The 72,089-nt window shown below is 33.6% G+C and overlaps 2 protein-coding genes, 1 long non-coding RNA gene and 1 pseudogene across 4 annotated transcripts; 1 reads left to right on the forward strand and 3 right to left on the reverse strand.

The window, feature by feature from the left end:
- Window positions 1–13,627: 13,627 nt before the first annotated feature.
- LOC120079996 (leucine aminopeptidase 1-like) lies at window positions 13,628–18,485 on the reverse strand. The gene is made up of 10 exons (XM_039034504.2): window positions 17,885–18,485; window positions 17,079–17,493; window positions 16,789–16,983; window positions 16,337–16,562; window positions 16,046–16,172; window positions 15,847–15,942; window positions 15,638–15,715; window positions 14,988–15,048; window positions 14,207–14,394; window positions 13,628–13,995 (listed from the first exon to the last, which is right to left on the reverse strand). The coding sequence occupies exons 1-10, from the start codon at window positions 18,119–18,121 to the stop codon at window positions 13,867–13,869; spliced, it is 1,752 nt and encodes a 583-aa protein (XP_038890432.1). The 5' UTR covers window positions 18,122–18,485; the 3' UTR covers window positions 13,628–13,866.
- Window positions 18,486–43,992: 25,507 nt separating this feature from the next.
- On the forward strand, window positions 43,993–45,291 carry LOC120080242 (uncharacterized). Its single transcript, XR_005482453.2, has 5 exons — window positions 43,993–44,279; window positions 44,408–44,552; window positions 44,621–44,673; window positions 44,760–44,829; window positions 45,134–45,291. It is a non-coding gene; the product is annotated as an uncharacterized LOC120080242 (long non-coding RNA).
- Window positions 45,292–46,869: 1,578 nt separating this feature from the next.
- On the reverse strand, window positions 46,870–58,046 carry LOC120079247 (leucine aminopeptidase 1-like; annotated as a pseudogene). Its single transcript, XR_016529958.1, has 11 exons — window positions 57,983–58,046; window positions 57,762–57,856; window positions 49,697–50,109; window positions 49,361–49,572; window positions 48,939–49,188; window positions 48,514–48,640; window positions 48,308–48,413; window positions 48,106–48,182; window positions 47,939–47,999; window positions 47,305–47,492; window positions 46,870–47,197 (listed from the first exon to the last, which is right to left on the reverse strand). The product of XR_016529958.1 is annotated as a leucine aminopeptidase 1-like (transcript).
- A 372-nt stretch (window positions 58,047–58,418) lies between these two features.
- Window positions 58,419–59,713, reverse strand: LOC120079246 (leucine aminopeptidase 1-like). The gene is made up of 5 exons (XM_039033407.2): window positions 59,466–59,713; window positions 59,034–59,160; window positions 58,849–58,944; window positions 58,625–58,702; window positions 58,419–58,511 (listed from the first exon to the last, which is right to left on the reverse strand). The coding sequence occupies exons 1-5, from the start codon at window positions 59,711–59,713 to the stop codon at window positions 58,419–58,421; spliced, it is 642 nt and encodes a 213-aa protein (XP_038889335.2).
- Window positions 59,714–72,089: the final 12,376 nt, after the last annotated feature.

Below are 72,089 nucleotides of genomic sequence, written 5' to 3' on the forward strand. Positions count from 1 at the left end.
TCGATGTAGTGGGAGGGTTGCGAAACCACCTGTTCGCAAATGGGTTTCACTGAAATCCTGGCTATGGTAGCCGATGGAGAGGTTAAGGATTCGTTGTCTTATCAGAAAGCAATGGAGGATGTTGATCGGGATGAATGGGTCAAAGCCATGGATCTTGAGATGGATTCGATGTACTTCATCTCAGTATGGGATCTTGTAGATCAACCTAATAGGGTTAAGCCTATAGGTTGCAAATAGATCTACAAGAGGAAACGCGGTGCCAATGGGAAGGTGCAAACCTTCAACGCTAGACTTTTGGCAAAGGGTTATACCCAGGTGGAGGAAGTCGACTATGAGAATACTTTCTCGCTTGTTGCCATGTTGAAGTCTATCTGCATCCTCCTGTCCATTGCCTCATATTATGACTATGAGATATGACAAATAGAATCAAGACTGCCTTTCTGAATGGTAATCTTGAGGAGACCATTGATATAGTGTAGCCCAAGGTCAAGAGAAAAAAGTTTGCAAATTGAATCGATCCATTTATAGGCTGAAACAGGCATCTCGATCTTGGAACATTCGATTTGATACTACGAACAAATTGTACGACTTTGACTAAAACGTTGATGAGACTTGTGTCTACAACAAGAAAATCATCAACAATTCAGTAGTTTTTCTAGTGTTGTATGTAGACGATATCCTACTCATTAGGAATGATGTAGGTTTACTGATATCAGTTAAGAACTGGCTAGTGACCCAATTCCAAATGAAAGATTTGGGAGAGACTTAGTTTATTATTGGTATTCAGATCTTTTGGGATCGGAAGAACAAAGTGCTAGCGCTGTCTCAGACATCGTACATTGACAAGATGTTGCTCAAATACTCGATGCAAAACTCCAAAAGGGGCCTACTATCTTTCAGGCATGGAGTTACATTGTCTAAGGAAATGTGTCCTAAGTCACCTCAAGTGGTTGAGGAGATGAGACAGGTCCCATATGCATCTTCCATTGGCAGTTTGATGTATGTGATGTTGTGTACTGGATTAGACATCTGCTACGCTGTGGGGATAGTTAGTAGATATCAGTTTAATCCAAAACAGGGTCACTAGACCGCCATTAAGAACATCCTCAAGTATCTTTGGAGAACGAGAGACTACATGATCATGTATGGATCTAAGGATTTGATCCTTATTGGATACACGGGCTCTGACTTTCAAATTGATAAGGATTCTAAAAAATTCACTTTAAGCTCACTGTTCACTCTTAATGGAGGAGTTGTAGTATGGTGAAGCACTAAGCAGGGGTGCATCGCCGACTCCACGATGGAGGCTGAGTATGTAGTGACTTATGAAGCTTCTAAGGAGGTCGTTAGGCTCAAGAAGTTCCTGACTAATCTGGAAGTTGTTCCAGATATGTCTAGAACCATCACCCTTTATTGTGATAATAGTGGTGCTGTGACGAACTCCAGGGAGCCCAGGAGTCACAAGCGCGACAAACATATAGAACAGAAGTATCATCTTATTCGTGAGATAATGCATCGAGGGGACGTGATAGACACGAAGATCGCTTCGGAGCACAACGTTGCTGACCCGTTTACGAAGGCTCTCATGACTACAGTTTTTAAGGCTCACCTTTGAAGCATGGGATTACGGGATTACCTACGGCTGGACTAGGGCAAGTGGGAGATTTTTGTACTGGGCCTTAGTGCCCTAGTTTATTGATTTGTACTTGCTGTTATGTACACACACTCGCTTTAGAACAAGTGGGAGATTGTTGGGGTTGATGCTCCAAACTCTCGTTAGGTCTTGTAGTTTGTAAACACCTGTATTGAACAAACGCTTGTGATGTAATAATATGAGATATTTTCTTCACTGTTGTCTATGAAACATGAGTTGTTTTATTTGCATTTACCATAAACCAATAAAATAAGATCTCTGGTTATTGTTGTAACTTAAGCATGTATGTGGAGACATACAAATGGATCATGTCTTAAATGATAACCAAAATAGTTTGTAGTATATGGATATAGGAGGGAAACCTTATCCTGGTGATACTACGGATGCAACCCACTTTGTAGATAATTACAAGTGTTGTGACATGCCACAGATGGTCTGATCCTGATCATTCATGTGGAGACATGTGAGCGGGGGTGTCCTATACAAATGAATTTGTATAAAACCAGACCACGAAGTGTATAGTCTCATTATATAACGACGTTCATGATAGAGACTTCACTTCACTAGGATGACTATAGGTAACATAACCTTAATCCTGAGTGAGTCGGGAACTCCTGCCTTTGAGGGCAGTTCTTTGATTTGCATAGGTGCGAGTGGCCAGATTGCTGACTCAAACCTACCACTTTGAGGATTCGTCTGATTGGGGAGTTGGGAACTCAGCTACACAAGATGGAATTCACTCCTTCCCCGAAGCAGGGGTAAGTAGATAGATTTCTCCCTTAAGGATTGATTTTGGGGCTTGAACGATGTGACGCCACACACCTTCTCATAACCCGAGAGGTGTCCACTCATAGTAGGACTATGATGTATTGTTCATTATAGGGATCAGTGGTACTTAAGGAGTTAAATATAACTACAGGGGCAAAACGATAAATGAGCCAAACTGTACTTACGAGTATCTGTGAAGGGTTATCGTATTGTTGATTGGTTATATATGATGGACACAGAAATATATCTGTAGTGAGAATAGTGCAGTTTTCGATCTTTAGTGTAGTGCTCGACAGTTAACGGATCATGGATCTCGTGACTAAAGAGTTTAGTCAGCTATTCATGTACTGTTGGAGCTTCAAGCTACAGGTCCATAAGATCCCCTTGGTAGCTCAATGGATTCAAGTTGAGAATTAGTTTTTGGGTCAGTTTGAGCTGTTCAAATTGACAAGAGGGAGTTTGACTATATATGATATGATTAAACTGGTTCAGTTATATGTGATATAATTGATATGATGTATGAGATACATTATTTGGAGAAAAATGATATAAATATGATTTATATCAAGTAAAGGAGAAAAGGACTATAGTTTATGTTGGGAGTGGTGTCCTAATTCTCCCAGAGTCTTGTTGTTTTGTAAAGATACACATTGTTTGATGAATAAAATAATTGTTATTTCATTCTGGCATTTACTCATATCCAATAAACAAAGCTCCATGGTTATCTTATGTGAACTTAAGCATGTATTATGTGATATACAAGTGGATCATGCCTTAAGTGATAACCTAAATAGGTTTGTAGTATAAGGATTAAGGTGGGATACCTGATCCTGGTGACACTACGGATATGACCCGCTTTGTGGAGGTTTACAAGTGTTGTAAACTATTACAGATGATAGATCCTGACCATTCATGTGGAGACGTGCGAGCGAGGGTGTCCTATACAAAGAGTTTGTATAAGACCTGGACCACGAGATGACTAGACTCTGTATATAACGTCGTTGATAATAGAGACTCACATCTCACCTAAACGACCATAGGTGACACGACCTCAATTCTGAGTGTTCTGGGAACTTCTACCTTTGAGGACGGTCATTAGAGGTTATCGATCTTGAGTGTTTATGACTGTAATTTGTAATGTTCATACATGATTGTAATTTGGAATGATCTATTCTGTTGCTCATGGAAATCCTCAAGTTTGATTTCCTTCTGTTTAAATGTTACATATGATGTGATATTAAAACTATAGGTTATAAATATAATATGATAAGTTAGTTATTATATTTATTTATAATTAAAAAAATTATGAGATAATTGTGTGTGGTTTCTCCTATAACCGTGCGCGAAAATGGGAGGTTGTATTCTGTTTTCATATCTGAAGGATAAAATGAAAAATGTTTTCATTTTGGAGGAGAATCGCTGAATCGCATCATTTAAGTACACTGTCAATCGTTTAGCTCACGAGAGGTTACATGACAGCTTCAAGTGTTTGTCTAAACGATTGTGTACACGCACCATTATCTAAACGATCGTGTAGCATTTTACTAAACGATCGCGTGGCTAGCGAGTTTCTCTAAATGATCGTGTAAACGATCAAGCCTGTTTTACTAAACGATCGTGTACCTTTACTAAACGATCAAGCACAAAGTCTACACGATAGACAGTATCCTTCTCCCACTTGCTTGGTCGTTGAGTTCGATAGTAGTTTCTTCATTCCCTCTACCAAATCCAATAAAGCCCACACCTCCTGGATTCTCACTCCGAGAATACCAAGGTTACTAAGTGATGGTGTCCGAGAGGCTACTTGTTCGTGGAGAAGATTGTTCGTGACTACTAAACGACTGAGTAGACGATCTGGGCGAGAGCGAGATATTGTTGTCCAAGGTCTTCATGGGAGTTAGAGGTTAACAGAAGAAAAGTTCTTCAAAGGTAAGGCTCTCATTCCCTTTGTATTTACTTATGAAAGCATGCCGTAATTTGTTCTGAAATGTCAATTTGTTAGTATGTTTGTGAATGCTTATAATTCTTTCACAATGAATTTGGAACGATCTTGCTTCCACTCATGGGTTCTCTTTGATAAGAGTTCCTTCAATAGGCACAATGGCAGTGGTGGTGATCGGCTCAGTGATATGCTCGATGGAAGTGGTGTTGGTGAGGGTGGCATCAGTGATAGAATCAATGGGAGTGGTGGTGGTGAGGGTGCGAGTCGTGGTGGTTATAGGCACGATGGCAGTGATAGAGATTGACTCAGAGGTATACTTGATGGTAGTGGTTCCGATGAGGGTGGCATCGACGATAGGGTCGATGGGAATGGTCCTAGAAAGGGTGAGAGTCGCGCTAGTTATAGGCATGATGGTAGTAGTGGTGATCGACTCAAAGGTATGCTCGATGTGAGTGATCTTAGTGAGGGTGGGATCGATGATAGAGTCAATAAGAGTGGTGCTAGAGAGGGTGGCATCAGTGGTAATAGACTGAATAGTAGGATTCCTCTCGACATGTTCTTCATCCATACCATCGTGCCCATCATCATGCGACTCATTCTCTTCATCATGATCATCATGTGGCTTGTCCTCCCCATCATGGTCACGTGGCTCGTCCTCCCCATTGTTCTACATAATTACACCATTTTGTTAGTATGAAACGCAAAAAACACACAAACTAAGTGACTCATCCACAAATCGTAAAATATACATACCCGACATAATGTTTGCAATATCTTAGTGATTTCCTATAGTTGTACCTTCACTTCCCTCAAATTTAGACTTCACCACCCCCAGTTTAGTCTTCACTCTCGAGACCCATTCATCTAAGATTTGCAATTAGTCTCTACTCTGAACCCTTGTCCTATTTAAGTTGAAATTTGGCTTTGGTACATGGAGATCTGACTCATGTATTTTGAACTCCTCTTCGTGGAAAGAATCATGCTTGAATTGGAAAGGCATGTGGTCCTCCTCATGAGGTTCATGCACTGTCGTTATATAGCGTGCTTATCCTTATCCTTAGGGGGCAGGGCGGAGCTTTTCGAAGTTTTCGACCTTCTTCAATGGTTTTTTCTTCTATTCAATTATATGTTATATAACAGTATTCTTATCTAGTGATGGGTAAAGCCTCTGGAGGCAGCCTCATTTCTTTCTTTTATTCTTTTCCATTTCTTGCACTCAAATTGGATTGCGTGGCCTATATGTCTTTCTTTTATATTGACCTTTTATCATGCCTTCTTTTCCCTTTTAGATAAAAGGAAAGAGAACGCGCGTTGCGCTTTAGCCTTCTCCTTCCCGCTCATTATGAAGGCCATCTATCTATATAGGGAGGGTCGAACCTTCGCCGTCACCTTTATAGCCAAGGTGGGTGTTTTGTTCCCCGGTGACGATTTTGTGGGTGGGTTTCTTTTCCTTTTTGCCATCCTCATATTAGGTACCCTTATCAAATTGATGTGCGTGGAGAGGTTCTCGTGGACCACCTTTATAGGAAATTTTTTTATAAGCATCTATCTGGCATTGCAACCTAAAATCCTTTTTCTTATGGGTGAACCTATCCATATGAGCTCCGACCCTTAACTGCTTGAATACAAAATAACTTGTTCATTTGTGTTATCTGTTATGGACCTTCAATGTTTCACCTTTCATAGATCTAGGAAAGTTTTTTTTTTGTTTGGGAAGAGTGATGTTGAGACTGAGCATGTGCGATAAGTAAATAAGAAAGCAAAGGGAAAACGAAAGAGCTAGAATGGGCATCCTTACTTGGAAAACAAACTTTAGAGTCAGGCGAAAGACCTGACACAACTCTGCTACTGCATCCTGATCTAGTAGCCCTCTCTTCATTCATAACATAACCCCATGGATTTTTGAAGCACTCCACCACAAATAAGACCTAATCTTTTTGCTTACTTGCCTTTTCGATCATGATGTGAAAGTGAAACTCGTCCTATGGTCTTTATTTTATAAGGAACTCTCTCAATCACAACTCAAGCAGTGAACAGAATTCCAGGCCTCATCATCATCCTTTATATATGAAGAGATGTTATAGAACTTTTTGAAGCTAGAAGTCGTACATTGTTTACCCGAGAATAAGTTAATTCCATTTCTCTAAAGGAGACCCAGGAAAGAAAGAGTTATGCTATTGACCGACCTTTTCATTCTTATTGCTTCCGATTCCGATTTATATGACTTCAGGCGGTACAAAGTCAATCTCTTCCCTAGATGCAGGCATGTAGTAACCTAACCTTTAAGAGTCTGTTTAAGAGGGGAGCCCTCTGACAATAGAAAGATCTCTGTGTGTGGCATGATAAGGAATCCTAGAAAATATCGATTGAGACTCCCTTCTCGGTCCCACGAAGATCTCTATGTACTTGTCCAGTCCAGGACAACAGAGATCTTCCAATATGTGGAAGGGTAGAGCTCTATGTTCTATTGAAAATATGTCCAAAAAGAGTGCATTCGCTTCCATCTATAAGAAAGCTTAAACATGCCTTCTTATTAGCCCATAGAGAGTGATTCCAGGAAAGGGTGGAGCTGCTAACCTTAGCATAAATTCTAGGTTCATCAATCAGACGTAATTTTGAAGTAAAGGATCTATATTTGTCATCAAATCCAAGGTATGGAGGAATAGCCTTTCCTACGCCTTGGTTCACCATTGCTCACTCTCCATATTCTATTAGGCATGAAAGATGCAGGTTAAGGCAGGGGTTGCTTCTTTGGTTGATTGCTCATCAAACCCTAGCTTTTCCATGAAACTCTTTCAGTTGGGAGTATGAATGGGTGAGTTGGCTATGGAGTTGATAATGACATTCTCTACAGCAAGTAGAGTAAGGAAGCCTAATGGTCTCATTTCACAGACTATGCTTGGAACGCTTCTTCCTTAGTTAGTGCTTTAGAGAAAGTAGATGCTAACATAACCGAATGAGGAGAGGTTTGAGGTGGAAGAACTCAAAATGGCTAGCTTGCCCCTAGATCGACATAATCGTCCTCGTTTTGGCGCAAGTTTCTAATCCTAGCTAGAAAGCGGCCCCTTTCGAACCAGAGTGCCCTCACTAAGGAAATTTGTTTGCAAATACCTCATCCTGGCCAATGTCTATCGGTTCTCCTTCTGAGCTTCTTGACACTGACAACATCAGATCCTCCTTCTGAAGCTCCAAATACACTGAACGTTCGTCAACTCGAGTGTCCTTAAATTACCTCCCCGCATCATACCTCGTTAATGTAGTGATCACCAACTACATGACAAACATATTGTAAACAATGTTAAATACTAAAACAATGTGAAGAAGTGTTTGTTACTCACCTTGTGAGTTGAAAACATCTTTCTACAATAGCTAGTTGGACAATGAATGAAAGCATGACCACCTTAAAAATCAAGACCCTGCATTATTGTTAAGTCAGACTGCAACTCTCCTAGCAATAGTGGATATAATCTTATATACCCAAACCTATAAAACTATTTTAGTTTATTAGAAAATAATGAAAATTCATTAAACATTTTATGATAAAAAAATGTAAGAATTGATACCTAGAATGCTTGAGGAAATCCGGGTAGATTGTACTTCAACATGTAATTTTTATTTGTTTTCACTTTCTTCTTGTACGAACTGACCTTGTCCTTTAAGCTTTTTTCAGACCAATGAAGATTCTCTCCCATAAAATATGTCCCCAATTTAAGCTGTTGAAATATTTGAGGTCCTCCATGTCACCCAACAACGATTTATCAATGCTACTTTTTGTCTTGTCTTTTCCCATCAACCCCAACTCAAAATAATATACAAGACTAACTTTCATTGCGTCCAAGTCATTTTCGAACTCTAACGTAATATTCTTCAAACTTAGTGAGATACACTTGCATTGCCATTAAATTCTTGAAATATTTCATTCGTAGTGATTCCGTCACTTCAACACTACGAATCAGTTTAGTAGGTGATCGCCACAATCCTATCACCAATAGGAAATCCTCCTTAAAAAATTCAACAATCATCCCATCCAAGTTAAAGCTCATGGAATTAGGCCTACTACTTTCCACCTCCCTCAATAAAATATGGTGGACTAGCAGGCTGTTGAAGATTATGTTCATATCCATGAATTTTTCAAACACAGTTCTCCTAAATATTTGAAACGCTCTCTCTATAAATTTCCCTTTGATTATCTTATTTGCAATCCCAATGTGAGATGAAAGGTTTGTATTCTTTCTAGGAAAACGTCATTTATAGCAATCTTCAAGTTAGCCATTATAATTGTAGGCAAAAGAAAAAAAAATGGAACTAGAGAAAAAAAAATCGCATTATCTTGCATTATGTTAAAATCTCGTTTCAGACTCTTGCTCCTACCTCTCGTTGTCTCGTTTCAAACTTTCATTATTTCTCTCGTTTTTCCTTTTCCTTATTCTTCTCCCTTCTTTCTCTCATTTTCCCTCTCCTTTCTTCCTCTCCCTATTTCCTTTCATTTCTTCCTAAACTCTAAACCTAAGGATAAATTATGATATCAAATGAAAGAGAAAACCTAAACCACAATTTGTACTAGTGTTACCTTAACTTTTGGAGGTGTAAAAAGGAGCAAACGAGATAGTTCACACACGTTGCAAGTTACCAGTGGAAGAAGACAGTCCATAATTTGTTGGCATTCGATGGTACAGACTTGAATTAGACACATGCAAGTTACCAGTGGAAGAAGACGCGATAGAGAGAAAAATGTTGTATTGGGGAAGTGGAAAGAAGATGAAGTAAGAGAAATGAGGGAGTCAGACTGAAAATTAGAATTTAAAACGTTCAATTTCTGTCCGATGAAGAACGAGAGGAAGGCATGAGAGGAAAGACTAAAAAACAAGAGGAATGCACGAGAATTTAGGTTGCATATGTGCTAGAGGCGTTTTAACGAGAGGAAAGCACGAGAGAAAGGAGTTCAAAACGAAAGGAATGAGTGAGAATCTTGGATGTGTGCGTGATATCAAGCGTTTTAGGGACTAAACGGACATTTCATACGTGACTAACATCATAAAAAGGCCAAATTTCGAGTGAGCCTCAAAATTTGACCCACCCATACAAATTTTCCTACTTTCATGCCATTTTATCGCATTTGTGATGCTTGAATTTTATGAAATGGAAATTATGGATGATATGTATTAGTGGATTGCGTTGTGCACTCAAGTTTCCTCAGAGGAATCTAAGTGTAAATTTCTCTGAGTTTCCTGGTAAGTCCAAGGTCGAACACAGGGACTTGTGAAAATAGTTGCGTTGGAGATTTTTATGAAAACTTGCGGTAACCAGTTGAATAAATAAGTGTTGGGTTGTTTTTGCGTTAATGAAAATAATAATGAATGCGGCAAGGTTCGAAAAGAGTTGGTAAACGGAAAATACGATGAATATGTGGTGAACGGGTTGAGAAGAGTTTCAGCTAACACTCCCTAGGATGCGTTCATGTCTTGCGATCATGCAACATGCATACAATAGTAAACTACCTCTCGGCGTGAATGCCACGGCTTCTAAGGCTAGAACGCATGCGATAAATATGCGATAAGTCTACAGGGTTTACACATAAACCTCTATCTCTATTTATGCGATGACAACATGACATTCACACAAATATGCGACCATATAATATCATTCCTATTCCTAGAATGCATGCGATGCAAGTTGACAAACAGAGCTTATCTCTAAATCCCTATCTCTTGTTTATGTAAGCCTAATCTTGCTCTTTCGATTCCAGATTCTAACCTAGCTCTCTCGAGACATTAGGTTCTTTCTTTAGATTCTCTCTCTAGTAGCTCTAAAGGGGTATTTTGCACAACATAAAACAAGACAATCGCAAGCAATGAACTTCCTAGATCATGTTAGCTTAGTTCCTCTCAACCCATTCAACTAGTTTAGCTACTCATGCGTACTAAGAGAGTGAGCAGATGTAGAAATAGAACTTCCATTGAATAGATATAAGATGAAGTACAGAATAACAATGCAAGTATAGTAAAGAGCCTGGAACAATTTCTTGCTGCCAGGCGTTACACTGTTTCTACTCGTGCTCTAAAGATATTCTCGCTTTCGCGAGAGTCCACCCACTCTCTGCTGTTACGCCCCAAGGTTCTCTCTCGAGCTGCCTTGGACAATCTCTGGCGTCACCACTCTTCTCTTGCTCCGCCGGAAAATGGAAAAGAAAACTGTGAACAGATATATGAATTTGTAATGGTGATGAGGTAATCGACTGCTTAACCCCTTCTCTAAAGAAAGCACTTGGTATTTATAGGGCATCAAAGGTGAAAGGCGGCTTCTCTCTCCTGGTTGTACAGATGGGACAACTTTAATTCCTGACTGATGCGCCGGATAATTGTCATCGATAAAGCTGGATGTACTTTGTGACCGTTATCAGCTGTCAACTTAATTTGGATCCGACTACCGTCAACTTTCTGTCCCATCGATCTTAATTGTCCTTTCGTCCGGATGCATCCACCATGTTGCGGTGATTCTTCTTGGGTGCATGTTTGCGAGCACAATCAACGCAAAGTCTTGCGGTGAAGTTACACTCGACCAATGTATTCCTATAATTGCATTCTTTGCATTGCATTAACGCATTATTCTGCAAAAAAAATATAAAGATCAACTGCTCTAATGCATTGGACGCATGCGACCGCAATATTATAGAATTTATGCTTAATGGACGTAATTTAACATATTTCATCAACGCAATCCAACATTGTTTAAGGATTTAGCACTATAATAATATGCATTTCTGGCCGTTATCAATTTGCAATCCAAATAATCTCAAAATCCCCCTTTGTTACCCATAAAATTCGAGTTAAGTCTAAGATCGTCTTAGACTCCCTATGAAGACGACACGTTTCCACTTGCCTGCAAGCTCTTGAGAGTGGTTTATAAATTTATTTGTTTTGGGTCCTGACAGTCCTAAAACATTCTTATACCATGTTATTTGTTTAAAAAAGACTCTTACGCTTTCAAAAGTAGTAATATTATTTTTCAATATTTATAAATGTTTCAAAACTATCCTTTAAATAGAATTATTTTGAAATTTTGAAGAATTGAGTAGTGATGATTTAGAACGATACAATAATTCAAATTTTCGTTATAGGTCACTCTCTCAATATCTATCCAAAATTCTAGAGACAAGAAATTTACCCTTTCCTATTTCCTCCCAACCCAAGAAATTTTCTTCAGAATGCATTCTCTTTCTCTTCTCTCTTTTGCTGAAATTATTTAGAAATATTGGTTGAAGGAGAAATAAAAAAATTATGATTTTTTAGTATAATAGGGAGTAGAGGATTTGAACCACAACTTTTTTTTGTTGCTAATACATATCATATGCTAATTGAGCTATCTCACTTTGGCAAACATTTAAGGATGGAATGGACAATTTCTTGTTACACACTTTTGTATCACATTGCACTATCTCTCTCTCATATTTTGATTTCTAGAAAAAAGAATATAAATTCTCAATTTCTCATATCTCATATTTTGATTTGTAAAATAGAATCAGAATAATTACTCAATTATTAGTAAAAGATATCTTTGATGTTTTTCTCTTATTTTGATTTCTTAAAGACAATAAGAATAAATACTCAACTTTTCTGAAATCTTTCAAGATCCATAATGTTCTTTTCCTATTTTCCTATTTTTCTTTTTAAAATAAAATATCTTAGAGTAGAAAGAATCTTGAATTGGGTTCAACTTCTTAAAGGTCATTTACAAATTCTTGAGAACCATTATTTGTTAAAATTCTTTGAGGGGCCATACATACATACATCATCTATATAAAAAGACTTGAGAGATAGTGTCAACATCCAAAATTAAGAATCTCTCATTTTAATATCTAAAAGGAATGAGAATAAGCACTTCATTCCTAAAAGGATTTTGCTTTTTCTTCTTCATCATTTTTTTTAAAAATAATTTTTTTAATTTTTTTAATATCTTAAAAGAGGAAGGGATTTAAAAGTGGGTTTGGGCTTTGAACCACTTTGAAATTTTACTTTTTAAAAGGCATTTGTTGTTTTCAAGGAATATGTACTAGTACTTACAATTACATTTCCTTGAGAGGAAGTAGTGAAGTTTTTTTTTTTTAAAAAAAACATTTTTCCATAATTCTACTCTTGCTTCATTGTAAACATTTAATTTCATCAGTTTATTTACCTTTTCAAGTTCTTGGTTTAAAAAATAAATCATTTAATTTTTTTTTGCAACCACTCAAATCATAATGGATTTTAGAAAAATGAGTTTATAAAATAAGTTAATTTAAGATAAAAAAAAACTTAAAACCAATTTTTAAAAAAATGAATTTTGAGTGTTTAATTGGCAATCTCTCCCTAATTTGTCTGAAAAACTCGTAACAAACTAAACAATCTTATATATATATAAAAGTACTTTTGAAAAAAGTCGACATATATGTGTGTTTTTATTTTAAAAAGTTTTAATCAAAAGTGTTTCAATGAAAATGAATTTTTGAAAAATATTTTTTTAAAATTATTCCAAACAAACTTTAAATCTTAAAAAAGAGAATTTCGTTCAATTTTGCTAAGTAGCAATATAAAATCTTTATGAATTTGCCAACTTTAAAGAAAATCAAGCTCTATAGAAAACCAAGATTTAATTAAAGCACAAAACATAAAGAAAAATTTTCATAGATGGAAAAGAAATGTCAAACTATTTAAAAAAAAAAACAAAGATATTGATAAAAATTGATAGACTTCTATCAACATTTATCGATTATAAACTTCTATCAGTTTCTATTACTTGTAACACTAATAGACTTCTATCCACCTCTATCAACCTCTATAAAAATAATAATTAAAATCTTGCTATTTTGTATAAATATCTTCCTTATTTTTCTACTTTATCCCCCTAACACAAAGGGTTTTTCTTCGAGGGTCAAAAATATTTTTATCAACCTTTCTCCGTAAAAAATCTACTATGAGATTATTACAACATTCATATAAAAATTGCAGCAGTTTCCCAAATTCAAGATTCAAGATTCCAACCAACAGTTGTTCAAATTTAAAGTTGGACGTTGAATTTCATCTGTTGTTACAAGATGAAATTCAAGTTTTTGAGTAAAAATGGTCACATCTCATTAATACCATCGAAAAATCTCGTAAAAGTTGGAAGTTTAAACCTCAATCGAAGTTCGTGAGAAAAATTTGCTCTTATATCTTCCACCATCAAGCAAAACACACAAGACCAAGACCAAAACCCAAACGAAGAGAGAATCAAAACTCTATGAAAAATAAAGTAAACCTTTGAATGCTAGTTTGTATATCATTTGAAATATCCACCAACCGAACTAAGAAAATGATCAATTAAGCCTCATACCAGTAAAAGCATTAACTTAACCACAGATGCTGCTGCATACAACTTTTATTCAAATTGATCTCAGTGCTGCCAACTAATGAAAACTCCTAGCATCCACAGTAGAGCTCTTGATATAGTCGACGTCTCTATCTTCCACTCTTCAACCTTCAACTGCTTAAGAAGCATTCTTCTGAACCCACTCGACTAGTGTGGCGACACCGAACCCTGTTGCACTGCGCTTCTTGTCGCTGAAGACGGGGCCGGCTACGTCAATGTGCATCCACTGGACCTTCTCATCAACAAACTACAGAAACATGATTCCAAATATGAGTCTTCTAAAGAATAATAGGACTAATAAGAGGATAATCTCATTTCCAGAGGGATGGTAGATTAGATTTCTAGAGCTAGTTTAAGACAGTATTTGGTCAGTAAAAAAAATCAATCATGAAAGCACAAAGAGATTATCAAACTACTCCCCCTCCTTTCAGGAGGCTCAATAGAAATATGATATCCACCTGTTTCAGAAACAGAGCAGCTGTAATGGCACCACCTGGACGACCACCAGTGTTAACCATATCAGCCACACTCGACTTCATCGACTCCCAATAACTATCCTCCATTGGCATCCTCCAAAATTTCTCACCACTGGTTTCTGCAGCAGCCAATACCTCTTTTGCCAGGTCATCACTGGGTGTAAAGACACCTGAAAACAAAAGGGAATTCCATAATATGACCGATATTCACTTTATTTTAACATGAACCACATGGCTATTTACATCATTGACTAAGCAACTACCAATCTTTTGAAGAAGTGAATAAATTTTATCTATAGTGGTGATATTGCATCTAAAATCAAACCAATGTCAATGGTTTTTCTAGAGTAATACTCATATAGATATGATACAATCCTGTTGATCCTTAAATAATAGAGAAAAGCTCCTGTTTCAACCCAAGGGGAGTATACCTAGTGCTTGATTTGACAGTTTAGCTCCTTATTTTTCAAAGAATTTTGAAACTATTGTTTAAGTTTACTTATGTAGTCTCCGATTATAAACCCGAGTTTTTGAGAGAGAGAGGAAAAAGAAAATGTTTGATAATGAAAGTGTCTACAACCATTCAACATTCTTTTTCCCCCAATGTTTGACAGTTTGAGTATTTAGAACTCTTAGAATAAATGTATTGTCTACTTAGTCTTCGATGATCCCGTGGTTTTAAAAACTCACAAGAAACCTGATGTCACGCGTTCTTGTTTTCAGATTAACTATGAAGCAAATGATGCTCTGTAGGTTACCATACCTGCAATTGAAGGCCCGAGAGCAACTATACAAGCACCAGTTAGAGTAGCCAAGTCAATTACCTGCAAAGCAATTTAATGTTGCATAAGAAGGAGAACAATTTCCATAACCATAGCTATGCTATGTCTGGTTACTGTGTAATGCCAAGAAAACAACTACAATTTTAATATCAGGTAACTGATAACGATCATGGACGTACTCTAACTTGTTAAAGTTAGATATCACATGTTATGATTAGAGAATGAGTTTAATCTATGATGACCACCTACCTAAGATTCAATATTCTACAAGTTTTCTTGACATCCAAATGTTGTAAGATTAGACGAGACTATGGGTTTCCCACGAGATTAGTTAAGGTGCGCATAAGCGGGCCCGACCATTCACAAAACACGTATGATTTCCTATAAAGATAGACTATTCAGAAAAGAGCAAATCCATTTTAATTATTTTTTGAACTACAGAGATATCTGAGGTCGAGTTAGCTATAAATCAATACAATTTATTTACTATGACAACCTGCAACATGATAATGCCACAAAGTGTGAGGTTCAATGTTAGATTTATTTATTTAATTTGATATCTAAGAAATCCAGAATATTGACGTTGAATCAAAATTAATCAATTATCAAATACTAATTTATGAATATATACCTTGTCAACACCCTGTTTACAAGTATATACCAAAGCATCAGCGAGAGTAAGTCTGCCTTCAGCATCTGTGTTATTAACCTGAAAAGTGGCCAACACGAAGGTTAATAAAATGATAATGTATACCACGATTGTAGTGAGGGAGAAGAAATTTGACACAGAAAGCAGGTACCCAGAAAAATATCCCCAGGACGATCAACCAAAAGATATACCTCAATCGTCTTTCCATTTGAAGCAGTGATAATATCCCCAGGTCTCATGCCAGTTCCACTTATCATATTCTCACAAGCAGCAATAACAAAATGAATCTGTTTGGGCACAAGAAAATAAGGGGTGAACAGCTCATAAAACTAAGCAACACGTTTAAGATCCTAATGACATTAAAAGGGGTGAACAGCTCCGATGTTTTACCTCCACTCCAAGGGGCTTGATTTGGCCAATGGCTTTTGCTGCACCAAGAACCGCTGCTGAACCTCCCATGTCAGTTTTCATGATTTCAATTGAACACCCAGGTCCAGTTTTAATGTTATAGCCACCACTAAGGGAAAGAGAAAATGAAGTGTTACCCAACTATGTGTTGACTTAAGGTCACAAATACAACCATATTTAGCTTTAAGTTGATTCAATCAGAGTATACATCCATTTCTGATTTCATTCAGCATTTTCTAAAGAAAGTTGGCATTTAGGCAGATGTATAATCACCTGTCGAAGGTTAATCCTTTCCCAACCAAACCCAATTTGACTGATACAGGTCCACTGGGAGGTTTGTAACATAAGTGGATAAAATGGGGAGGATTTGTGGAGGCTGCAGCAACGCCAAGATAGGAGCCCATATTCAATTCTTTGCATTGCTCTTCATTTAAAATGGTTGCAGAAAGAACATCACTGTAAGTTGATGCGATCTTTGTAGCCTCTGCTGCCAGTGCCCCTAAATATGTCGATGTAGCTTAACAAAGTCAATACCATGCATGATATTGATGATAAAATAAATGCTATGACATGTTAGTATTTTAGTTAGGGTACACAGATAGAAAAACGAAAGCACTGGAATTCCATGCCACTGGAAAACTAAAAAACTCAGGAGGCATATAATCCACTAGCAAGAGAGTAATAGATGGACTTTAAAGGTTAAAACACAAAATTTAGAAGCGAACCTGGGGTGAGTACATTTGCAGGTGAATTGACAAGTTCTCTTCCTAGAATTATCCCAGAACTTACATCTTGTGCATATTTCAGCTTTTTATCTACTTCAGCTCCAGATCCAAGACCAATAATTTCCACAGATTTAAGAGCAGACTTTTTGGATTCTGATTTGTATCTGTTGTCTTCAAATATCCCAAGTATAGTCCCTGTAATCCATTGATTCAACAAAGAGACTTCAGTGTCAAATATAACAACAAACTGCTCACTTATCCCTATGCTATGATCAGATTCAGACAAGTACCAGATGCAATGGCTGAGGCAATGTTAGGCTTGGATTCAGGAGAGTGTTCCTCAGGAGATGCAAGAGATATAGCAACTTCACTTGCTTGAGATGCCTTTGCTGCTGATGCAACAGCCTCACCAAGACCTCGAAAAGCTGCTACATTTGAAGCTGACTGTCCAAGGCCAATCAGACTAACCCTCTTAGTGCCAAGACCAGGAAATCTAAGAACCGTCGATTGGCCCACCTTTCCAGTAAAATCTTCCTCAGCAGAGGCTTCAGCCAACAATCCACCCAAGCGTGAATCCAGCTTGTTCAAAATTGGATTCTTAAACTTGGAATTTTCATCCTTGGTCACATCTTTCTCTGTCACACCCACTGCAAGCAAATCTCCTTTCCATTCCAAGACATCAATGTCTTTTGCCCCAAAAGAAATCTTTGAGACATTTTCACAAACAGGTAACAAACAATGAGTACTTCACGACAAACACAAACGCCACAAAGCCTCTAATGAAACAGAATTCATGAAATACAACACCCGATCGTTCAAATTGTTAGAAAATCAAATATCATTTTCAATAATTCATACCGATTAAACAAACAAATAGACCGATGCAAACCCATCACGTAGACTAGATCCTCGTAACCCAAATTTCAAAAACATCAACACAATTCCAATCCATTCAGTTTCAAAAACCCATAAACAAAAACCAACAGTGCAATTCCTAAACTTCAATCCAAAACAACCCAAGTAAACAAAACCCGCTACAAGTCGAAAAACGAGACAATCAAGAAAAATCAGTAAAATTTTTCAACGTCCTAATCACCTGGGGGGCTTCATTAGGAGCAGGATTTGTGAGGCCGAGATTGGCCTGGGCTAGTGAGTGAGCCATGAACTTCCCTCTACGAGAAGAGAAGGGAACAAAAGAAAAAGAAACCCGATGAGAAGCTAAGGAAGAAGGGCGATAAAAATGGGTCAATTTCGTGAGAAGAAAAGAAGAACGAAAGGAATAGGAGGAAGAAGAAGCGAAGGTTGTGCTCAAGGATCCAACAAGGGCGGCCATTTTTATGAGTGTGAGGATCCACTTATTTATAGTGAATCGTCAGCAAAAGAAAGAGCATCGATTTGCTAAAGATGAAAGAGTTGAAATTCTAGTTTTCTATGATGGGTTGGGTCTGTAGCTGTTTGCCACCAATCGCCATTGATGTTTAAACCAATGAGATGGGCTTAGGCTCTTAGCCTCACTCTGCCTCTTACGCCCTCTCCATATTTTGTACATTTCTTAATTTTATTTTTAATACTTTTTAAATGGACAAAGAATACAATCTCTAACTTTAAAGTTGATGGTAAATTTTTAAATAAGATCCATATATAAATTGAGTTAGACTCATGTTAGTATTTATGTTTTGTTATATCTACCTATATATAAAAAGGATATGAGGGGTGAATATTTATATAGCCATTAAGAGTCAAAGTCGATTCAATTTCTTCAGTTATAGAGCCTATTAAGAATCAAAACAAATCAAACAAAACCAATTGATTTTTTTTAAAAAAAAATCCAAATTGATGTCTAATAAAGAATAAAATCAATAAATTGATTTTTATTTGGCTCGATTTATCGTCGGTTTGGTTTTTTATTTTTGGCATTTTTTTTTAATTGGTCCTTTTTGTTATTTGAAATTAAAATTGAATCTATTTCTTTTTCTTTTTATTGATTGAAATTGGACACTTTTACAACACTTTTCTAAATAGCATGCATACATCCTCTATAATAATTGATTTTTTTCTAAACAATAAATATTCATGCACCATAGTAATTGAAATACTAAGGGTGTGTTTGGTGCGTGATAAAAGTAGGGAGTTGAGTTGAGTTAAGTTATAATTATTATCTGGGGAGTTAAATTATCTGTGTTTGTTTGTAGAGTTGAGTTGAGTTAGTAATTATTGTATGTGTTTGTTATGCTGAGTTGAATTGAGTCGGGGATCTGATGCAGTTTTTTGTGAACGATATTAGTTATATTTTTTTCTGTTTGTTTTTTATTTCATTATTTTATTTTTTAGTTTTATGCTTTGCAATTGTTAATTAATTTTCAAATATACACATATTTTCTCAAATCATTTATGACATAAACTGGACAATCTCAATTTTTTTTCTCAATTTGTAGAACATAATATATTATTTTTCATTTATTCTTTTCAAAAATTGTATAATTCTAATTCTTTTCAATCTGTAAAACATATCAACAAAATACATTTCATATCGCTGCTCAATTAATTGGTATACTGTACATTGTATGTAAATATATATTAAATGTATGTATATATATTTAAGGTAATTATCCCAATTACTAATTGGTATATTGTATGTATATATATTAAATCTTGCTAACTTAACATTATTATTTCACATATCATATAGTTTACTTTTATATAATATGGATAGTATATTTGGAATTAAAATTGTACATAGGATAATTATCTTTCATTTGATTATGATGGTGAGAATATGATGTAGTACAGTAACATTTTTCATAAGATCACAAAAATAATATGAACCGACCGAATATGTGGCCGTTTCCAAAAAAAATTCACAAAATATATGTTCTTTTCAATACTTATAATATCCGTGTCATAGTACAAACACAAAAATTACATGTCATGACGTATGCAAAAGTTATCATTCTTTTGATGATAAAAAGAAAAACAAATCTGGGGAGAATCCAAACGGCGAAGATGAGTGAAGAGAGAAAGAAATGAAAATATCATTGGTTTTTAAGGTTAGTTTTGAGTGGGTAAAAAGGTGGTTTTAATAACCCACCGTTTTTCTTTATGGGTTTAACAAACATGGATAATAAATACCCACCCAACCTAATAACTCATATCCATTTATCAAACACCCCTAAAAAATATCTGACGTGAGAGTTTAGTTATAAATCAAGATGTCCGATTTTTTCAAATGAAAATCGATTCGAACCAATACTTTTTATTTTCTCAAAATACAAACTATGATGTCCAGTTTTATACTGAAATACCAAATCAAACTAGTGAATCGGTTTGATTTTTCAGCTTTAGATTTTATTTTGTACCTCCTAATAGCCCTTTTGTCTTTACATTTTTAATAAATTCTTATGTTGCCGATTTTATATAGATTGTGACTTTTGAGTGTGCATTCGTTGGAAAGGCAATATAGGTGACTTTTCCAATTTTTTTAGTTTATAATGTCTATATCTATATCTATATATATATATATATTGAATTGATAAATACTCCAATTTCTCTGATTGGAGATTTTCATGCAAGTTGAAACCCTGAAATCTGATATTCTCTCCAAACTCTTTTCCTTCTCAACCCAATTCACCTCAATTCAGTGTTTCCACCACACAATCTAAGTTAATAGAGAAGATAATTACTATCATTTTGGAGGCTGAATTCATGGTGAGAAGCAGGAATCAAAGAGTTTCATGAAAGGTTGTTATTCTTGAAACTCCTTTCTATAAAATGTGTTTTAAGCATGCTTTTAAACTCAAATTAAGTGTAATTAGGGTGCTTATTGATTATGATTGCTTCCGCATTCTGCATGATTATTCTATCATAGAGAAGGAAAAAATTCTTAAGAAAAATCAACAAGATTTTTTCAAATAAGAAAAGGATTTGTTGTTCTTAGTAGAAAGAGAAAAGAATTGAGGAAGTGTGTGATTTGATTCAATTACTTCTCACTATAAATACTAATGGTACATGCTAAAAATAGCTTAGTTGATAATAAACTCTACTAACTCAACTCCACAAAAATAGCAACTAACTCCAAATGTAGGCACTAACAACTTTCCTAGAAACTAGCACTTCGGACTAGTTCAAATGCTGCAAACACCTAGCTTGCTCCTAAGAGCTTGAAAATGACCAACACTAAAAGACTTAGTGAAGATATATACTATTTGCTCATCTGAACTACAACGTGTTGGGGTTGATGCCCTAAATCTCATAGGATCCTGTAGTTTGTAATTATATTGCACAAACATTTTATTTATTTAATAAACTATGAGATATTTTAGTTGACATTTAGTAGCATTAAATGATAAACCAATAAACTAACATCCAAGGTTATCATCTGTAGCTTAAACATGTATGTAGAGACATACAGATGAATCATGTTTGAGTGATCACCTAAATGGTTTGTAGTAGATGGATAAAGCTGGATACCTTATCTTGGTGATACTACGAATACGACCCGCTTTGTAGATGTTACAATTGTTGTAAAGTGCTACAAATAATCTGACCCTAATCATTCATGTGGAGACATGTGAGCGAGGGTATTCTATACAAAGAAGTTTGTATAAGACTGGACCACGAAATGACTAGTCTCATTATATAACGTCGTTCATAATAGAGACTTACATTTCACCGGGATGACCATAGGTGACATGACCTGAATCCTGAGTGAGTTGTGAACTTCTGCCTATGAAGGCGGTTCTTTGATTTGTATGGGTGAAAGTAGCCAGATAGCCGACTCAATAAGCCTACCGTTTTGAGAATTCGTCTGATTGGTGAGCTAAGAACACAACTACACAAGACGGAATTCACTCATTCCCCAATGTCGGGGTAGATAGATAGATTGCTCCCTTAAGGGTTGATTTTGGGGCTTGAACAATGTGGCACCTGTTGGACTATGATTTATTGTTCATTAGAGAGATCAATGATACTTAAGGAGTTAGATGTAACTACAGGGTCAAAATGGTAATTTTGGCCTAGTTGTACTTACGAGCAATTTCTAAATGATCATCGTATTGTTGATTGGTAATATTCAATGGACATAGAAATATATTTGTAGTGCAGGAAGTGCAACTGTCGGTTTTTAGTGAAATGTCAGACAGTTAATGGATGTTGAATAATATAATTAAAGAAGTTTAATTAATTATTCAAGTATCATTAAGCTTCATACTACAAATCCATGAGGTCTCCTCTATAACTCAATAGGAATTAAATGAGAATCAATTTTAGATTAATTTGAATTGATCAAATTAATAAGGGAATTAATTATATGTGATATAATTTAATTTAATTTAATTATATATGATATAATTACTATAATGTATTTGATACATTATAATATAAAATTTATTTGAGAGGAAATAAATATTTGAATATGATTTAAATATTAGTTATATGAATTGGACTCATAGAATTAAATTTAGTATAAATGAGATTTATATTAAATACCGTGCATTAATGAGAGAATGAAAACTATAAGTTATATTATATTTGATACAATATCAAACTATAGGTTATATGTTATATTTGATATAACATATAGTTTAATATATATTATATGATAAAGTGGTTATCATATAAATATATATTAATTATTTTTCAATAAAATAATTTTTTTATTAATTTTTTTTTTAAAAAAATATTTTGAGAGGGAGTTGTAACTCCTTCCTCATTTTTCTCTCTATAACGAGTGGTTTTGTTGTCACATATTTTTCTCAATTGAGTTAGATAGAGAAGAACACAGAAAAAATTTTCTGAGAAGAGTTCTCAGAATTCACCTTCACAATTTCTTCTCTCTCAATCTTTCCCTCATTTCCAAATATCTAAGAGCCCACAAAACTCCTTAGAGTTTCTCTTCCCCTACAAAGAATACAGGAGGTTTTAAGTGGTGGTGATCATTTGGAGATCATTTTGTTCGTGACCATTCTTGGAGAGAAAAAATGTGAAGAAAAGGTTCTTCAAAGGTAAGAGTTTCTTGAAACCCTAATTTTATTTTATTTTACTTTCCTTTTAGCATGCTGTAAAAATTTCATTTAAATGCATAATGTTTTGTTCGTTTATGTAAAATTCTTGATTCTGTAAAAATTGGGATTTGGGTCCGATCCCCATTTTCGCTCACGAACCTTAACCGGTTCCTTCAGTGCCACACCCTCTCTTGGCCCAAGAGAGTTTGCTCATAGTTGGACTACAGCTTATTGTTCATAATCAGTGGTACTTAAGAAGTTAGATGTAACTATAGGGGTAAAATGGTAATCTTCACCCAACTGTACTTACAAACAATTTGTGAAAGGTCATTGCACTGTTGACTAGTTATATCCAATTGGACACAGAAATATATTTGTAGTTCGAAGAGTGCAGTTGTCGGCCTTTAGTGGAGTGACCGATAGTTAATGGATGTTGAGTAACTTAATTAAAGAAGTTTAATTAATTATTTAAGTACTATTGAAGCTTCAATCTACAGGTTCATAAGGTCCACTTTGTAGCTCAAAAGGTATTCTTTATAATTAATTTTAGGTTAATTTGAATTGTTCAAATTAATTGAGGGAATTAATTATATATGATATAGTTAATTTTATGTGATATAATTGATATAATGTATTTGATACATCATAATATAAAGTTTATTTTTAGAGGAATTAAATATTTAAATGTGATTCAAATACTAATTATATGGATGAGATTCATATAATTAAATTTAATATAAATGTGATTTATATTAAATACTATGAATGATTGAGAGAATTCAAACTATAGGTTGTGTTGTATTTGATACAATATAAAAACTATATGTTATATGTTATATTAGATATAACATATAATATAATTATATAATAAAGTGATTATTATATAATTCTATATATATATATATTTTTTAATTAAATTAAAATGGTTTTAATTAATTTTTCGAATTTTACTAAGGAGGGAGTTATAACTCCCTCCCCTTTTTCTCTAAACTCAATCGTACGTGGAATGGGGTTGGTTGTTTTTATCATCATCTTCTTCCCTTGACTTCGAGGGTGTAGAAGCGCTCTCTCAAGAATTTTCCTAAAAAAACTTCCATCCTCTCAAAATATCTCTCCCTCTTCCCAAAAGAATATAGAGGCCACAACTCTTGAATTCTCAACCTACCCTAAAAGAGAATACAGAAAGTTCAACTTGTAGTGATGTCTTGTTTTTCTTTTCTTCTTTTGTTTTTTTTTTTTTGGGTGGGGGGGTTCTTGGTTCGAGAGTTCGTGATCATTTGGAGAGGAAATACGTGAAGACTTATTTGGCTTCAAGGGTAAATTAATTTGTTCCCTAATTTCCTTTGTTTTAGCATGTTGTAATTTCATGTTTGATGCATAATTTCTATGTACTGTAATTTTTATTTTTGTAAAAATGAAATTGAGACGATCCCACTTCCGCTTACAGACCTCATGGTTCCTTTAGATGCACGGTGCATTACAAGCATGTGCCAAGGTAGAGAGTGGCAAGGCGGCATGTACGTACATGGTGTGCGGGAGGTTCAGCCTTGGTGCCATTCTGGCACAAGCAATCAAGCGTGCATCATGGTGAAGCAAGCTTGGTTTGAGACAATGGGAAGTGCAAGCTACTAATCTCGGAGCTACAAAGCTTGTATGCATGACACATGGCAAGCATTTTGTGAGGCACTTAATTATTATTAAGTGTTCTTATCTCAACTACATCAACAAGAGTGCTTGGAGGTTATTTGGGAATGGTATGCATTGTGAGCCAAGGAGTTAGCGAAATTTTAGTCACAAAAAGGAAGTTATCCATGATCATGGGTAGTTATCCCTAGTTGGTGGCCAACTAGATCATGGGAAGTTATTCCCAAGATTTGTGGATGAGTGAAAAGTGATGTAAACTTCTGACATGTGGGTAGTTATTCAAGTTAGTGGGCATGACTGGGGTGGTAATCTAAAAGAGTGAATAGTTGCTAGGTCATAGAGAATAGGCGCTTAAATAGATGGGTAGTAGTCGGTTGCCACCTCATTAAGCCCACTCACCCACCAAATTCTCCCTATTAACTACCTCATCCATACCTATATAAAGTGATCAAGTTAGAAGTGTCCAACAGAAGATCCCTTTTTATGGTATTAAGCTCCTAGTCTCAAGTCTTGTAAATAGTGGTTTTTATGTGCTTATTAATAAAGGTGTTGTAGGCATATTTTTGAAGGAACTCTTAAACAAGAGTACCTCTGAGCGGAAGCGGGTCTTTCCAATTCATTGTGATAGAATTTTTACATATACGTTCACACATACAGATATGCATTAACACTACTAAATTACCAACATGCTTAAAGAATAAACAAACAAAAGAATGAGGACTTACCAGTTGAAAACCCTTTTCAGAACAAAATTCGCTCTCTCCACGAACGAACTCCTTACGCTCTAGCTAAAATGTCAGGCAATTGTTCAATAATACCCTAGTCGTCTACCACGAACGGCTTCACACGAATAGTAGGAAATGGGGACGACGCCACCACCTAGAGCCCTTAGTATTCTCGGAGTGAGAGTTCAAAGTGTGGGCTCTATTCGGATTTAGTAGAGGTGAGGATGAAAAGGAATCGTGTTCAACGATCAAGCAAGTGGGAGAAGGCAACGACTATCGTATAGTCAAGGTGCTTGATCGTTTAGAGGAGGTACATGATCGTGTAGGAAAAGCTAGGCGATCGTCTATACAATCGTTTAGTAAAGCTCGGGTGCTAAGCGATCGTTTAGTAAAATGTAAGCGATCGTTTAGAGAAGCACGCACAGGTGAGCGATCGTTTAGCAAACGTGAGCTTATCATATATGCTCTTAATTACTAAGCGACAGAATGCAAAAACACCCCGTGAGCTAATATGCGTGTTTTTTCGATATCTCTGCAAAATGAAAACAATTTTCATTTTATTCTTTAGTTACGAAAACTGAATTGAATCTTCCATTAGCGCATGGTTACAGAGAAAACATTGAGCAATTATCCCATAACTGTCCAATTAATAAAATAATAAATATAATTACATTATATTCATAACCTATAGTGTGATATCATATATCAACCATAGTATTTTCTCCTTTACTTGATATAAATCATATTTACATCGAATTTTCTCCAAATTAATGTATTTCATACATAAAGTCAACTATATCATATATAATTAACTAGTTCAATTATATCATATATAATCGAACTCCCACTTGTCAATTTGAACATTTCAATCTGACCCAAAAAATGATTTTCAACTTGTATCCAAGCTACCAAGGGGATCTTATGGACCTATGGCTCGAAGCTCCAACAGTACGTGAATAGCTGACTAAACTCTTTAGCCACGAGATCCACCATCCGTTAACTGCAAGACATTCCACTAAAGACCGACAATTGAACTCTCATTACCACATATATATTTATGTGTCCATCGAATATAAACAATCATCAGTACAGCTGGGGCAATTTCTCCTTAAGTACTACTGATCCCTCTAATGAACAATACAACATAGTCCTATTATGTATGAACACCATTTGAGCCATGAGAAGGTGTGTGACGCCATATCGTTCAAGCCCCGAGATCAACCTTTAAGGGAGAAATCCATCTACTTACCCCTGCTTCGGGGAAGGAGTGAATTCCATCTTGTGTAGCTGAATTCCCAGCTCCCATATCAGACAAATCCCCAAAGTGGTAGGTTAGAGTCGGCGACTTGACCACTCGCACCCATGAAAATCAAAGAACCACCCTCAATGGCAGGAGTTCCCAACTCACTCAGGATTGAGGTTATGTTACCTATGGTCATCCTAGTGAAGTGAAGTCTCTGTCATGAACGACGTTATATAATGAAACATTAACACTTCGTGGTCAGGCCTTATACAAACTTTTTATATAGGATGCCCCCGATCGCATGTCCCCACACAAATGATCAGGATCTGACCATCTGTGGCAAGTCACGATACTTGTAACCATTCCACAAAGCGGGCCGCATCCGTAGCGTTACTAGGATAAAGTTTCCCTCCTTTATCCATATACTACAAACCATTTTGGTTATCACTTACGACATGATCCACTTGTATGTCACCACATATATGCTTAAGTTACATAATGACAACTAGAGATTTTAGTTTATTGGTTTGTAGTAAAGCAAATAAAACATCAAATGTGCAAAGTCAAGAAGTGAAGTAAATATCATATATTATACATCACAAGCGTTCGTACAAAATATGTTTACAAACTACTGGACACGAGACTTTAGGACATCATCCCTACTTAATCCATGAGTGTGTGACAAGTGATTCACCCTTGTGAGTGTCTTCGAGTGAAAAAGTGTCTGCAGGACTATTTACGGGTAAAATCAAAGGATGTACTAAGGAAACCTCATTAGGTCGCATGGGCGAAGGCGAAAAAAAATTCTTACTTGGGAATCATATGTTATATCGTATATAACTATAATATATGGTTTAGTATAATATATATATATATATATATATATTAAACCATATGTTATATCGCATATAACACATAACGTATAGTTTTTATATTGTATTAAATATAATATAATCTATAGTTTTTAATTCTCTCATTAATACATGGTATTTAATATAAATCCCATTTATATTAAACTTAATTATATGAATCCAATTCACATAATTAATATTTGAATCATATTTAAATATTTATATAATCTCAATTAAACTTTATATTATAATGTATCAAATACATTATAGTAATTATATCATATATAATTAAATTAAATTAATTATATTACATATAATTAATTCCCTCAATTAATTTGAACAATTTAAATTAATCCAAAATTGATTCTCATTAAATCCCTGTTGAGCTACAGAGGGAATCAACCTTTAAGGAGCAATTTATCTACTTTCTCCGATGTCGGGGAAGAAGTGAATTCCGTCTTGTGTAGCTATGTTCTCGGCTCCCTAATCAGACGAATCCACAAAATGGTAGGTTATTGAATCGGCAATCTGACTATTCTCACCCATATACATCAAAGGGCCATCTTTATAGGCAGAAGTTTAGAACTCACTAAGGATTTAGGTCATGTCACCTATGGTCATCCTAGTAAAATGTAAGTCTCTAATACGAACAACGTTACATAATGAGACTAGTCATTTCGTGGTCCGATCTTCTACAAACTATTTTGTATAGAATACCCCCGCTCACATGTCTCCACATGAATGATCAAGATCAGATCATCTGTAGCACTTTATAACAACTGTAACATCTACAAAGCGGGTCATACTCGTAGTATCACCAGAATAAGTATCCAACCTTATCCATCTACTACAAACCATTTAGGTTATCACTTAAACATGATTCATCTGTATGTCTCTACATACATGTGTTAAGCTACAGATGATAACATTAGATGTTAGTTTATTGATTTGTGGGTTTAATGCTACTAAATGTCAAATAAAATATCTCATAGTTTATTAATTAAATAAAATGTTTATACAATACAATTACAAACTATAGAATCCTATGGGATTTAGAACATCAACCCAACATGTTGCAGTTCAGAGGAGAAAATATAATATATCTTCACTAAGTCTTTTAGTTTTGGTCATTTTCAAGCTCTTAGGAGCAAGCTAGGTGTTTGCACCATTTGAGTTAGGAGGAATATATTAGTCAACTCAAGTGCAAGTCTATTTTTAGTTACTTTGAATTGGTCTGAAGTGCTAGTTTCTAGGAAATTTGTTAGTGCCTATATTTGGAGTTAGTTGCTATTTTTTGTGGAGTTAAGTTAGTAGAGTTTATTATCAACTACGCTATTTTTAATATATACCATTAATATTTATAGTGAGAGGTGATTGAATAAAATCACACTTCTTCAATTCTTTTCTCTCTTTAATAAGAACAACAAATCCTTTCCTTATCTAAAAAATTCTTGTTGATTTTTCTCAAGGATTTTTCCTTTTTTGGGCTCAATAAATTATGATATGAGTCCGTTTTTCCTTTTTTTGGTGCGTATTTAAGAGATCGTCATTCTCTTTTTAGGGTTGTCACTTCGAAGAAGAGTAGTGTCGTTGTCTTGTGTTTTCTTCGTAAATCACAAGTGTGTCAAATGGTTGTCACTACTACAAAAACCAATGTTTCCATACTCGAAAAACCCACCTCCAACCACTCCTTCTCAATATTTTCATGCTCTATTCACGATCATTGTTGCTCTCGTCTGACTTCCTTGCTGGCATCTACAGATCAAAGAACTTCAAGCATTCGACGAGTAGCTGCAGCAACCAACACACGAATCAGGCTCTCCTTCTACTCTCTGCATAACGTGCGCGAGTTACATGTTTCCTTCCCCTATCGTGTCTCTCTTTCCCCGGCGGATCTGCGAATTCGCATCGACGAGCAGCTCCTTTGGCCCCACCGCGAGCCCATCCCGACAACCGTTCTACAGTAGTAGTGTCCTTCTGCTGGTACTGTTAAATCTTTAAAACATAAATAGACCGGAAATGTAAGGTTCATGAACTGCAAATCTGCTTTAATTTTGTTAGATATGTTAGTTTATTTGGTGTTTTCCAAGCCAATAAAATATTGGTTGACGCTAAATTTGTTGCTTCTAATGTTCTTATGAAGTTAATTCTTGTTGATTAACCAATTTAGTTGATATATTTTGAGGAATCACTGTACTAAAGTTCAATCCCACTATTATAGATGATTATCCAAACAAATATTTCAGCTAAACTTGATTTTAACTATACTTAATCTCATTTTCGAGTTGTTTTCAAGGAATGCTTGCATGACTGTACAAAAATTTGGCAAATTTTAACTGCCTATTTTGAGTTTGAAAAAACAAATAGACTGGAAAGGTTCACTTGTGTTATGAGGCAGTCTAAAATGCTTAAGAAATTATATATATTGATTCCTGACTTGACCATTGACAATATTCATTTTCATTTCAACTAATATTTGGTTTTTGTTTTCCTAATAAGAAAAGGGAAAGTTTGTTGTTCATAGATTCATCTTTGTTATTTTGCTTGGGTGAAGAGTGAGGAGAGTAATTTAGTGGTGAGTAGAGAAAATTTTGGCCGTGGAAAATTATGAGATAGGTGGGGAAAATGGGAGGATGAACTGATATTTTATTTTAGGTATACAAAGAATAAAATTCAATAGTTAAAGTAGGTGATTGGAGTACTTATTGTGAAGAGAGGATTGTGGCAATGACATAGTAGGAGCCAGAGGTTTGAAAGGTGAAATGAAAGGATGCAATTAGATACTCTCCCTCTATGCGATTGACCACTTTGCATAAGATTGTTGGATTTAGGAAGCAAGCAACGGAAGCAAAATAGGATCATTAAGCATTCTAATTCATTAATTTCGACTTCAAACTAAGCATGCTCATAAACTAAAACAAAGTTTCAATACTAATCTTTGAAGTACCTCTTGAATCACGATCTTTAGCTGCAATCTCCTTCTTCTTATGTAAACCACCACAAAATCTTCCCTACTATTCTCTTGGTGCCTTAGATTGAGTTGTGGGACTCAAAACAAGCTTGAATCGAAGGTAATTGGAGAGGAGGTTACTGGTTTTACACAATGAAAACACAAATTCTCAGCCTTCAGCAACGATTACTATTTCTTCATTCTATACAAAATTCCAGCTTTATATTGCATGACTTTCATGCAACGAACAGCCTTGCAGGAACCACAACTCATGCTTGAATAATTGAGTTGAAGAAGAATAGAATTATGTGTGAGCTACAATTTGAAAATAGAAAAATCCCACTTTTGGGATTTTTTCCATTTTCAAATTTCTTTTTTTTAAAAAAATTTTGATTTCCAAAATCAAAAGTTATTTCAAGAAATTGAAATTTAATTAATGTTACAAAATTAATTTAATAATTAATTTTCTAATAAAATTAATAAATTAATTAAAAATTTTAATTAATTTATTAATTTAATATCAAATATTAAATTAATTCGTCACCAATTCCATTGCCATGAATCTTTATTCATGAATTTTATATTTAAATCATATTTAAATATTAAATAATTCTCCAATTCTGTTTAATTCCAAAATTAAACGTGTAATTATATCACATATAATTACTAATTTCCTTAATTCTAATTTGAACGTTTCAAATCAACTTATCACGCTACTATAAGGATAATCCATTTGTGAGCTAGTAAGGGGATCTAGTTGACCTACAAATTATGGGCTCCAATGATTCGAGATTAATTGATTAAACTCTTTACACCGAATTAACCCCATTCGTTAACTATTGGGTCACTCCACTAAAGCCCATAGTTGCACTTCTCTCACTATAGATATATTGTGTCCACTCGATATAATCATGATTAGTAAGTTAACCCTTCACAAGATGTTCGTAATAATGGTTGGGTCAAAATGTCGTTTTATCCTCGAGATTATACCTCTTGTTCCTTAAGTCCCACTGATTCTTTAATGAATAATTGGTTTGTGATCCGATCATCAAACGTCCCTCTCGGCCCAATGAGAAGGTAGGACCTCTTGTTCAAAACTCAGAGTTAGCACGTAAGGGAACAACCTCTCTATTATCCCTGAAAGTGGGTAGAAGTGAATTCCATCTTGCACCCTATGTCCCCAGTTATCTACACAGTCTTACCCCTGGAATGGGAGGCTTATTGAGCCAGTGCTGTACCCTCATCTATGCAAATCTAAGGATAATACCGAATAAACAAGAGTTCATAGTTAGCTCAGGATTAAGGTCAAGTTACCTAGGTCATCGTTTTGAAATAGTCAGTCTTAAACAGTAAACAACGTTATATAGTAAGAGTGGCTTATTTCGTGGTACGATCTTGTGTAAACTCATTGCACAGGACGCCCCTGCTCCTTATGTCATGACATGTACGAATTAGGATCACTTCGTCTGTAGCACTTTACAACACCTTATAACAACTACAGAGTGGGCAACATCGATAGTGTTACTAGAATAAGGTACCCAACCTTATTCATATACTATAGATCATTTTGACCATTTACTCGAACCTGATCCACTTTTATGTCTCCACACAAAGTTCAAGTACTTATATAATAGTCATAGATCTTTTAGTTTATTGGATTTATTTCTAAAATGAAATAAGCAATTGATATATTCAATAACAACTTTATTGAATTACAAAATGAGTTTATTGTTTACAAACCACGAGTTTTAGGACATAAAATCCAACAAACTCCCACTTCGACTAAAACTCCAGTGGTAACACACATATGGATATATAATACTGAGTTTTTTGAGTTTTACGGAGAAATACAATAAACTAGGGCATCACATACCCATGGTTTTCCTTTAGGTATCATATACCCATGGGTTTTTCTTCCACTTGGCCTAGGTTATATACCTCGTAGTCCTAGTCTTAATAGGAGATTCTCAAATACTTTAGTCGAGAGAATCATTGTAAACACATTAGTATACAATGGACTTCTTATTAAACTATATAGGGAATGCATCTTATTTTCACAACTCTTGTTTCTCGATAATGTCATCAAGACTTGATGACTTGAGTTTCCACTAAACCCAAATAATGGCTAGGTTGTCATACATTACTCCCACTACATTGAGGTACCCTCAACTCTTTGATTAAGATGTATTTGACCTGTCCAAACAACTTTTGTTTATAATGTCAACTCTTATTGATATATACTTGTTTTTATGGAAACTAAATAATACATGGTGATCTTGTATACTTTTCTATTAAAAATTTAGCATTTGTCAACATAAACACTTGATTTTCTTTTAGATGGAAAGTATACTACTTTTGGATTACCAACAAATAGGCATGCTATTTGAACGGTATTCTAATAATTAAGGTTTCGACACTAATATACGTGACGATCTCTTTCAGATTTCTGAACTATGTAAACATCTTTTACATATCATAAACAGCTTTTATGAGTTCTCCACATCTCATTTCGAGTTTCAAAAAATACCTTAAAATTTGGAATGTTGTTCACCACAATTAAGGCAACGAGGTGTAGAGAGTTTTCATTGAATTTCATATTCTATCAAAATAGCCCTAGAAATCTCAAACTCTCTATACTTTTTACTTTGATCCAAATCAAAGTATTTTGGATTTATTTTACCTAATAAGTTTTATATACCTTGAACCTTTCAAGTATTCTAAACTTATTACTTAGGTCAAATAACTCGTTGCCTTATTCATTTGTAGCCATTTAAATATCTGAATATTTGCAAATGACTTTTAACTTGATTGGTTCTAACAGAAGTTGCTTCATAGTAGAACAAATAAAACTTTTGCTAATGAACATTTCATTTATAACAAAGGTTTATACACAATATGTTTCTTACAAAAAGAAAAAAGAACTTTCATTACAATAATAAAAGTAAACAAGTTTATTTTCTGACAGTAACTGCATCTTCCACAAGTTGTTTTGAGAAATACTCCCTTGTTCAAAACTTGGAGTTTACAAGGAACTAGTTTCCTTGTCTTGCTTTCTCTACTATTTTCTTTGCAAGATATTGTGTGCAGTTTCTCTTCCAGTGCCCTTCTTCACTGTAGTGGAAACATTTTCCTTTATCTGCAGCATTTGCCTTGCTTTTTTTGCCAATAGGTTTCTTTTTCCTTTTCCCTTTGTTCTTCTTTACTGGAATACTCTTATTCTTTAAAGAAGAGGCAATATCAGGCTTTTGAGAAGACAATCCTCTTTTGTCAGTAGTAGTAACATTTATTTATGATTCCAGACCATTAGCCCTCATCATGGTCTGGTAACCCTATAGCTCATTGAGAAGCGTAGTCAAGTTATATTCTATTTTATTCATCAGTGCGTTCGTACAGAACTGCAAGAAACTCTTTAGAAGAGATTCAAGAATAAAACCAACTTGACTATTCTCATTAACGACAACACTGTTTACTTCTGCCACGTTGAAATGGACCATTATGTCTAGAACATGTCCTCTACAGAGGCCCCTTCTTTCATATGGCAGTTGTAAACGTATTTGATAGCATCATGCCTCAGGGAGAAGGAGGTTGTCCAAACATCCCACACAAAGATTCCATAATCTCCCTAGTAGTATTCATGCTTTCATGTTTCTTAGCCAATACATCAAATATGCTAGCAAGAATATAGGTACGAGTTTTCTCATTAGCCCTGATCCATCTATCATATGCATCCGAACATTTCGGTTTGCATTTGAGCGAAGAACGGGAGGACACTCCTCTGTTAAAACGAACCGTAGGTCATCCATCACCAATATAGTATTTAGGTTTGATTTCTGAAGGAGTAATATAACATGCAACAGAAGAAACCAAAATCAATAAGCACTCTAACTAAACTTAATTTGAGTTTTAAACATGCTACACAAGTGAAGTTCATAAGAGAGTTTATGCTGTGCAATACTTTTGAAGAACTCTCCACGAATTCAGTCAGATCTTCACAAATATGAGCTTGAACCTTCAAGTAGACCACCACCAAGGTCTTCTCTACTAAACTCAAGAAAGAATGTGTGGTGGAAACACTCAAATTGAACTGAATTTTGGAAGAACTTAGATGGGTTGTTAAGGGTTTTCAAACCAATAGTCTTTCTGTTAAAAACTTTAGAGATCTCTCCTAAATCTCAGCATGTAAGTTCAATATAAAGACTCCATTCATGCAAGAAGAAAGCCTGCATGTAGGATAACTCTGTTGGGATTGGTGTCCTAATTCTCCCAGAGTCTTGTAGTTTGTAAACTTTGTACACATTGTTATTAATAAAATAAGAGTTATTTTATTTGCATTTACTCATACCCAATAAACAAAGATCTGTGGTTATTATATGTAAACTTAAGCACGTATATGAGATATACAAGTGGATCATGCCTTAAGTAATAACCTAAAAGGTCGTAGTATAAGGATAAAGAAGGGATACCTTACCATGGTGACACTATGGATACGACCCGTTTTGTAGAGTTTTATAAGTGTTGTGAACTACTACAGATAGTCTGATCTAGACCATTCACGTGGAGACATGTGAGCGGGGGTGTCCTATACAAAGAGTTTGTATAAGACTGGACCACGAGATGATTAGTCTCTTTATATAACACTGTTGATAATTGAGACTTACATCTCACTAAACGACCATAGATGACATGATCTTAATTCTGAGTGTTTTGGGAACTCCTGTCTATGAGGGCAGTCCTTTGATTAGTATGGGTGAGAGTGGCCAGATTGCCAACTCAACAAGCCTATCTTTTTAGGGATTTGTCTGATAGGGGAGCTAGGAACTCAGTTACACAAGACGGAATTCACTCCTTCCTCGAAGTAGGGGATTGCTCCTTTAAGGGCTAATTCCGAGTCTTGAACATAGTGGCCACATCCTCTCTTTGAAGAGAGGACACAATCATAGTAGGACTATGACTTATTGTTCATTAGAGAAATCAATGGTACTTAAAGAGAGATATAACTACATAGGTAAAACGGTAAATTGGTCCATCTATACTTACGAGCGATCTGTGAAGGGTTATCGCATAGTTGATTGGTTGATATGGACACAGAAATATATCTATAATGAGAAGAGTGCAACTATCATTCTTTGTGGAGTGCCCAACAATTAACGGATGGTAGATCCCGTGACTAAAGAGTTTAGTCAGTTATTCACATACCGTTGGAGCTTCAAGTTACAGGTTCATAAGGTTCACTTGGTAGCTCAATGGATTCAAGTTGAAAATCAGTTCTTAGGGTTGATTTGAAGTGTTTAAATTAACAAGAGAAAATTTAATTATATATGATATAATTGGTGTGATATATGAGATACATCAAGTGGAGGAATTAATGTAAATATGATTTACATTAAGTGCTATAAAATAGAAAAAGAACTATGGTTTGTATGTTTCATGAGATGAAATATTAAAACTATAGGTTATAAATATAATATGATAAGTTAGTTATCATATTTATTTATAAAATAATTAATTCTTTGATAATTAATTCTTTTTCTCTAATAACCAATTTTGTGGAATGTTATTGGTAGTTTTATGGTAACCTTGAGATAAAAGAAAAATCTCATTTTCCTAAAATTAGAGAGTTGCCTCATTCGGAAAGAACTCACAGATAAGCTATCAAGTAAAGGAGTTTCACTAAGCAATGGCTGACAGAGACTAAACAATCGTGCAACTTTGACTATACGATAGTCATTCAGCTAATCGTAGCTAAACGATTGAGTGGCATCGTCTATAAGATAGTTTGCCATTTACTACACGATCGAGCACATCGTCTATACGATAGACAACTTCATATCTCCCACTTGATCGATCGTGTACTCGATCATAGACCCCCAGTCTCTTCCTCAAGCCAAGATCATATAGAGCCCACAATTCCTGGATTCTCACACCGAAAATACCAAGGTAACCATTGTGGTGGTGTCCTCACTCAGTTCGTGGATCGAGTTATACTTGATTGGGTTCGAGGAGCTGTTGATTGTGTTCGTGTTGTTCCAGTCGTTGCAGTTGAGCCTTGCTGTTCTTAGACGTTTTGGATTGATCGAGGGATTCGTGAAGAATGATTCTTCAAAGGTACGCATACTCTATCCCTTGATACTATGGTAGCATGCTATAATTTCGTTTTGTGCATGACTTGTTTGTTTCAGTTCTTAGACTGTAATTGATTGTGTTCACTTGAATGGAATTTGGAACGATCTCTTCCTCTACTCATGGAAATTCTCGTGTTTGATTTCCTTCAAATTCCTACTTGGGGTTATCATTCAAGAGGTAAGTGGAATTGGGTGATCTATTAAGTACAGACACAGATACAGTTACACGATAAGGATACGATCGGATATGACGATTCGTCAATTTCTAAAAAACTAAGATATGGATACATCTAAGGATACATAATTTTTATATATTTTTTTAATATATATATTTCTAAAAAAACGAAGATACTGATACATTGAAGTTACATTTTCTTTTTCTTAAAAAACACTAGAATATAGATAAATTTAGCATATAAGTTAATAACAATAGCACAAAATATAATATAAACACTGAAATATAATTTTAAAAAAAAAACATCTAAGATGTTGAAGTACAATAGCTAATAAAATGCAATAGAAAAGTGACTCATATTACAAAGAAGAAGAAGAAGATTAGAGGGAGAAGTATGAAGATAAATGGAGGATTTTTTATTGAATTGTTGAATATATCCAAATGGTTTATATTTTGGTGGACTTTGTGAGGACTCAAATGTGAAGATGAAGATTAGATGATTCTAGGGTTTGGTCTTTTATTTATTTATTTTTTAATTTTGGATTCGAGTAGTAAGCTTTTTAAATAGGTTGTCTAGTTTTAGATTGCGAAAAATTAGATGAGTTGCTTTTTTTTTTCTTTAAAAAAAGGTATGCATAGAAATAGATTCGTCAAATCGTGTGTCAGATACGTATCAGGGAAGTATCTGCAAGTATCAGTATCCGATACGTGTCTGATACGGATTATTTGCCTCACATGAAGTATCTGTGTTTCATAGTGGGTGATATATCACCCAATTTGAGTTTAGTGGATTTTTCCCAAAATTTGATGGAAAATCCGCTAACTCAATTAAAATTAGAAAAATGATTTTCTTTAAATAAAACAAATTTATTTAAATAATTTAGTTTTATAAAATTAATTCAAAATAATTAATTTAAATAAAACTAAATTTAATTTTTAATTAAACCTTTTAATTTAATTTAATTATTATTAATTTAATATCTTAATATTAAATTAATAAAACACCAATTCCTCCAATATGATTCAATTTCATGTTATTAATATTTGAATCATAATTTTAAATATTAATTGATTCTCCAATTTCGTTCAATTTTCGATAAAATTAAACATTTCAATTATATCGAATACAATTAATTGAAACCCTAAAAATTGAATTTGAACGTTTCAAACTCATAACCCTAGTTTAATCCAAACATACTCAATTTATTAATCTAATTTATGAGCTAGTAGAGGGACCTAATGAACCTACAGATCATGAGCTCCAACAATTTGTAATTAATTGGTTAAACTTTTTAAAACCGAATTAATCATTATTAGTTAACTATAAAGGCATACCATTATAGCTTGATAGTTGCACTCTTCTCACTGTAGATATATTTCTATCCATTTTAACCATAATCGGTAAGTCGATCCTTCACAGGTCGTTCGTATTTACAGCTGGGTCAAAATTACCGTTTTACCCCTATAAATGCATCTTCTTCCTTAAGCTCCCACTGACTCTCTATTGAACAACTGATTCATAATACCACTTATGAATCATGTCCCTTTCTACCACGAGAGGGTGGGGCCCCTTTGTTCAAGACCAAGAATCGACATTTAAGAGAACAACCTATCTGCTGACCCTAAGACAGGTATGAGTGAATTATATCTTGCAAGGCTATGTCCCTAGCTATCTATCCGATCTTATCTCAAAATGGGAGGCTTATTGAGCAGTACTATTTGACTACTCTCACCTATGCAGATCAAAGAATAATTCCGAATAAACAGGAGTTTCTAGTTATCTCAGGATTAAGATCGAGTTATTCTAGGTTATTTTAGTATGAAATAGTCAGTTTTAACATTAAACGGTTGTTATAAAGAAAAATGACTATTTCGAAGTCTAGTCTTTATGCAAACTCATTGCATAGGATGTCCCCACTCACATGTCTCTACATGAATGATCTGTAAATCACATCATTTGTATCAACATACAAAATGGGCCGCATCCAATAGTGTTACCAAGATGAGATACCCAATTTCATCCATATACTTATAGATCATTTACGCTATATACTATAACTTGTTCCTATGTATGTCACTTCATAAAGCTCAAATATTCATACTATAGCCATGGATTTGTTTATTGGATTTTCATAATAGAATGTAATATCAACAACTTTATTGAATAAGATCCTCAATAATATTTTATTGATAAATAGAATGTTTAACATGAATTATAAACTGCGAGTTTTTAGGACATCCCCAACAGTTTTCACATAGCATAGTTATCCCCGGTAAGTGTATCAGAAGCCAATAGTTGTACTAAAGAACTCGCCATTATGAAAATATAAACAAATTTTATTAAAGAATTGCTTTTAAACCCAATCATGTTTTAGCAAAGTAATAATGTACCCAAAATTCTCATTATTTTTGCAACGATACTATAGTAAGATATTCTTGACTAAATACTATCCCCAGAATAACTCATATTCCGATATTCATTTAGCTACTATTTTTTGTCAGAATTTACTAACACTTTAGTAATTCCATAAGTGTAACCCTCGATTTTCAGATCTTAGAGGTCGGCCCCAACGATGCTACCGAATTGGAAAGTCAAAGTTAAAAATAACCTAAGAAATCCTATCCATTTCTAGAGTTTGAGTTGTTCTGAATTTACAACCTTCCAAGGGAATAGCCGTCATTAAACAACTAATGAGGCCGACTTAAAGATGACAAGCAGTGCAAAAATCGGAATCTCATGGTCCAAACAAACGGAAGAGGTCGCATGACCCGTTGACACACATTCTTCACCCACTTACTATGAACTACTTCCCCCATTCACCTTGATACTGACCCATACAAACACTTTCCGAATGGAGGTTACTCCCAAGGTGACACGAAGCGTCATATGAATCTCACGGTGTGAACTTTCTAGGGACGTGAGAGTTGAAATCAATGTATCGTATATTTGATTTTACATCGAACAACTTCCCCTCATTCGCTTTGATATTGACTCGTGCAAACACTTTCCGAATGGAGGTCACTCCTAAAGTGACACGAAGCGTCGCATGAATCTCACTGTGTGAAACTCTTAGGACGTGAGAATGAAAATCAAAATATCACTTTGATTTTGCTGTGAATAACCTAATATATTTACCATGATTTTGATTCATGTACTCACTTTCCGAATGGAGGTCACTCCCAGGATGACATGAAGCGAAACTTGGATCAAGATTGTGAACTCTTAGGGACATGAGGGCTAAAAATGACATATCGTATATGTTATTAATCTCTCACTGAAGAATTCTAAATTCCTACTGAAGTGTTCTAATAACATATCATATATGCTGTTAAACTCCCACTGAAGTGTCCTAACATTTGTTTGGCTATATCTTTACTCAGGTTTTTTTTCAATTAATTAAACAACCTAAGTCTAGGTTTTTATCCAAGTATAACGTTTATATTTGGATTTAACCAACGATGTCTAGGTGATAAACTAGTTTTAAAACCTCACACCGCTCATGTATTGTTCATAAAACTGGTTAACAACACTCAATTATTCGACCATAATCTCCAGGTAGAAGGTGTTCTGTAGACCATCAACTTAAATACCTCCAACTTTAGATAGGATTATATACCGGTTGAGTTTGTAACCATATTTTACAGGATGTCGACCTATTTTAACTATTAAAATAGGTGATTAACCTGCGTGAGCATGCAACTTATCTTTGTTATGGATTTTAAATGTCTAACTCAATGTTATAACAACTTACAAAATTTTAGACATGCTAAGCATCCATAACATACATCAAAGGCATTCAACATTTAATATAACATTTATATTAAAACATATGAAACCCTATACATGCATACTATATATTATAACACTTTATAACATACTTTCAATGCATATAACATGCTTCCTATGGTAGAATTTAAATTTACATAGCATACTTTATACACATACAAGATTTATTTAATTATAACATACATCACATGAAAAAATAATTAAACACAAACTGATATGGTTTTTGTTTTGACATTTTTAAGCAAGAAAAGGCCTAAATATTACAAAAACCAGCAAAAAACCGGTTCCAAAATACTTTTGGATTGCTCGAATTGCCTTAAACCGAACTCGAACCTATCAAACCGGACCTCCGATGCCCAAAACTGTGCTGAACCAAGAAAAAACTATCGAGTACCATCAAGCATCGAGTATGTCATCAAGCATCGAGTATGCCCTTAAGCACTATCATGCATTGAATATTTCACTAAATACCAGCACCGGGCAAAAACCATTGAGTACGCCTTCAAGTACCATCATGTATCGAGTATTTCACTAAATACCATTGAGTTTGAGCATCGAGTATCATCGAGTATGGTATCATGCATCGAGTATTTCACAGAATACCATCGAGTATGAACATTGAGTACCATCGAGTATGGTATCATGCATCGAGTATTTCACAAAATACCATCGAGTTGCTCATCAAGTATGGCATCGAGCATCGAGTTTTGAAGCATCAAGCATCGAGTTTTGGAGCATCGAGCATCGAGTATTAGGCAATGGCTGAAACTCTAGTTCCTATTGCTCGACCTTCTTCACTTCTTTCTTCAATTACAACCTAATTGCAACTTTAATGACTCCATATGAATTACAGACACTTAAGCGCACATTAAGGCCCATCAAACAAGAGCCAATTATACGAATTACAACATAATTGAAGAGAAAACAATATCAAAACTCGAAAAACCATATCAGTCCATCATTTTCATACAACTTATGAAAAAACACCCACCAAGCAAAAGATAAACCGAATTGAATACTTAAATGATGCTCTGATACCAATTGTTGGATTCAGGAAGCAAAACATAATCATTAATCATTCTAATTCATTAATTTTGGCTTCAAACTAAGCATGCTTATAAACTAAAATAGAGTTTCAACACTAACCTTTGAAGTACCTCTTAAATCACGATCTTTAGCTGCAATTTTCTTCTTCTTTGGATGTAAACCACCACAAGGTCTTCCCTACTATTCTCTTGATGCCTTAGATTGAGTTGTGAGACTCAAAACAAGCTTGAATCGAAGGGAATCGAAGCGGAGGTTATTGGTTTTACACAGTGTGAAGAACACTTCTTCAAAACACAAATTCTCAGCCTTCAGCAACAATTGCTATCTCTTCATTCCACTCAAAATTCCAGCTTTATATTGCATAATTTTCATGCAACTAACAACCTTGCATGAATCACAACTCATGCTTGAATAATTGAGTTGAAGAAGAATGAAATTATATGTGAGCTGTTACAATTTGAAAGTGGAAAAATCCCACTTTTCGGGTTTTTTTCCATTTTCAAATTTCTTTTGAATTTTTTTTTAATTTTGATTTCTAAAATCAAAAGTTATTTCAATTGATAAATTGAAATTTAATTAATTTTACAAAATTAATTTTCTAATAAATAAATTAATTAATTAAACAATTTTATTAATTTAATATCAAATATTAAATTAATTCGTCACCAATTCCATTGCCATGAATTTTTATTCATGAATTTAATATTTAAATCATATTTAAATAATTAAACGATTCTCCAATTCCGTTTAATTCTGAAATTAAAAGTGTAATTATATCACATATAATTACTAATTCCTTTAATTCTAATCTGAACATTTCAAATCAACTTATCACGTTACTCTAAGGCTAATTCGTTTGTGAGCTAGTAGAGGGATCTAGTGGACCTACAGATCATGGACTCCAACGATTCAGGATTAATTGGCTAAACTCTTTACACCGAATTAACCCTCATTCATTAACTACTGGGCCACTCCACTAAAACTCGTAGTTGCACTCCTCTCACTGTAGATATATTGTGTCCACTCGATATAACCATGATTAGTAAGTTAACCCTTCACAGGCTGTTGGTAATAACGGCTGGGTCAAAAGGCTGTTTTACCCTCAAGATTACCTCTTGTTCCTTGAGTCCCACTGATCTTCTAATGAACAATTGGTTTGTGATCTGATCATCAAACCAAGTCTTCTCGGACCAATGAGAGGGTTGGGCCCCTTGTTCAAGACCTAGAGTCAACACTTAAGCGAACAACCTCTCTACCATCCCTGAAAACCGGTAGGAGTGAATTTCATCTTGCACCCTATGTCCCCAACTATCTACCCGGTCTTACCCCTGAAATGGGAGGCTTATTGAGTGGTGTTGTTGAGCCAACCCTCACCTATGCAAATCTAAGGATAATACCGAATAAAAAGAAGTTCATAGTTAGCTCAGGATTAAAGTCAAGTTAACAAGGTCATTGTTTTTTAAATAGTCCGTCTTAAACAGTAAGTAACATTATAAAGTAAGAGTGACTTATTTTGTGGTCCGATCTTGTGCAAACTCATTATACAGGACACCCTCACTTCTCATGTCATGACATGTACGAATTAGGATCACTTTATCTGTAGCACTTTATAACTCCTTGTAACAATTATAGAGTGGGTCGCAACCGATAGTGCTACCAGAATAAGACACTCAACCTTATTCATATACTATAAATCATTTTGACTATTTACTCGAACCTGATCCACTTTTATGTTTCCACGTAAAGTTCAAATAATCATATAATAGTTATGGATCCTTTAGTTTATTGAATTTATTTCTAAAACGAAATAAGCAATTCATATATTCAATGACAACTTTATTTAATTACATAATGAGTTTATTATTTACAAACCACAAGTTTTAGGATATAAAACCCAATAAAGATATAATTAGAATTCGAATTTAATCTTATATTGTTTAAATTACTTGTCTAGATGAACCATGTCCACTCCACGTCTATCAAATTTACTTGGGAAATAGTTTCTTTTTTTCTTTTTTAATCATTGTAGCTCTAAAAAAGTTAGGAACCTAAGATAATTGATAATTCAAGTAAGATAGATACTTTATTAACTAATACTAGTTGCTTTATTCCTCTATCAATTAATATTTGTTCTTCTTTCTCCTAATGTTGGTTTCCTGTGTTGGTTTTGGTTAGTTCTCCAAATCTTGTGTGTTGTTTATGAATGAGATTAGGCTATGCTAGTATTTGACTATAATAGAATTTTGAACTTCTGCGTGGGAATTGAAGAAATATTTGGGGGGGAAGGGTCAGAATGGTTACAAATTATGCATGTATATATATATGTATGTTATGAATGATTGCAAATAAAAGTGATGGATATGAATGGATCCTAATCCATGTTTTGCTCTTACACCATTTTTCTGCTCAAAACACAAGAAAGAAACTTAAAAGTGCTTTCTTTCCTTTCCATTTTTTTCTTCTCTCTCTTTTTCTCTTCCCTTTTCTTTTCTCTCTGTTCAGTTTCTTCTTGTTTCTTTCCTTTTTTCCCTTTCCCTTTCCCTCTCTCTTTCTTTTTAATCCCCATTCATGCCATAGGTAAACACTCTTTCTCACACATCCCTCTTTTTTCCCTTTCTCTCTCACAACCTCTGTTATTGTTTAGTTCAAAAAAAGAAAAACAAGGGGAACGATTTTATTGTTAACTCTCAATTTCCTTTCTTTTTCTATTCTTTTTTGGGAGTGGTGTTAAATTAGTTTTAGAAATTTTAATTTTTATAGCTTCATGATCTGTACTTTGTTGCTCATCTTTCATTTGTTGTTTTCTTCTGATTCCTTCAAAGTACTTTACTTTTTCCTTTGTCTCTACTCCCCATCTCATCATCATTCATAAAATACATACATAGTGCAGGTGGTAGCAGCAGAGGCCAACGCTAGGGAAGGGGAGAAGATGTAGTACATCCTCTTAAGTATGTGTTTACTAAAGATATTTTTGGTTATGCACTCGGTTGCATTTTTCAAAGGTGCTCTTAATATCAATTTTCTTTAGGATGAGTTTAGCATATATTTTAACCATTTCCATTTTTGTTTCATCAAGACTTCAAGGAGACAACTCTTTAAAAGATACCCATTGTTCTTTCAGCCTTAAACCAGATTACCCATAGCTTGAACAGGTTGGATTTGCAAGTTTGAATTTGTTCGAACAATTTCCAGCAATGTTTTCCTTCTTTTGGTGCATTCTGGTATGGACTCACTCCTTTTTTCTCTTTAGTTTTGAGTTACCCATCTCGTAATAGTTTCAAATCTATAGGTTTAGGCCCTTCAAACTCCGGCAAACACTTTGATTCTATTTGGTGAAGTTAGGTAAGTGTTGGTACGTCTTGCCCCTTTCGCAAACATTTGAAGTGTTGTAGCTTAAGTTCTAACCTTTAGGAACCTTTTGTTTGCAGTTTCAAACTAATTTGATCACATCTAATTACCAACCAACAATCATTTAGGCTCGTTGGTGAATTTATGTAGGTAACAAGTTTTAGGCTCTTTAAACTCAATTAAAGTGTTTGATGTTGTTGTGGTGTTTAACATGAATGGAGTGTTTTGATGTATCCTGCGTTGATAGGTGTTTAACAAGGCTGTTGAGTTTCGAGCTTTTTAAGTTTGTATCTTGAACAATTTTTTTGATACATAATCCATTAGCTCCACTTTGTATTTCAATTATTGATTTTAAATGTAGAGCTATTCTTCAACAAGTTGATCTATATTTTCTTGGAGGCACTCTTTAGATTTAAAGTCCTTGGTTTTAATATTCTTCTCTTTTTGTTTGTAGATTTCAATGAGTTGAGGATAATATTTGATGAAGCTTTGATTTGGAGTTACCTAAAAATGTTTTGGTGCTTAAAGGAGGGTGTAATCTCTCTTTCTTATTATTACATATGCTTTGTGTGTTACGATAAGAATCATAAATAATTTTTTTGTTATTAAGTATATTATGTCCGAATGAGTTTTATTCACTTGTTGGGAGAGATATTTTGTAACTTTTGAATTGTTCACGAGGTTGTTAATGTTGTGATATTGAAAGTATTAATATAGAATTGTAATTTTGGAATTATTCATATAAATGAAGTTTAGTAACCTTTTAAACATAAAATTGTGGATATATATTATTTGTTTATATGGTTGAAAAGATCGAAAATGTGTGTATTGTTTATTTGGTTGATGAATATTGTTTGTCTTATATATATCAATGTGATTGTTAGACATCAAATCAGGAGCAATTATATAGGTAATTTCTAATAGTATAATTTTCTCTTTTATTTTTTTTAAAAAACAAACTTGACAAGTAAAAAATGTCAAGTATTAATGAAGTTGTCAGTTTTTTGGTATCAAGAAGAAATTACATTTGTTAACTAAAAACTGTCAAGTTATGAAAACCTTGATTAATAATAAATGTCAAGAATTTTAGATACTTGACACTTAAAATAAGTCAACAGATCTCATATACTTGACAGTTATAACATATCAAATAAATTACAGCTTGGTGCTTCTAGCCAATCATCTTATTCTTGACAGTAAAAAAACGTCAAGTAACACTGATACTTGACTACAAAAAAATGTCAAATAATACTGTTGTTGTAGTAGTGTATGAAGCAAGAAGTACCATAGATCTTGAGATGTTCCTCTGTGTGAAGCAAGAAGTACCATAGATCCTGAAATGTTCCTCTAAGTCATCTTGAAGCTTTAATCGTTACTTGAGAAGAGATTCTCAAACTTTGGGGAAGTCTAAGATCATCAATGAAGTGGTTTCATTTAAAGATGGAAAGATTGAAGTTATCTTTGAGACAAAGTTTCATTACTTAAGGGGCCTAAATTTTCATTCACGGAGATAGGTTGTTCACGTATCACTATAAAAGCCTTGTATTTACAGATACGTATAGCGTTGTAATTGCTTAATTGTTCATTAGTGAAAATATCTTTCTATGAGCACACTATCCTCAAACGTACGTAGGTGGTATTGCACCAAATTGGATTACCAAACTCTGTGTTTTTTCCTTGCTTTATTTTCTGTGTCAGATAACCTTTCCTTTCAGTAGATTTTTTCATTAAATTCATATACCAAAAAAAAAGTTTATATATCTTTATGTGAACAAATCTAAATACATACATGCAAAAAAAAAAAAAAAAAAAGTATTGACATATATGTGAACCATACCTGTTATCGTCTTTCTCCTTTAATCTCATGCCACTAATTTTCTATTTTTTCGTTTATAATTCTTTCGCTAACCAGCCACAAAATTTACTTCCCGTATGTTCAACAACACATAAGTACACACAAGCTTTTCCTTCCACGAATTTAATGGAAAAAAGCCATCAAATGTTGTTTAAAACAAACTTGAAACTTTGAGGGTTAAAATAAAACAAATCCCGTAGTTGGAAGGTATTTTTTATAATTTAAGCCTTGTTTTTATTTCAAATATCATAATATATTCTTTCATTTGTTCCAAGTGAAAGTCGTTCTCATCATCACAACCAAAAATATATTCAAATTGCAAATGAGGCAATGGATGAATGGAAGTGTAAACACCAATGAGACAAGTGATAAAATAAAGTCAAACTCTCAGAATAGCCAAGAATCTTTAACAAGAGCCTTTACTAAAATTATTTAATACAATTTTTATTTAGATTTTTCACTCAATACTGACCATCCTTGAAAATTCTTAGCATTCACCTTAGAGCTGTAGATATATTGTTAAGGTCCCAACCACCATTGGACCTCTTAAGAAGCATTTTTCAGAACCCACTCCACTAATGTGGAAACACCAAATCCAGTTGCAACACTCTTCTTGGTATTCCAAACTGGGCCAGCAATGTCAAGGGACATCTCATTAACAAACTACAATTACATATTTCCAAGTTTTAGAATTTCAGTGTATAAATCTATAAAAAAAGATAAAACTTCTCTCTTTTAAACAATTAAAGAAATAAGAAGAAAATATCCACCTGCTTTAGAAACAGAGCTGCTGTTATAGCACCTCCTTGACCAGGACCAGTGTTCATCATATCAGCAACACCTGACTTCATAGACTCCCAATAACTTTCCTCTAATGGCAACCTCCATAATTTTTCACCACTCCTCTCCGCAGCAGCAAATACCTCTTTTGCTAGGTCTTCATTCGGTGTAAAAGCACCTAGAAACAAAAATGAAGTAGGTAAGAATCATATTATTCTGTTATTGATCCATAGAAGTCTTTTTTGTAGTATCAGTTTTCTTGTTCATTCATGTGTTCTAACTTTAAATAGTTGCCCACCCACACCATTCAAAGGGAATGGGAAGATAAAACTCTTCTTTTCACAATCAAAGTGTCTTTAATGTTAAGCATTTTGTTCACTCAACGTTATATTTCAAACTCTATTTTCGACTTTGTTTTAATCCATTGTTGAGGATCCCACATTATAAAGATGAAGAGACCTCACAACCTTTATAAGATAAATTAGTTACTCCTCTATTTCCAATTAGTTTTGTGATGGAACACAAGTTTATCTAATATCATTGCTCTTAACAACTCACATAAAACCTAGTTTTATGTTACTATCTCCAAATTGAATGAAGCATAAGATGCTAATGGAGTCATACCTGCAACTGAAGGCCCAAGAGCAATTATACAAGCACCAGTTAGAGTAGCTAAGTCAATAATCTGCCAAACAATTTGATATTGCATTTGATCCAATTCTCAAAACTATTAGCAATGATGTATCTAACTCATTAAATTTCTAAATACTAAGTAATTACTATTTATTTACCTTATCAACCCCCAACTTACAAGTGTATATCAATGCATCAGCAAGGCAAAGTCTGCCTTCAGCATCAGTGTTATCACCTGAAAATTGGTCACATTAAAAGGTAATAATTTTAATAGGTAGACTATGATTGTAATGAAAGGGAAAGGAGATAGAAAAATATATTTTGGTTTATACAACACCTTTTTATGAAAATATAATAAACCTTCAACACAAACATCAATTATTAGAACGATTCAAATGATAATATCACTAGGTCTCATGCTAGTTGTACTTATCATGTTCTCACAGGCAGCAACAACAAAATGAATCTGTTTGGGAACAACAAACAAAGCTCACGTTAGACCTATTAGCTAATTAATTTAAAACTTAACCACATGGAAAGGTGTGATAGATCTAATAATATTTTACCTCTACACCAAGAGGTTTAATTTCAGCAACGGCTTTGGCTGCACCAAAAATTGCTGCTACACTTCCCATGTCCTTTTTCATTGTTTCAATGTTACTGTTGGCTCCTGTTTTAACGTTGTAGCCACCACTATTGGAGAAGAGAAATCATAGAGTTACTCAACCATTTGTGTTGAAAGCGTAGAAAAAATACTTTTGAAGTGCTTCTAACAAATCAACTTATGGGATTTTGAGTAAAGAAACATTTTTATGTCATTCTCAAACATGATAATCTTTGGGTGAACATGCTTTTTGTCATAATAAAAGTGATATTAACCATGCTATAAGAGTGGTTAAAAGCACTCTTAAATATAGTTAGATATCCATTTATTATCTTGTTGATTAGCATTTGCAAAGGAAAGTTATCATTGTGGTATATGTATAATCACCTGTCAAAGGTAATTCCTTTGCCAGCTAGACCCAATTTGGCTGATACAGGTCCTCTAGGAGGTTTGTTACACAAGTGAATAAACTTGGGAGGATTTACAGTGGCAGCTGCAGTCACACCAAGATAAGACCCCATCTTCATTTCTATGATTTCTTCTTCATTGAAAATTCTTGCAGAAAGAACATCATTGTACTTTTGGGTAATCTTTAAAACCTCAGCTGCCAATTCCCTTAATCATATGAATGTAATTTCTCAAAGTCAGTACCATATGTATGATTACAAGCTATGACATGCTATATCCAAGTTGAAACTCATTATTAGATCAAGGGTACAAATACAAAAAGTTAAAGGTGTTGTTGAGACTATTGTCCATTAGCAAGAAAGTAAATGACATATAAAAATAAAACATAAAAAGGGGGGAACCTGGTGTAAGTATATTTACTGGTGAATTTACAAGTTCCCTTCCAAAAACTATCCCAGAACTGACATCTTGTTCATATTTTAACTTCTTGTCTATAGAAGGTCCAGATCCAAGACTAAGAACATCCATAGATTGAAGTACGGTCATTTTGGGGTCTGATCTATATCTATTGTCATAAAATATTCCAATGACAATCCCTATGATGCAGAGAAAACTTAGTGTCAAATAGGACATAAGCAAACTGTACACTTAGTACTCAAGAACTAAGGTGTGTTTGTAGCTACTTTTTCATGGTATTTTTGAGTAAGTACATAGTTTAAAGATTAAAGAACATATACCTTAGTGCAATGACTGAAGAAATTTCAGGCTTCGATTCATCTGAAAGGTCTTCTGAGAAGGCAAGTGCTACAGCAACCGAAACTGCCCTAGATGTCTTTGTAGTTGCTGCAATGGCCTCACCTAGACCAACAAAGGCTGTTGCACTAGAAGCTGACTTGCCAAGCCCAAATAAACCAACCCTCTTAAAGCTCAAGCCATAAACTCTTGAAACAACAGATTGGCCTTTTCCAGAGAAATCTTCCTCTGAGGAAGCTTGAGCCAACAATCCACCCAAGATTGCATCCAACTTATGCAAAAGTGGATTCTTGAAGTTGGAGTTTTCATCTCTAACCACATCTTTCTCTGTCACACCCACAGCAAGCAAGTCTCCACTCCATTCCAACACAACAATGTCTTTTGCGGTAAAAGTTATCTTTGAGACATTTTAACATACAGGTAACATATTCTATTAGTACTTCATGACAAACATATGAGCACTTTAAAGATGAAAAAAGAATGTAGTAAATTCTGGTGCGTTTGAGATAACTCTTGCTTAGAGCATACAAAAGTTTATAGCGATTGGACCTTGAAAGTACTTTTCAAAATTTTCAAGTAAATTTTTTTCTTAAAAGTATTTGAAAAGTGATTTAAGGAAAATTATTTAACTAGTGCTTCGAAGAATTTTTTCAATAATGGCTTCTTTTAGAAAGCGGTACTATTCTTAAAAAAAAGAAAAAAATGACTAAAACAATGGAATCAGAGTCAAGTGTTTAATAATTACTATCAATAATAAAGTTCAACTTATAAAATGCAAAATAGTTTTTCTCTCTACATGCAAAAAGGACAAATTGTCCAAATAAAACCCATTTACATTGAATATGTGTACGATGCATATAGTAAGAAATTATGTTACAAGGATTTGTATATTTGTATAAAAAAAAATTGAGTGGCTCATAAAAAGGGAAAAAAACTAGATAAGATATATAAAAAAAAGAAAGTTTACGAAGACAAAATAGGAATGGTTAGAAGATCTAATGACGAAAAGGTAATGTAAAACTAAATAAAGAAAAAAAGGAACAAAATGTATGCACAAAACACAAAGGAAATAATTTTGAGAGAAAAATAGGCATTAGGAAAAGATTTGAGGGCAACTGAAAGTTAAAAATTCTCCTCTCTTAATTCCTTATAATATAGTATAGAGGATAAGATAAGTTTTATCAAAAGATATAACGACAAAAAGGAAAGTTAAAAGTTCTCCTCTTGTAGTCACTTTAATTTAATATAGTATATAGATATGAATTATATTCTTTTCACATTTTAATAAGTTCAAGGCCACATAATTTTCTTTTTAACTTTTCATTAAAAGAATTTCATATCAACCGTCTTATTTAGATATTTAAACATCTTTACAACTAAAAACTCGAAAGTACGTAAAAAAGGTCGTGAATCAAAACGAATTAATGATGTATGTACGTTTAACCCTATCAAAAAGGTCAAACAAGTAAAAGAGCTTTCAAAATTACAATGAGAAAAAATGCAAAAACAAGAAATAGATGAACACATAAAATTCGGTATGTCCTACAAATCTTAGGGGCATTGCTTGGACCGGGACCAAGAGTTGGAGGAATTATGTTGGCCATGGAAGCTCAATTCCTTCAACAAAAGAAGAGAGCAAAAGGAGGAAAATGAGCAATAAAAATGGCTAAATCTCAAAGGAAGAAGAAGAAGAAAGTGAATGTTGTGGCTTTGGTGTAGAAGCCAACACTTATTTATAGTGAGCCAATAAGCAAAGAAGAAGAGATCAATTTGCCAAATAGTTTTTTTAGCCGTTTGAAAAGAAGATTTTTATTAATAAATTGACATAGAGTTAATTTTAATTCAATGAAAATAAATAAATAAAATTTTTATGTATTAACATTATTTTATTGCTTTCCAGTATAGAAATTTAAATAAGAGTGAGAGCAAGAGAAAAGACTTAAAAGAGGGTTAAATATGTTAGGGAGTGAGAAATTACATAGATAAAAATCAGTCTGATGGGTAAAAACATAGTCTATTATTATTATTATTATTTGAAAATTAGGTTTGTTTTCTCACCATTTAATTGTAGGTAATTTTCTATTTACCTAAAAAAATACTAATTTTGAATCATAAGAAAAATTTTAAAAAACTAATGAAATCAAGATTTTAAATGCTAATTTGTTTTTTCTTTAGTTTTCAAGACTTGGTTTACATTTTGAAAACATTTTTTTAGAAAATCAATAATATAACAAGAAAATTATTGATAAAAATAGTATTTGGTTTTTTTTTGAGATTGTTGTAGCTTTTAAAATAATTGTTGACACAACTATGCTTTTTGTAAAATTAACTTTAATATGAAACGTATTAATGTTTTGGACCGATAGATTTCAATTTTATACTTAAACAAATTAGTTGCATGTGTTTGGTAAATAAATATTAAATTACAATAACTAAAAGACACTTAATATTAAAAAAAAATTAAGATTTTGTTATAATAACTCATTTTTCTCACAAAATCAACACTAAACACAAACTTTATATGTTTAATTATCGAAAATAAAAAACTAAAAACTAAATGATTATCAAATAAAATTTTAATGTAGGTTGTGTGACATGAAATAATAGATTAATTAGGTAAAAAAAAACGTTTTTTAGTCTTTCAGTTTTGAGTATAGTTTTCACTTTTACCCTTGAATTTTGAATTAAATTTTCTTTTTATTCTTAAATTTTTATATTTTACACATTCTACTCCTTTGAAAACTGATACTCGCTTTTGATTATTGACTTTAAGTTTCAATTAATTTTTTTTTTTAGATTTGGCAAAGTTTCAATTAATTAATTTAAAATAATTATGATGTGATTTTTAATTAATTTTAATAATATTCAAAAATTAATAAAACTAATTAATAATTATACATAATTTAATTATTTAAATTAGTTAATAGAAAATTGACACAAATGACTAAAAGTGGGCATTAGTGAAAGCTCGACAATAAAAATGTAAAATAAGCTAATAGACTAAATGGAAACTAAACTTAAAATTAAATAAAAAAAAATATGCAACAATTCGAAACCAAATGACCAAATGAAAACTAAACATGTATTCAATGTGTAATATTTTGAAAGTATATTCAAAATTTAGAGACCAAAAATTTCTTTTCCATATAAATAGGATAAAATAAAATAAAATAAAATATAGCTTTAATCTTTTGAATTTATCTGATCATTTCTAAATGTTTTTACAAGTTTTGAAGTTTTCTGCTTTAATTAGGCTCTTTGAGTTTTGATAAGTTCCAAATTCAATGTTGTGCTTCAAACCTAATTTGTATAATATTTTCAAAATTTGTATTGTTTAATGTTTCAAAATGTCACTGTTTATAAGTGATAGATGTCTATAAGTATCTATTACTGATAGATAATGATATTTTGCTATATTTGAAAATATTTCTAGCAATTTTGTTATATAAATCAATTACCCTATTTCCATCCCCTCTAACAAGCCTCAAAATAATATTGAAAAATAAAAAAACTTAGGTTAAAATAACATTTTGAACTTTGAACTTTAAAGTTTATTCAATTTACGTCTTGATATATTTAATAAATCTTAAATTTAGTCTCTATATTTGTTTATAGTTGATGTTCTTCTTCTTTTTTATTTTTTAATCTATAAGAATTTTCACTATAAATTTTGATAATATATAGGCAATTTCAAAAAAAAAAAATCATAATAATTGTGAGGAATTAAATTTAATATTAAATCTCTAACTATAAGATGAAAATAGTATTTTAACCAAAATTTTAGGAAGGCATGTGATTAAAATATTGAACGATAGGGATGGAAATTAGAAATGCAAAACAAACATGGATCACCGAAAATTTCATGGCATAATTAATGAAAAGGAAAATTGTGGATACATAGTTTATATTCATCTTTATCTTGCTTGCCACGTGGATAGAACATGTATGGGGACCCACTACTTTTGTATTTGATTCACGTTAAACGTTTTTATTTACCAAAATAAATGTGTTAATTTGTTAGTTCTTGGAATTAATTCTAGATCTAAAAATGTTTTTCTTCACCTTTTTAAAAATTTCTTTTAAGCAACTTCTACAGAAAATTCCTAGCTTCTCATCCTCACAAATCTTCTCTTGTTTTTGGTTACTCTTCACGTTTCTGAGCTAATTTTCCAATTGATTCCAATACGTTCTTCGACAAGTGCATGTCAGAATCCGAATGATGTGTGAACCTAAGAGAGCAACCGACTTCTTACGATATAGCACTAAGGGCGTGTCGTTCTTGCTTTCAACGTTGTAGATTTATCCACGACACAACAGTTTCATCTCGAATAATAGCTAGATCTCTCGTATCAAGATTGCTTCCATAAATTTTAAAATCCATTTTAAAATTTTGAAAAAAAAAAAAGCTTTTAAGTTTCTATTTTAAAATTTCATTAAGAATTCAAATATATTTCAGGAAATGATGAAAAATATACCAAAGATAAAAAAACAAAGTACAATATTGAGAATAAAAAAGTCATTATCAACATGATTTTTACTTAAAATATGCCTTTCGTTTTCTTTTCTCCACTCTTCTATGGCTTGATTATATTTGTTGGCAACGTTTAAGACAAATATCATTACACGAGTGGATTTACTATTATTCTTGTACGGCCAACTCTTAAATTATTCCTCCCCAACTTTTGATTTCCTTTTGTATTTTGCACTCAATTAATGTGATGATTTTTTTTTAATTATAATTTAAGTAAAAATGATCTCAAGGGCTAGTTTATCTCTTTAGAAACAATTTGTAACAAACGTGTAATTAAAATCTACATGCTATATAAGTAGATCTACTTCAAATTTACATGTACCAAAAATAGAAAAGAAATCTAAAAAGAGAGCTCTTATCTTCTTGTAGTCTTCATCTTCTTCTACTCTTTCATCTTCTGGTAATGCATGCTTGAAATCATCTTTTAACCTAGTAAAATCATCATAAAAAGAAAAGAGAATTAGAGAGAGTTGATAGAAAATTTCATACCTCGATTTAGAGAGAGAGGAACTTCCTTTTAGCAAAATAATCTCTCATCAGAATATCTCATCTACAACGTAGAGAATATCTCATCTCATTAGAATAATCTCCACGTGTTCTTCATTCAACTCATTAAAGTGGTTGTTTCTCAACCTTTTCTTTCATCAACCTCTCCTATTCATATTGGATCGGATTTCTTCATTCAATTTTGGGTCTGAAATTAAATAAAAGCCCAACAAATGGTATGAGGGCATAAGATTATCAAGAAGGTAATTCTTGAAGAATCAAGAAATCAAGATTGGGTGCAGTCATGACATTAGCAAGGTTTGAAGTAGAGAAATTCGATAGGAAGAGTGATTTTGGCTTGTGGAAAGCCAAAATTAGAGCCATCCTTAGTAAAAAAAAAGGCTATTTGTCTACTAACCAAATACAGTCACGCTCAAGAAAAGGAAGATTGGTACTTTAGTTCTAAATTTGAGTGATAACGTTTTGAGTTAAGTCCTTGATCAAGAGACAACCTACAGGATTTGGACTAAGCTAGAAGATCTATATGCAACTAAGGATCATCCAAATAAAATGTGCCTAAAGGAGAGGTTCTTTACATTTAAAATAGACTCATCAAGATCCCTTTCAGACAACCTTGATGAATTTAAGAAAATTTTGCCCAATTTAAGAACCTTGAGGAGAAAATAGGTGATGAAAATGAGACCTATGTACTTCTAAACTCTCTATCGGACTCCTATAAAGAGGTGAAGAATGCTTTGAAATATGGAAATGACTCTATAACCATTGATGCCATTATTACAGCCTTAAGAACAAGAGAACTTGAGCTACAATCAATAAAGAAGGAACAACCTAGTGGTGAAGGGTTGTTTATGAAAAGAAATTTTAAGCCCAATCACTCTGAAGGAGGAAAACAGCAACACGCTAATGAAAACAAGCCTAAACAGAAGATTAAGTGTAAATATTACAAGAAGAAAGACCGTCTAATCAAGGACTATTTTATTCTTAAAAGGAAAAATCAGGAAAAAGAGAAAGAAGGTAAAGGCAAACAGTTTGGAACTTCAGTTGTAGAAGGGTCCTATATCTACTTTGATGCACTAGCTTCAACACATGACAAGGCCAATCATGTAACCCCCCTTCGGAAACATGATTAAGTCTTGGACTCTGTATGCACCTACCATATGACCCCTATGAGACCTTGGTTCAATACCTACAAGAAAATTAATGGAGAAATGGTCTACATGGGTAATAACTAAGCTTGTAAAATTGAAGAGATTGGATTAGTATCATTAACATTCAAAGATGGCACTGTGAAACTCCTTAGAAATGTCAGGCATGTGCCACTTTTCAAGAGAAAATTGATTTCCTTGGAAATGCTAGATGTAGTGGGGTGTGAATACTGAGGAAAAGGAGGAACTCTTAAAGTTCTTAAGATTCTAAGCTAGTCCTAGTTGGAGAGAAGGTCAATGACCTATTTGTGGTCAAAGGAGTTGAAATGATGATAGGGGCCTATGCAGTGACCACTAATGAATTGACATAAAAGATTGCCATACATTAGTGCTAAGGGGTTGGAAGATCTATCTAAATAGGGTATTCTACCTAAAGAGATCTATGATCAACTTACTTCCTCTGGCACAAAAAAATGGAAGAAGCAGAAAGTTGAAAAGGGGAACAAAGCTATCTCTGTTGCTACTGCGCATAAAGGTAAAAAGGTCAATGTTGTAAAAGGAACCTACTTTCATTATAATCAGGATGGGCACTAAAAGAGAAACTGCTCAAAGCACTTGGCCGAGAAGAAGATAGAAAAAAAGTACTAATATATATATATATATATATATATTATATTAGTGTTGAATGGCTGCATGTGTGGGCTTGAGCTCTCCTTTTGCTAAGTTTGCAAAAAGTATAAGTTAGTGACACAATCCTAATTTTCAATTTCATTTTACTAAAGCTGCAATCATCCTTTTTTTTTCCTGGAGGCCAACCCGACCCTATTTTTTGTTACCTTTTGCTTTACCTCATTTTAGCTAAAAATGAATATTTTATGAGACCTTTAGGCAAGAATGTCCTAGGAAAAAAGTGTCTTAGCTCTACAAAGTTAGCCTCGACCTTAGACACTGAGACCAAGCTATAACTTGGGAACTAAGATCCTCCTTTTATCTTTCATTTATTATTATTATTTCTTTTAGGTTGGCCTCGACCTCCATGATCGACTCGATCCCTCTTTTTTATTATTATTATATTGTTTTGAAAGCCTCCAAATTTTTGTACGACAAAAAGGTTTCCAGTACCACGAGGTTAGCCTTGGCCTTAGAATTTCGAGGTTGAGTCATACCACTCAGTGTGGGCCTCTCCTTACACTTTATTTTTTTCAAAACCTTCAAATTATTATAGGGGAAAAAAGGATTAAAGTCGAATTAGAGAATAGGGTTCTGAATCCAAGTGAGGTTATGAGACTGACCAAAGAGGCTTGAACCATAGCTTATGAAAAGCAAGCTTTCAAGGATGAAAAATGGTCCAAGTCGACCTCGGCCTTCAAGGTAGGCCAAGGTGGCCAAGTTAGGTCTTCTGGTCTAACACCTCTCATTTTCCTAGCCGTTTTCCTTCCTCTGCCCATTGGCCCATTTCTTGCACTCATGTTGTCTTTATTTGATTGTCATTATTTCGAATTTACCCTTAATGGCTTGTCTCCCTAAGCTTATGATTCTCAGTCCAAAAGTGACCCATAACAATAAGTATCTCTAAAGTATTAGGTTAGTTTCAATTATAGTCCCGAACTTTTAAAACTTTGATTTGAAGAAGTTTGTTACAAAATAACTTTTATTGGTTTTTCATGTTCAATTTATAGAAAATTTTTTGAATCTGCTCATACATGTGGTAAAAAAGATACATTGGCACATAGATAAACCATATTTGTTATTGTATTCCTCCATTTAGTGCCATCCACTAATTTTTCATTCTTTCGTTTATAATTCTTTTGCTAGTCCTAACCACAAAATTTACTTCCCATATGTATATGTTAACCATACAAAAACCTTTCGATCTAATGACAACCTCCATAGTTTCTCACCGCCCCTCTCTGCCGCAGCAAACACCTCTTTTGCTAGGTCTTCATTTGGTGTAAAGGCACCTGGAAACAAAAATGAAGTTTGTAACAATCTTATTTGTCTATTCATGATATATGAGACTCTTTTGTAGTTTTCGATTCTTCGTTCATTCTTATATTCTAACTTTAAATAGTAACCTTCTTACTAACCATCCAACATAGGGACAAGAAAGAACTTTCTTTTCACAAGCAATGTGTCTCTAATTTTATACATTTTGTTCACTTCATATACAATCAATTAAAACTCTTTTTTTCCAATTTTTCCTCGATCTATTTGTCGAGGATCACACATCAAAACGATGAAGAGACCTCGTAATTTTTATAAGATACATGAATTAAATTCTTCTCGTTGCAAATTGATTTTGAGATGAAACTCCATATATGTCTAATATGGAATCAAAGCCCATAAAATCAAAACAAGTACTCGACCTTTGAAAATCAGGATTCGACCTAGGAATGATGAACTCAAAGAGAGCACCATCGTAAAAGAGAATGTGTTGAGGATCCCACGTCAGAAAGGTGAACAAACCACACATCTTATATTACTGCTTTATTTGTCGTTACTTTAGTTTTATGTTATTATCTCTTAATTGAAAATGAAGCATAAGTTGCTGGGAAGATTATTATACCTGCAAAGTGCAGTTATACAAGCACCAATTAGAGTAGCCAAGTCAATAATCTGCAAAGCAATTTGACATTACATTAGATCTGATGCCCAAAACTATTAACAATGACATATCTAATTATTTGGCTCATAAAACTTAAAATACTAACTTATAATTATATATTTACCTTATCAACACCCAGCTTACAAGTATATATCAATGCATTAGCAAGGCTAAGTTTGCCTTCAGCATCAATGTTATTGACCTGGAAATTTTGCCACAATGAAAGATAATAGTTTAAATAGGTACCTTACCATGGTTGTAATAAAGGAAAAAAGAGGGAGCAAAAATATATTTTGAGATTAAATCCTCTTTTCTTCTTAGATCTTAACCAAAGAATATAGAGTATACCTCAATTGTCTTTCCATTTGAAGCAGTGACAATATCACTAGGTCTCATGCCAGTTGCGCTTATCATATTCTCACAGGCAGCAGTAACAAAATGAATCTGTTTGTGAACAACAAACTAAGCCCTCAATTAGACCTATCAATAAAATTAATTATATGAAAATGAATGATAGATCGATAATGTTTTACCTCTACACCGAGAGGTTTAATTTCTGCAATGGCATTGGCTGCACCAAAAATTGCTGCTGCCCCTCCCATGTCATTTTTCATTGTTTCAATGTTACTGTTGGCTCCTGTTTTAAGGTTGTAACCACAGCTGATGGAAAAAAGAAATCAAAGAATCATTCAGCAATTTGTGGTAAAGGTGGAATATACACCACGTCTCAAACCAAATATCATAGCAGCAAAGATGTTGATATGCCTAATGCACAAATGTCATCACACCAAGAATCTTATGTTGATTATTTAAGGTGTGATTAAGGTCATTTTCAGCCAAAGTTCTTTGATCATAAGTATCTTTTAAAATTGTTGAGCAACAAATTGATGTTCGACTTTACACTAATAAAAATACTTTTGAAGTGTTTCTCAATTAAATTCTCAGAATGGTATGTGTATCATCACCTGTCAAAGGTAATTCCTTTACCAACTAAACCCAATTTGGCTGATACAAGTCCACTGGGAGGTTTGTAACACAAGTGGATAAACTTGGGAGGATTTGCAGTGGCTGCTGCAGTCACACCAAGATAGGACCCCATCTTCATTTTTATGATTTCTTTTTCATTGAAAATTCTTATAGAAAGAACATCATTGTACTTTTGGGTGCTAATTCCCCTATTCATATGGATGTAATTTCTCAAAGTCAGCACCATGTATGGTCTCAAACTATAACATGTTATATCAAGTTGAAACTCAATATCAGTTCAAGGGTACAAATGCAAAAATGCAAAAATTCAATTTTGGGCCTGAAATTAAATAAAAGCTCACAAAATGGTATGATGGCATAAGAATATCAAGAAGGTAATTCTTGAAGAATCAAGAAATCAAGATTGGGGTGCAGTCATGACATTAGCAAGGTTTGAAGTGGAGAAATTTGATAGGAAGAATGATTTTGGCTTGTGGAAAGCCAAAATCGGAGCCATCCTTGATCAACAGAAGGCTCACAAGACCCTTCTTGATCTGTCTGCTATACCAAATACAATCACTGCTCAAGAAAAGGAAGATTGGAAACTGACAGCTTATGGTACTTTAGTTCTAAATCTGAGTGACAACGTTTTGAGGGAAGTCCTTGAACAAGAGACAACCTACAGGATTTGGACTAAGCTAGAAGATCTATATGCAACTAAGGATCATCCAAATAAAATGTACCTAAAGGAGAGGTTCTTTATATTTAAAATGGACACATCAAGATCCCTTTCAGACAACCTTGATGAATTTAAGAAATTTTTTGCTCAATTTAAGAACCTTGGGGAGAAAATAGGTGATGAAATGAGAGCTATGTACTTCTAAACTCTCTATCGGATTCCTACAAAGAAGTGAAGAACGCTTTGAAATATGGAAAGGACTCTATAACCACTAATGCCATCATTACCGCCTTAAGAACAAGAGAACTTGAGCTACAATCAATGAAGAAGGAACAACCTAGTGGTGAAGGGCTGTTTGTGAAAAGAAATTTTGAGCTTAATCACTTCAAGGGAGGAAAACAACGACACGCTAATGAGAACAAGCCTAAAAGAAGTTTAAGTGTAAATATTACAAGAAAAAAGACCATCTAATCAAGGACTATTTTATTCTTAAAAGGAAGAATTAGGAAAAAGAGAAAGAAGCTAAAGGCAAACAACGGGAGCTTCAGTTGTAAAAGGGTCCTATATCTACTCTGATGCACTAGCTTCAACAAATGACAAGGCCAATCATGTAAACCCCCTCGGGAAACATGATTAAGTTTTGGACTCTGGATGCCCCTACCATATGACCCCTATGAGACCTTGGTTTAACACCTACAAGAAAATTAGTGGAGAAATGGTCAACATGGGTAATAACTAAGCTTGTAAAATTGAAGAGATTGGATTAGTGTCTTTAACATTCAAAGATGGTACTGTGAAACTCCTTAGAAATGTCAGGCATGTGCCACTTTACAAGAGAAAATTGATTTCCTTGGGAATATAGATGCAGTGGGGTGTAAATACTGAGGAAAGGGAGGAACTCTTAAAGTTCTTAAAGATTCTAAGCTAGTCCTAGTTGGAGAGAAGGTCAATGACCTATTTGTGGTCAAAGGAGTTGAAATGATGACAGGGGCCTATGCAGTGACCACTAATGAATTGAAAAAGGCTGACATTTGGCATAAAATACTGCCATACATTAGTGCTAAAGGGTTGGAAGCTCTATCTAAATAGGGTATTCTACCTAAAGGGATCTCTGATCAACTTACTTTCTATAAGCATTATGTATTGGGCAAGGCCTCCAGACACAGTTTCACAAAGGCACAACACTAAAAAAAATCTATCATAGACTACATTCTCTCTTATCTATGGGGACCAACCCCAAGTCCAAGCCTAAGTAATGACTTCTCAAGGTGCTTACTTTCCCTTACTAATGACTTCTCAAGAAAAAGTTAGATTTTCTTTCTTAAATCTAAATATTAAGTTTTTGATAAAGTCAAAGAATGGAAACTCATGATAGAGAAGCAAACTTCAAAGAAAATTAATACCTTAGGACAGATAATGGGCTGAAAATTTGTAGTGGGGAATTTAATAAGTTTTGTAGAGAAAATAAAAGCACTAGGTACAGGATAGTTAGGTTTACACCTCAGTAGAATGGGGTTGTAGAGAGGCTGAATAGAACAATCATGAAAAGAATCAGATGTCTACTGTCTAATCTTATTTTTAGTGAGAAATGTTGGCTGAAGCTGCTTCCTATATATTTTTTACCCTAGATAGATGCCCAGACACATCCTTAGACTTTTTAACACCTTAGGAGAAGTGGTCCAAACTGTTGGAAATGTCCTAGAACTCGTAGTTCGTGTTAAACATTCTATTTTATCAATAACAATGACTTGTTAATTTTACTTCTTATTATGAAAATCCAATAAACGCATCCTTGGCTATAGTCTGAATGCTGTAACTTTATGTAGTGATATAAACATGATCAAGTTGATAGTATATAGCCTAAATGGTCTAATAAGTATATGGATGAAATTGGGTATCTCATCCTGGTAACACTATTGAATGCAGCCCACTCTGTAGTTGTTACAAGAAGTTGTAAGGTGCTACAAACGATGTGATCCACAAATCGTTCATGTTGAGACATGAGAGTGAGGGCATCCTATGCAATGAGTTTGCATATAGACTGGACCACGAAAATAGTCACTTTTCTTTATAACGACCGTTTACTGTTAAAACTGACTATTTTTCTTTTATTATATAACCTAGGTTAACTCGACCTTAATCCTGAGCTAACTATGAACTCCTGTTTGTTCGGGATTATTCTTTGATCTGCAAACGGTGAGAGTAGTTCAACAGCACTGCTCAATAAGCTTACCATTTTGGGGATAAGACCGGATGAATAGCTGGAGACATGGCCTTGCAAGATGGAATTCACTCATACCCTATATAGGGTTAGCAGATAGGTTATTCTCTTAAGTACTGACTCCAGGTCTTGAACAAACGGGGCCCCGCCTTCTCATGATCGAGAAAAGATTTGGTTTATAGAGATTATGAATCAGAATTATTCATTAGAGGATCAAATGTTGTCACAGAGGTATTCACTCCTACCCTATAAGGAACAAGATGTTGTCATAGGGGTAAAACAATATTTTTGACCTAGCTGTAATTACGAACGACCTATGAAGGACCGACTTACTGATTATGGTTATTAAGTGGACATAATATATCTACAGTGAGGGGAGTTCAACTATGGTCTGTAGTGGAGTGTCCCATTAGTTAACGAATGGGGTTAGATCGAACTAATGAGTTTAGCCGATTAATCTCGAATCGTTGGAGCCCATCATTTGTAGGTCCACGAGGTCCCCCTACTAGCTCGTAAATAGATAAGCTTTATGGTAGCTTAAGAAATTAATTTAAAACGTTCAAATTAAACAGAACAAGAGAATAAATATTTAAATATGATTTAAATATATGAAGATAATTATTGTGCAAAAATTAATTTAATATTTGATATTAAATTAATTTATGAAATTAATTTAAGAAAATCATATTTTTGAATTAAAATGATTTAAAATCAATTTATGTTTTAAAAAGAAATTGGAAAAACTTTTGTATGGTTGCACAAAATGGAAAATGAGTTTTCTCCATTACCATCATCTTTATGCTCACACAAAAGTCATTATGCTCTCTACTTCGATTCTTCAAGCATGAGCTGCAAACCATGCACTCCATCTCTCTGCATGTTCATCTAATATATATAAAGAAGATTGGAGTTGTTGGAGAAAGAGGAATGCAAAATTTTGAGAGAAAAATTTCTATGAAGAAGAAACTGTCTTCTTCAATTTGCTGCTGTGAGATCTTCTTGTTTCTTCACATCTTCAAGTTGTTCTTGAGTCCCACAACTCTGCTTAATGCTCCAAGAGCATAGTAGAGAAGGCTTTGAGGTGGTTCACGGTGATATCAAGTGAAGACAGCTACTGAACAAACGTTTTCTTGGAGAGTTCATCAAAGGTATATTTTGAAAACCCATTTTTTAAGAAGAGCATGCTTTGATTTTTTCCAAAATTAGTGAATTAGAATGCTTATGGATCCTTGATACTTCTGCTACATGTTGTTTAACTCTTTCACAAACATCCTTCTAACCTAGAAAATCTAAGGGTATTTGGATGTGTTGGATACATACACCAAAACCAAGGTAAAATTGAGTCTAGGGTTGTAAAGTGTATGTTTGTGGGATTTATAGATGGAGTAAAGGGGTTCAAGATGTGAAATCCTATTGAGAAAAGATTCATTGTTAGTAGAGATGTAACCTTTAGAGAAAAGGAAATGTTTATGCAAAGGGAGAACGTACCACTAGAATTGAGGTGGAGAATTCCAAAGATACATCCACAAATGCCAATCCACCAAGTGATTCAGAAGAAGAAGAGGGAAATATAGGTGAGCAAGATAAAAGTGTGGAAGCTCAACTTGATTTGAGTCAATACTCATTAGCTAAGGATACAAAGAGAAAGAAGATTATTCCTCCAACTAGGTATATTGAAACAGATTATATGAACCTAGTTTTCATTGCTACAATGGTCCCAAGTGACCAAGATCCAACAACCTTTGATAAGGCACTAAGCTGCCCTGATGCAAGAAGTTGGATTGAAGCTATGTGTGAGGAAATACAATCACTAATGTGAATAACACATGGACCTTAGCTCCTTTTCCTAAAGGATGCAAGCTAATAGCATCCAAATGGATCTATAAGCTGAAGGAGGGAACTACTACTGGTTAAAAGCCTAAGTATAAGGCTAGACTAGTGGCTAAGTGATTTGTATAGAGAGAAGGCATTGATTACTCTGAGGTCTTCTCACCAGTTATAAAATAGACCTCTATCAGACTCTTAATGTCCTTGGTGTTGCCTAGTACAACCTAGAACTAGATCAGCTAGATGTGAAGATTGCCTTTTTACATGGACATCTAGATGAGACTATTTACATAGTGCATCCTAAAGGTTTTGAGGAAAAGGGGAAAGAGGACCTCTATTGTGTTCCAAATAAGTCTATCTATGAACTTAAACAATCCTCTAGATGCTAGTATAGAAGGTTTAATGACTATATAGAGAGTATTGGGTTCTAAAGGAGTACTTATTGATAGAGTAAACATGCATAAACAGAAACAAACAAAATCACTAAACACTCTAATTCCATTAAGTTGAGTAACAAGCATGTAAACTCAAAGTTTCTAACAGTAGGGTTTTAGTTTGAATACCCTTGATAGTTTCCACTTGTTTCTTGCAATCTCCACGAAATTAACCTTTAATTCCTGTAGTAGACCACCGAGAGTCTTTTCTACTAATCTCAGCTTTTGGATTGAGTGGTGAAACTCCAATTGAAAAGGGATTTAGATTGGTTTGGAGGGTTGCTTTTTTAGCAGAAATTTTCTCTCAATATTTCAAATGCATGCCCATAATTCTGATGAAAAATCAGGTATCATATCAAATTACACATGCAAAAACTAATTAGCTAACTATTTGACACTTCAAATAGTACTAACTAAGTGGGCGAGGTGTTTAATTTTGGATAAATCCACTATGGATTTCATTTTTTGGAAAAATCCACTATGGATTTAAAATGCAAAATTTTCAATTTTAATTTAAGTGAAAAATAATTTTTCAATTTTAATTATATTTAATTTTAATTTAAATTAAAATCAAATTAAATATAAACTAAATTCAATTTCTAAAATTGAGTTTTTAAAGCAAAATTACAATTAATTTATTAAATAAATTTAATTAATTAAATAATAATAATAATTTAATATCAAGTATTAAATTAACAAAACACACAAAGTAAACACGAATTTCTATTCATGTAAATAATATTTAAATCAAATATATTGAACTCTCCAAATATGTTTAATTTCAATAAATTTAAACGTTAATTATATCAAATATATTTATCCAAACCCTAATTCGAATTTGAACATTTCAAATTCACACAATGTTCTAATCTAAGGTTTAATCCTTTTATGAGCTAGTAAAGAGACCTAATGGACCTACAGATCATGAGCTCCAACGATTTGAGATTAATTGGCTAAACTCTTTAAACCGAATCAATCAATATTCGTTAACTATCGAGACATACCACTATAGTTCAGTAGTTACACTCTTCTCACTATAGATATATTTCTATCCACTTGATTTAACCATAATTAGTAAGTTGATCCTTTACAGGTCGTTCGTATTTACAACTAGGTCAAAATTACCGTTTTACTCCTGTAATACATCTTGCTCTTTAAGTCTCCATTGATCCTCTATTGAACAATTGGTTTATGGTTCAACCAATAAACCAAATCCCTCTCTACCAGGAGAGGGCAGGGCCTCTTTGTTCAAGGCCAGGAGTCAGTACTTAAGGAAACAACCTATCTGCTAACCCTAGGATAGGTAGAAGTGAATTCCATCTTGTAAGACTATGTCCCCAACTATCTATCCAGTTTTACCCTTAAAATGGGAGGCTTATTGAGCGGTGATGTTGAACCACTCTCACCTATGTAGATTAAAGGATAATTCCAAATAAACAGGAATTCATAGTTAGCTCAGGATTAAGATCGAGTTACCTTAGGTCATCAATTTGAAATAGTCATTTTTAATAGTAAACGGTCGTTATAAAGAAAAGTGGCTATTTTGCGGTTCAGTCTTATGCAAACATCTTTTCCATAGGATGTCCCCACTCACATGTCTCTACATGAATGACTTTTTGGATCACATTGTTTGTATCAATATACAAAGAGGGTTACATCCTATAGTATTCCTAAGATAAGGTACTAAACCCTTATCCATATACGTATAGACCATTTTGACTATGTACTTAAAACTTGATTCTCTTTTATGTCTCTAAATAAAGTTTAAGTATTTATATTATAGCGATAGGTTTGTTTATTGGATTTATAAATAAATGCAGTTCAATAATATTTTTATTCAATGAAGTCTCAATAATACCTTTATTGTAAATAAAATATATTTAATATTTACAAACTACGAGTTTTAGGAAATTTCCAACACTTATGATATTTGTACCTATGTGAATTCAACTTCCTACAAGGAAAAAGTATATCTACTTCTTTATGTTGATGGCATGTTGCTAGCAAGAAGCTCTAAAGGTAATTTAACTCATGTAAAAAATCTTCTAAAGAAAGAGTTTGACATGAAGGATATGGGTCAGTCAAGAAAGATCCTAGAGATTGAAATCACAAGAAACAGGGATACCTCTACTCTAAGTATCAGTCAAGTTAGCTACTGTGAGAAAATAATAAGAAGATTTAACCTATCTAATGCCAAACTAGTTACCATCTCTATTGCAAATCATTCTAAACTATCTTTGGCTAATTCTCCTATAAAAATAGACATTAAACACCTAACTCAAATGCAATTAGTTCTTTACAGTCAAGCAGTGGGTAGTTTGATGTATCTAATGATCTCAACAAGGCCTAATCTATCCTAATGTGCTAGTCTTGTAAGCATATATATGTTACCCTGGCAAAAGGCATTGGGAGGCTACTAAATGGATACTTAGGTATCTAATTTGGTCTAAACGTGCAAAGCTAACCTATCAGAACACACAACAAACAAATCTATAGTTGTATGGTTATGTTGGCTCTAACTTTGTAGGGGATTTGGACAAAAAGAGATATCTATCAGGCTATCTATTTCTATATGGTCCTAATTTGCTAAGTTGGAAGGTAAATTTATAGTCAATCACAACCCAATATACTATAGAGGTAGAATAAATGGCATTGTCAGAAGTTATAAAAGAGGCATTTATTGGGGTTGATACCCTAAATCTCGTGGATCTTGTAGTTTGTAATTGTATTGTATAAAAAATTTATTTATTTAATAAAATCTGACCTATTTTATTCAACATTTAGTAGCATTAACCCACAAAATCAATAAACTAACACCCAATGTTATCTTCTGTAACTTAAACATGTATGTAGAGACATACAAGTGGATCATATTTAAGTGAAAACCTAAATGGTCTGTAGTAGATGGATAAGGCTGGGGACCTTATCCTGGTGACACTACGAATACGACCCGTTTTGTAAATGTTACATTTGTTGTAAAGCTCTACAAATGATCTGATCCATATCATTCATGTAGAGACATGTGGGCAAGGGTCTTCTATACAAAAGGGTTTGTATAAGATCGAACCACGAAATGCATAGTCTCATTACATATAAATCCGTTAATAATAGAGACTTACATTTCACCAAGATGACCATAGGTGATATGACCTGAATCCTGAGTGAGTTGTGAACTTCTGGCTATGAAGGCGATCCTTTGATTTGCATGGGTAAGAGTAGCCAGATCATCGACTCAATATACCTACCATTTTGAGGATTCATCTGATTGGGGAGCTGGGAACATAACTACACAAGACAAAATTCACTCATTTCTAATGTTGGGGTAAATAGATAAATTGCTTCCTTAAGGGCTGATTTTGGGGTTTGAACAATGTGGCACCACGTCCTCTCTTGGCCCGAGAAGTGTTTGGTCATAGTTGGACTATGACCTATTCTTCATTAGAGGGATTAGTGGTACTTAAGAAGTTATATATAATTAAAGGGGCAAAACGGTAATTTTGGCCAAGCTGTACTTACGAACAATTTGTGAAGCGTCATCGCAATGAGAAATATATTTATAGTGCGAAGAATGTAGTTATTGGTCTTTAGTGGAGTAACCGGTAGTTAATGGATGTTGAGTAATTTAATTAAAGGAGCTTAATTAATTATTCAAGTACCATTGAAGCATCAATCTACAGGTTCATAAGGTCCCATTTGTAGCTGAACTAGGATTATTGAGAATTAATTTTGAATTAATTTAAATTGTTCAAATTAATTAATAGAATTAATTATATACGATATAATTAATTTAAATTAATTAATGTATTTGTTACATTATAATATAAAGTTTATTTTAAGAGGAATTAAATATTTGAATATGATTGAAATACTAATTATATGGATTGGATTCATATAATTAAATTTAGTATAAACGTGATTTATATTAAATATCACGATTGATTGAGAGAATTCAAACTATAGATTATATTGGATACAGTATAAAAACTATAAGTTATGTGTTATATTTGATATAACGTAGAGTTTAATATATACTATATGATAAGATAGTTATCATATATATATATATATTAGATAATTTGTTAAATAATTTATTATATTATTTATTGAATTTGAATTTTGATTAAGGAGCTCCTCCCCCCACCCCCCTTCCCCCTAATTCTCTCAATCACTCGGAATTGTGAAAAAATCTGGGAGTTGGTTTTTTTTATGTATTCATCATCTTTTTCGTGAGAGAACACAGATAATCTGTGTAATTTTTTTTTATCTCCTAACGTAATTCTCCTTGAGAAACTTTTCTCTCTCAAAATTCTCTCCATCTCCCAAAAACCAATAGAGCTCATACCTCATGCTTGATGATTATCTTTTGGTGTTGGCCATCTTGGATTGTTGTTTTTGGTTCGAGGAGAATTGGAGAGTTTGTGATCAATTGAAAGGGATTTCGTGAAGATTTTGGCTTCAAGGGTATTTAATTTCCTATCTTTCTTTCTCCTCTAAAAAGCATTGCTGTAAAATTCTGTTTATAATGCATAATTTATGTTCTTTGTATTTTAATTCTATGATTTTGAAAATTGGGAGCAATCCCTACTTCCACGATTGACCTCATGGGTCTTTCAGTATTATGGTTAAAGGGCTTGATGGAAAACTTTGATATACCACAATCAGTAGTTAAAATCTACTATGATAATCAAAGTGTTATCCCTTTTGTAAGGAATAGAATAGAGCAAGGTGAAATAGAAGTTCTGAAGGTTCATACCTTTGAGAATGCAACTGACATACTCACGAAACAGGTCTACAAACTCAAGCTCCTCAAATGCTTAGAGCTGATTGGCTTCAATATACCTGAAAAAGGGTTAAATAAGATCAGATTTGGAAGGGAGAGGACAACAAAAGTTGAGATCAAGATGGAGATTTGAAGCAAATAGCTAGTTTATCTCTTTACAAACCGTCTCTAACAAACATGTAACTAAAATCTACATGCTATATAAGTAGATCTACTTCAAATTTACATGTATCGAAAAGAGAATTCTGAAAAGAGAGCTCTTATCTTCTTATAAATAGTCTTCAATAAAATTGTTTCCCTTCCTATGAACGTAGGCTTTGTTGGCCAAACCACGTATCAGTGTCTTCATCTTCTTCTACTCTTTCATCTTCTAGTAATGCATGCTTGAAATCATCTCTTAACCTAGCAAAATTACCATACAAAGTAAAGAGGATTAGAGAGAGTTGAAAGAAATTTTCAAACCTTGGTTTAGAAAGAGAGAGAAACTTCTTTTTACCAAACATAATCTCTTATCAAAATATCTCATCTACACAGTAGAGAAGTGGAAAAGTTTTCTCCACGTGTTCTTCATTCAACTCATTAATGTGGTTGTTTCTCAACATATTCTTTTGACAACCTCTCATATTCATACTGGATCAGATTTCTTCATTCAATTTTTGCTCTAAAATTAAATCAAAGCCCAACATTAATTAACCTAATTCTCTTTTATATCATTTTTTATACTTTTCTTTTTATATCGTGTTCATTTAGTAAAGAATGATTTTTGTTTAAGGTTTAGTTTATCAAATCATTGTTAATATAATATATTACCAATAGAATTGTTGGATACTTGTGCATATAAATGTCATCATTAATGTTGTGAATTTGAGGAGCACAATGGGAACACAGATAGTAATAAAATATAATATTAAAATAAATGTAATATAATAATAAAATAAATAAAACATAATATATAAATAAATAAAATAAAACATAATATATAAATAAATAAAATAAAACAAAATAAGAAATGAGATGAGAAAATTTCTCCATTTTCTCCAATTTGTATGGAATTTTTCAATGTGTGTGTGCTTTTAAGATCTACCAAATGCCATTATTTATAGGCAAAGTGGCAAGTAGGATGTAGACTTACATGGACACCAAGTATGAATAATTACAAGGCACATGGACAACATGAAGGGTGACACATGGCTTTTGGGACACTAAGCAGTGGACATCTATTTATTATTACAATATTCATAATACTCCTTCTTAGATGTCCATATATATAAAATATGTCTCGTTAAAACCTTACTAGGAAAATTCCAAGGGAAAAAACCCTAGTGAAGGAAAATGAGTACATATTTTATATAATATATACTCATAAAAGAATACAATATATTTACTCCCCCTCATGAAAACATCACTTAAGATCTCTGAGCGCCGCATTCCAATGTTGTGCACCAATTTTTCAAAAGTTGCAGTTGGTAATGCCTTTGTAAATAAGTTTGCCAAATTATCCTTCAAACAAATTTTTGTACAGTGATGTTGCCATTTTCTTCAAGATCGTGATTTAGGCTATGCAATCTGTTGTCTTCGTATAATATTGTTGGAATATTTTTATTAGAAGACAAGCCATACGTTTCATGAATGTGTTGAATATTGACCTCAACCATACACATTCTCGACTAGCCTCGTGAATTGCAAGAATTTCAGCATGATTTGAGGAAGTGGTCGTTATAGTCTGTTTCACCTATCGCCATGATATAACAGTTCCTCCACATGTGAACAAATAACCTGTTTGAGATCTACCTTTGGGTGAATCAAATAAATATCCAGAATCTGCATAACCAACTAGATCAAATTTTGATTTATTTGAATAAAACAAACTCATATTGATTGTTCCTCGGAGATAACGGAGTATACACTTAATTCTGTTCCAATGTCTTTTTGTAGAAGAATAACTATATCTAGCCAATAAATTTACTGAAAATGAAATATCTGGTCTTGAATTATTAGCAGGACACATAAGTGCACCAATTGCATTAAGATATGGTACTTCAAGACCAAGAAGTTCTTCATTATCTTCTCAAGGTCGAAATATATCTTTCTTTACATCCAACGTTCCATTGAAATATTTAATGGATGTGCTTTGTTCATATAAATTCTTTTCAAAATTTTTCCTGTATAAGTTGATTGGTGAATAAATATTTCAAATGCTAAATGCTCAATTTGCAAACCAAGGCAAAATTTTATTTTTCGAAATCTTTCATCTCCAATTCTTTCTTAAGATATTCTATTACCTTTGAAAGCTCTTCAGGAGTTCCAATTATATTCAAGTCATCAACATATACAGTTATAATAGCAAATCCTGATTGTGATTTCTATATAAAACACACGGACATATTGGATTATTTTGATATCATTTTTTCAATAAATATCTACTCAGGCGATTGTACCACATTCATTTTGATTGTTTCAATCCATATAGTGATCTCTGTAACTTTATTGAATACCATTCCCAGTAATTTGATGTATATGTTTCAGGTACCTTAAACCCTTATAGAATTCTCATATAAATATCATTATCAAGAGATTTATATAAATATTATGTAACTATATTCATAAGATGCATATCCAGACTTTTATTCATAGTCAAGCCAATTAAATATTTTAGTGTAATTATTGTTGGATTCAGAAAGC

The sequence above is a fragment of the Benincasa hispida genome, chromosome 6 (genome assembly GCF_027475165.1).
Source record: "Benincasa hispida cultivar pf3 chromosome 6, pf3_genome.v1.1, whole genome shotgun sequence".
Classification (NCBI taxonomy): domain Eukaryota; kingdom Viridiplantae; phylum Streptophyta; class Magnoliopsida; order Cucurbitales; family Cucurbitaceae; genus Benincasa; species Benincasa hispida.

Coding starts and splice junctions, on each gene's coding strand:
- LOC120079996 (XM_039034504.2), bottom strand. CDS start 18,121: ATGGCCGCCCTTGTTGGATCCTTGAGCACAACCTTCGCTTCTTCTTCC. Junction 15,943..16,045: donor TCAAGCCCCTTGGAGTGGAG/GTAAAACATCGG, acceptor GTGCCCAAACAG/ATTCATTTTGTTATTGCTGC. Junction 15,049..15,637: donor GTAAACAGGGTGTTGACAAG/GTATATATTCAT, acceptor ATTGCTTTGCAG/GTAATTGACTTGGCTACTCT.
- LOC120079246 (XM_039033407.2), bottom strand. CDS start 59,713: ATGGTGCTGACTTTGAGAAATTACATCCATATGAATAGGGGAATTAGC. Junction 58,945..59,033: donor TTAAACCTCTCGGTGTAGAG/GTAAAACATTAT, acceptor GTTCACAAACAG/ATTCATTTTGTTACTGCTGC. Junction 58,703..58,848: donor CAAATGGAAAGACAATTGAG/GTATACTCTATA, acceptor CAAAATTTCCAG/GTCAATAACATTGATGCTGA.